Raw genomic sequence first — 72,089 nt, forward strand, 5'->3', positions numbered from 1 at the left:
ACGGCCTACAGTCCGGAACCTCCTGAGATGGCCTACAGTCCGGAACCTCCTGAGAAGTTCCCCAGCCCAGAGTCTTCGGCGGCGGTCTGCAGCCCAGAGTCTTCGGGGGCGGTCTGCAGCCCAAAGTCTTCGGCGGCGGTCTGCAGCCCAGAGTCTTCGGCGGCGGCCGGCAGCCCAGAGCCTCCGGCGATGATCTACAGTCTGGTTCCTCCGACGACTATCCACGATCCGGTGTTACAGAAGCAGAGGGATCTGCGGGCGGAGCGGGGGTTACGCCCCGAACCGGAGCCACCTCCACTGCTGGAGGATCTGCTGGATAGTAAGGTTCTGGGTACTGCACTAGAGCCGCCATAGACAATTGTCACCCTCCCTACCCTCCGTTTTTGTTTTGTGGTTTGTTTTGTTGTTTTTAGTTGCATTCGGAGTCTACACCTTTTGGGGGAGGGTACTGTCACGTCCTGACCCTAGTAAGATGTCATTTTCTATAGTAGAGTAGGTCAGGGCGTGACAGGGGGTGTTTTTAGGTGGTTTTCTATGTTTTATATTTCTATGTTTAGTTCTAGGATTCTATTTCTATGTTGGAGTTTTTTGGGATGATCTCCAATTAGAGGCAGCTGGTTCTCGTTGTCTCTAATTGGAGATCATATTTAAGTTGTTTTTTTTCTATTGTGTTTGTGGGCAGTTGTATTCTGTTTAGTTGTGTTCTGTGTAGACTTCAGTACCTGACAGACATGTTAGCTGTTTGTTTTCTCTTTATTTTCTTTAGTGTTCTGAGTTTAAATCAAAATAATTATGAGCACTCAAAACGCTGCGCCTTGGTCCCCTCTATATGACAGTCGTTACAATACCATTAGTTTGAACGCCAATTACATGGTTTTGTTCAAAAACCTTGAAGACAAACTACAAATAAACACTCTAGCTCAGAAGATGTACCCTGAAAGGAAATCCTACTTTATGAAGAGCTGGATTTAAAATGAAATACTTCAGAACACCTGAGGCTCCGAACAGGCTTGTTTCCGTGGGAGTGGCCGGCGGTTTACATTCCTAAAAAGTAACCGCTATGTCTGCGTTTAAAAAGAAACCTGCCGCTTTTGAGAAGCCTAGTTGGGGCTACCCCTAAAGAAAGGAAGGCCATCTTGGGTCACTGTTCTTCAGATCTCATATTATCCCTATGTGAGATTGCTTTGAATCTTCTCAAAGGATGCATTCTACTCACCCTGACCCAATTAAAAAAATTCAAGAGACAAAAGACCGCAATCAAACTCTTTGCCAATAAATGGGCCAGTCTTCAAAAGAAAAGACATAGCATACAACAGTCTGGGGGTTTTCTTCTACCTTTACTAAGTATAGCCGTGCCCTTCATCACCAGCCTTATTACTGCCAGACGTGGGGGTTGAACACATAGTGTGATGGCAAATAAAATGTACTTGGAGCCTCAACAAGAGTTGGATAGACTTAAACAGCAATTACAGGGTCCTGAAAATATCAGACAAACAGCGGAAAATGATTTGGACACGGCCATGAAAGATATTTTGAACCGAAAAGGATTGAACCCCTATGATAAGGTCAAAAAATACACAAACCTCTTGCAAAGGTATTTGGCATTGGTAAAACAAGGTGAGAGAGAGACCAACCATTTATCACTTTCCCTACCGGACCCTTTAAAAGGTGACGCGCCTAGAGAGAGCAAAGCCCCTGTAATGCCTGGACCGGCGATCTTACCGGTTGAAGGTCAAATGCCTGTTGAAGATAACATTATGCATGACATGTTGACACATGTCCGGCACGTAACAGGAAAAATGTTATATACATTATGAACAAGATAAAAGACTCAAAGGGGGCCGCTACTTGGATTACAAAGGAGAGTTTATCTTTCAGGGCGATGTTGTCAAGGGTTCTCATATGATGGACTTGCTTAAAAGTACCACAGCAGCCCGCAAGGTTGCTGATGACAGAAGACCTCCTGGGTGGCGTCAGTTTCTTAAGGCCCTGGCAGTCCTCAACATTCCCCTATCGGGTGTACGAAACTATAAGCTTCGCCAACAGATTCAAACTTCAAAACAAAAACCGTCAACGAGCTACAGCACCCCTAAAGATGTTCTAACAACCCCTGCCCCCTTTGAAAGGGCTGATGATAACTCAATCATGGAGGAGTCCTCAGGGTGGTTAGACTTTTGAATGACTATAATTAAATTCAATAAATGTTATTTTTTTAAATTATACAATTTAACATTTGTGACATTCTTTAAACATTTGACGTGAGCATATGCCTTGATTACAGGGTCTTTAAGGACACATACTTGAACACTTTTGATATTTTCTAACAAAACAATTTACGACTGTCATAGGGGTCGTTGAATGGAGACCAAGGCGCAGCGTGTATAGTGCTCATTCTTTGACTTTAATGAATACACTTTCAACAACAAAACTAATGACCGAGAACAGTCCCGTCAGGTACACTAGACTAAACGGAAACAACCACCCACAAAACCCCATGAAAAACAGGCTGCCTAAGTATGGCTTCCAATCAGAGACAACGATAGACAGCTGCCTCTGATTGGAAACCATACCTGGCCACAACATAGAAAAATGACAACATAGAATGAAACTCTAGACAACCCTCATAGAAAACAGAAAACCCAAAACACATAGACAAAACACCCCCTGTCAAGCCCTGACCAATCTACTAAATATGACCTCATACCAGGGTCAGGACGTGACAGTGCCCCCCCCGCCCCCCCGCCCCCCCCCAAACCAAAAAACCCAACAACAACAACCCCAAACACAAAGGGAGGGCAGGGAGGGTGACAACAGTCCATGGCGGCACAGGTGCCCCACCCAGAACCTTCCTCTTCTCCAGCAACGGAGGTGGCTCTGGCTCAGGGCGTAAAATTAACATATCCCCTGGGTTTGATTCTTTTACTGCAGAATTCTACAAAGTTTATTTTCCAAAGAATTGGCTCCCTTTCTATTGGAAGTGTACTTTGAAAGTGTAGCCAATGAAGCACTCCCTCCCACTTTAACATAAGGTTTAATTACTCAAATTCCTAAATAACGATTATAAGCTAATAGCACTTGTCCTTGCTAAACGATGAATCACTTTTTTGGATGCCATTATAGATTAGTCCAAGTCAGGGTTGATGAGAAATAGACACATCTTGAATAATGTCAGACTGGTATAAGATATCATAGATTACTCAGATTTGGATGAGTTTTATGCTCCATTTGTATTTTTAAAAAGCCTTTGTTACCGTAAAACATGGCTTTATTTTCATGCCCTTTCAAAATGTGGCTTCGGAGATGTATTTTGTAAAACTATTAAACTCTGTATACAAATAGTAATAGCTCTATCAAATTGAAAGCATGTACCTGTCCAAGGTTTGAATTAATGTGGGGTATCAGACAAGGGTGTTCAATTTCACCTTATTTCTTCCTATTAGCCACACAGCTTCTTACTACTCATATTAAGACAAATGTTTTAAAGGGTATTTCTATTGCAGACAGGAAGATCATTATTAGTCAATTAGCAGATAACACCACCAATTGTGCCTAATATGATTAATTAATTCTCTAAAGCATCTGGTCTTGGGTTGAAAACAATCTTCTATTGGTGAGTCAACTGATCAATGATGAAGGTATTTTATTTAATTATGCTAAAGGTTTTGCTTTTCATAAAATACCAATAACTACAAAGGATAATGTTGTTGTTTTTGATGCAATCACCTCTAGAGTTATCGTACTTGTTAAGGATGCGGACAAATCTATGCCCTCTTCTTTACCATCTCTTGATCCAACTGACTCACCAGTAGGCAAGGTATATTTATGTTTTTAACAACAATAGGAAAATACGTGCCTTATTTTAATGTGATTTTGTTTCTGTCCCATATGTCATGTCTTTCTGGAATGGCCTTATCAGAAATATTCATTGGAAAAATGTTTGGTCTCTTTCTCAGAAGTTTCTTTTAACTAATAAGATTGAATACTTTTCATCGAAATTAAGCCACAAGTGCTACCCTACTAAACATTATCTTGACAAGTAAAAAATAAAAAATACATTGATGTTTCTTGTACCTTCTGTAATGAACAACCGGAGACTGCTTTAAAATTATTTTGGTATTGCTCTTATACCCGGAAGTTGTGATAAGATGCGTTAGCCTCCCCTGCCTTTTGTCCACACTGTGCCCTCTTCACTGTGAATAACCTCCATCGCAGGCTAGCACACCAAGCTAGCCTGAGTCAACAGGACCCTAACATGGGGGCTGGCATCCCCAATGGCTCAACAGAGGCCATGGATATCCCCACGGGGAGTACTGGACTGACTGTTAGCGCTAGCTGGGGCGACCAGCTCAATGCCATTGCCCCGCTGACTCCAGCAACAACCCGGCAACCTCCCTGCCGGGCTTCCTGATTGGAGACGACAATGACTCCATAGGGTTTTCCGACAGACTCCTTTCGGAATCATCTGATGGAGATGAAGACTGGTGATTCCCTGGCTCAATGCAGTAGCAGAGAACACCACGTCCCGATATAAGGGTAAGAGGCTACCCAAAGCCAAACGGGCAGCCAGGCAATTACTACCAGTCTTCTCAGAATGCATGGAGGAGGTTACTCACACCTGGAGTACACCTTTCTCCTCCAAGAACCCTGTTCAAGACGGGTTGTTGTTGGACTGTGTTGACATGGAAGAGATTGGGCTTGCCCACATGCCCCCCATCGAACACTTGATTGCTTTCCATCTACACCTCAGCCAGAAGTCCTCCATGACCTTGACTAGCCCCACCTTACCAACCAAGTACAAACACTTCCAGTCCTCCGCGAAAGAGAACGTCTACAGGTCGGTCGCCACAGTTGTGAGGGCTCTCAGCACCGCCTCAATTCTCTCGGCATACCAAGCTGAACTACAGGAGGAGAAAGAGGTCACACCGGTGCTGGGTTTATAGGACAAGATCTGCATTGCCACAAACCTCAACCTGCATTTGCTTAATGCCACCATCCAGGCATCAGGAAGAGTGATAAGGCTCATGATATTCCAGGAGAGGGTGCGCTGGCTCAATCTATCCACGGTGTCTGATAGTGAGAAGCTGAAGATCCTGGATGCTGCAGTAGACCCTAAAGGCCTTTTCGGTCCCACTGTTGAGATGATGCAGAAACGGTGCGAGGAGAAAAGAGGGAGGGTGAAGCCCTCCAACCCTGTCTGCTCAGGAAGACACAGCCCAGTGTCTCCCCTGTGCCTCACCGCACCGTCGACCAGGCTGCAGCTGGTCGACCCCCCTCAACCTTTAAGATCCCCAGATGCCCAGCTCTCAGGCTGCAAGCCCAGGGCAGCAGAGAACCTTGGACCCTAAGGGCCCTTGGTCTAAGAAGCCTCCCTTCCCACCCATGGCACCAAGGAGCCAGAGGGCCTCTAACCCCACCCAGGGGGTAGGGAGGAAGAAGCAGATGGCCTAAAGGTGTCCCCATCGCTAGAAAGGCGAGAACGGCCCCCTCCAAGCACAGTTCTATTTCCTCCACCAATCATGAGCTTGTTCCAGGGTGCAAGTTCCCAGGCACCACCCTTTTCCGGCATACCAGGCCCAAGTTGGTGGTCACAGAGTACAGGCCAAAGAGGAGAAGAGACAATGTTCAAGTGGTTTCAGAATAATCAGAGTAAAGAGCGTTCTGATTCCCACGCAGACAATCTCTGTCCTAGGTTTAACCATAGATTTGGTATCATTCAAAGCTTGCCTTTCAGTGGAACATATAAGATCATTCCAGAATTGCCTAGCAATTATGTCACAAACATCACCGTGTACAGATCTCCATAGATTGCACGGTAGCACTGCACTCCTGGAGACACCTGACGTTTCTGTCACAGGGTGCCCAGGTGGGCACTGTTTTATCCAGAAAAGTAGTCATGATGGACGCGTCTCTCTCAGGTTGGGGTGCGACCCACAAGGCAAGGACAGAATGGTCAATGGGGTGTGGGGACCCCATCTCCATTCTACTCAGATAAACTGCCTGGAACTCCTTGCAGTGTCCCTAGCATGGAAGTAATTTCTCCCATTTCAGGAGGGTAGTCATGTTCTATTCAGAACAGACAATACCACCATTGTGTCTTACATTTACATTTACGTCATTTAGCAGACGCTCTTATCTAGAGCAACTTACAGTAGTGAATGCATACATTTCAATTCATTTCATTTCCCCCCCCCCGTACTGGCCCCCCGTGGGAAACGAACCCACAACCCTGGCGTTGCAAACACCATGCTCTACCAACTGAGCCACATAAACAGACAAGGGGGACTGCGGTGCCCTCACTTACACACACTGGCACACAGACTGATTATGTACAGCAGTGTGCATCTCCACTCATGTACCGAGAGTACTGAATCTGGGGGCAGATTTACTCTCTAGGGGGAACCCTCTATATGGGGAATGGAAGCTCTACCCAGAGGTAGCCAATCAGGTTTGGATGCACTTTATGAATCAATGGAGAATACACAGTGTCTACTGTTCTTTTCTCTAAGGGATCGGAATGCACTGATGAGAGTGGACTCGTTGGCGCATGAGGGGCCACGTTTCCTCCTGTATACATTGCCCCCACTGGTCCTGATTTCACACACCCTAGCCAGGGTGCAAAAGAAGGGTCTAACTCTCAAACTAATAGCACCACCGAGAAACACTGGCTAGTCTATTGGATGATAACTTCGGACAGAAGAATTTATAACTGACTTTTCCTGAATTAACATAGGTACAGCAGATCCCCCTTATTGTATGGGACACTTTTAAATGTGCCTTTAGAGGCCATGCAATTCAGTACTCATCTCTAAAACAAAAGCAATTTAGGTCAATAAAGTCCATATTAACAAAGGAAATGGAAGGACTAACAATACAGAGGAGAGGGTAATCAGGGAGGTGACGGAGTCCAGGTGAGTCTGATGACGAGCAGGTGCGCGTAACCATGGTGACAGGTGTGCGCCATAACGAGCAGCCTGGGGACCTAGAGGCCGGAGAAGGAGCACACGTGACAGTACCCCCTCACCGACGCGCGGCTCCAACCGCAGGACACCGACCAAAATGATGATCCCAGGGATCAGGAGTGGACACCTCTGCTGAGGCACGGGAAACCTGTCAATCTGGCTGAGGAGGAGCATGGCGACCTAAAGCGCCGGAGAGAAAGCATACATGACGGTGCCCCCTCCCCGGCGCGTTCAGCTCCATCCGCAGGACGCCAACCAAAGGGATGATCCTGGGGTTCAGGAGTGGACATGTCAGTTCTGAACGTGTGGCACGTTCTAATTGGTCAACCACAGGCTATGGCTGGGTTATATACTATATCCTGTTCCTTTGTTCTGGGGAGAGAACCACAGGAGAGAATCACTGAGAAAGCATTACTGAGGAAAGGGGAGAATGACCATCTACCTCCCCGCATGATTTGTCCTCTTCGAATAAATCTATTTTCCTCCCCCTGATTTGTTTTGGGGTTTGTGTTATTGAAGAGTAACATCAACTGCTAACAACCACATGGAATTATACAGGCATCAGTTTATTTAGGTAGCCTCTGTCACGGATCCCTCCGGAACATTCATTACACACACCTGTCCCCTATTCCCACTGATTAGTACTTGAAATAAGTGTGCCCTTTGGTTTCCATTGGGCTGTCGATTATTGTACAATGTCTGTTGGTGCGTGTGAGTACCTGTGCTGTGTTTTGGCTTTCGTGCCATTGTGGATTGCGCAGATCATTTCGGGTCTCGTCCCGTGTGTTAATCGTTGTGCGCTTGTGTTATTTATTCGAGGTACTCCACTCTCGTTTGTTTTGGGTTTCTACCCTGTGTTTTGTTACGTGTTTGTTTGGTCTTCATCCACCTGCCTTTACACGGCACGCCGTAATTTGGGCATATTTTTTAAAAAATATTACGCATTCCTGCGCCTGTCTCCCGAATCATTCATGCCAACGTGACAGCCCCTATATAAGACATTAATGCCTGACAAGGATATTTTATTTGATTAGGTCTAAAACTAGAATCTGCATTGTTTATGTCAGGACTCGGCTTTTACTGATATGCCAATGAAGACATAGACTTAGATATAACACTTGGGAGAGAGAGCGGTGCTGAGGCCCAGATACATTTTTTTAAATATAATGTAAAGCCGAGAGTCATTTTTACAGGTGGTTTGAGAGTGTTTTGGACTAATCTTACTCATTGAATATTGGACCACACCCCTATCGTGCACGTACACTTGTACATATGTACATTCATCATCATGGTTATGCCCACATTCCTCAGTGAACAAAATGTGTCCGACCATGCCTACAAAATCAAAGTTAGTAGTAACTTGGTTTGGACAGTGGGGCTGAAGTCAGGAAAACCCCCACATATTGTTTATGGACCTGGGACAGAGACTAATTAAAGCCAGACCTGTAAAAGTTTCTCCAACTCTCTAAGGACAAACTTGACACCGGTAACTTTTCCAGTTAAGTCAACTTCCCCAGTTACTTGAATCTCGGTCATGGACACAGTCTTGAATCTTGAATATTGACTCCACCTTACTCTCCCCCTCTCAAACCTGAATAAATACTCACCGTCATTTTACTCACCTTGTCCTGGTCTGCTTCTGGGTTCAGCTTTAGAGAATCGTGACAGTATATACATCAACAATCACATTCTTGAGTGAACAAATATACTTTTCACCAAATTCACCAAACACGTGCACATGCTCCTATATCTCCACCGTGCATGTGTACATATATATACAACGTATATGTACGTACATACATCAGAATACTCCCATATTCTTAGGTGAACAAAATCCCTCCAGTGTCTAAACCACCTTGCCTACTTTACACACGTAGATGTACGTGTCCGTGACCTTTGACATTTAGGTCATAAACCCATGCTTTTAAATCTTCTGTGTAGATTTTCTGTTATTACTACAGTAGTCCTTTTTTGCTTACTGCACCCCCATTCACATATTGCGCTGCCCATGAGTCTTCCCAAGTACCCCCTGTGGATAGGCCAGGTACCCCCACAGGTACTAGTACCCCAGAATGAGACCCACTGTCTTACATAAAGCCTTTCAATATTCACATTATCTCCTGAGCCTAGACCTTGGAACTCATTGCTTGCCACAGTGTGACAAAACTTTCTGGTAAAAATGCACAAGAATATGGTTATAATGGAAAACTTTAATTCCAGTTACATATTTTACTTTAGAGAAAGCTGTCTCAAGGGTTGCAGGTGTGACCTCTGTGTGAATGTCATTTTCTTCTTACATCTGCAAAGGAGTAAATACATACAGTACTGTACATGTAAGGAATGAATGCTTTAACAAACTGACCAGCATTTAGGTAAAAGGAATTAAGGAATATCAACACAGTTAAACAAAATAATTTGTAGAACAAGTATAGAGTATACATGTATAGTAAATCTAATAATTCAACATCAATAATTCCATATTTAAAGTAGCTCACCAGTTTGTAACCCCTACTTGCAAGGGAAGACATATTCTGTCTCTGCCTGGTCACCTGAATAAAAAAATAAGGCAGATAAGTCTCAGTAAATGAACACAAGTTAGCCAAATGTTACTAAAAAGAAGAGGGAAAAATAAGTTTTGGAGGGTTAGATATAAACCTACTTGGCTGGTAGTAGTCGTAGATCTGGACCACTGCTGGCTTTAGATTCTGTACTGGGAGCTCCTGTATGATGTCCAGAGTGTGGTTGTATGGAAAACGTGATGATAACTGTTGGGAGATAAAACAAAAATGTAATAAACATATGGGTCACAATTATTTAAATGCTATAAGCAGAAGTTTCTGTTTCGGTAACACTCTACTTGACACCCAGCTTCTTTTATTTTATTTTTATTTTATTTAGCCGTTTATTTAACTAGGCAAGTCAGTTAAGAACAAATTCTTATTTACAATTACGGCCTACCAAAAGGCAAAAGGCATGCTGCAGGGACAGTGGCCTGGGATTAAAAATAAAGAAGTAAATACAACATAAATATAGGACAAAACACACATCACAACAAGAGAGACAACACAACACTACATAAAGAGAGACCTAAGACAACAACGTAGCAAGGCAGCAACACATGACAACACAGCATGGCAGCAACACAACATAACAACATGGGAGCAACACAACATGGTAGCAGCACAAAACATGGTACAAACATTATTGGGCACAGTCAACAGCACAAAGGTCAAGAAGGTAGAGACAACAATACATCACACAAAGCAGCTACAACTGTCAGTAAGAGTGTCCATGATTGAGTCTTTAGAATGAAGAGACTGAGATTAAACTGTCCAGTTTGAGTGTTTGTTGCAGCTCGTACCAGTCGCTAGTTGCAGCGAACTGAAAAGAGAAGTGAGACAGGGATGTGTGTACTTTGGGAACCTCTCAAGAGCACCCTTACCTGCCCATCTATAAATTATGTCTCCGTAATCTAGCATGGGTAGGATGGTCATCTGAATCAGGGTTAGTTTGGCAGCTGGAGTGAAAGAGGAACGATTACAATAGAGGAGCGATTACGATAGAGGAAACCAAGTCTAGATTTAACTTTAGCCTACAGCTTTGATATGTGCTGAGAGAAGGACAGTGCACCGTCTAGCCATACTCCCAAGTACTTGTATGAGGTGACTACCTCAAGCTCTAAACCCTCAAAGGTAGTAATAACACCTGTGGGAAGACGGGCATTCTTCTTACCAAACCACATTACCTTTGTTTTGGAGGTGTTCAGAACACGGTTAGGGGCAGAGAAAGCTTGTTGGACACTAAGAGCATTTAGCACAAAATCTAGGGAGGGGCCAACTGAGTATAAGACTGTATCATCTGCATAGAAATTGATGAGAGAGCTTCCTACAGCCTGAGCTATGTTGTTGATGTAAATTGAGAAGTGTGGAGCCTAGGATTGAGCCTTGGGGTACTCCTTTGGTAACAGGCAGTGGCTGAGACAGCAGATTTTCAGACTTTATACACTGCACTCTTTGAGAGAGGTAGTTAGCAAACCAGGCCAAAGACCCCTCAGAGACAGCAATAGTCCTTAGCCAGCGGAAACCAGATTGCGTACCCGAGAGAATACTAAAGACATCAAGAAAGCCAGTCAAGTTTTTCCAACACTTTTGATAAAAAGGGCAAAATAGAAATATGCCTATAACAGTTAGGATCAGCTTGATCTCCCCCTTTAAATAAAGGATGAACTGTGGCTGCCTTAAAAGCAATGGGAACCTTCCCAGAAAGGAGAGACATGTTAAAAAATTTGGAGATAGGCTTGGCGACGATAGGGGCAGCAACCTTAAAGAAGAAAGGGTCTAAACCATCTGACCCAGATGTTTTTTTGGGGTCAAGTTTAAGGAGCTCAGGTGCATCCTGTTTCCATTGATCATCCTTGAGATGTTTCTACAACTTCATTGGAGTCCACCTGTGGTAAATTCAATTAATAGGACATGATTTGGAAAGGCACACACCTGTCTAGATAAGGTCCCACAGTGATTGTCAGAACAAAAACCAAGCCAAGAGGGTGAAGGAATTGTCTGTAGAGCTCTGAGACAGGATTGTGTTGAGGCACAGATCTTGGGAAGGGTACCAAAAAACACAGTGGCCTCCATCATTCTTAAATGTAAGAAGTTTGGAACCACCAAGACTCTTGCTAGAGCTGGCCGCCCAGCCAAACTGAGCAATCGGGGGAGAAGGGCCTTGGTCAGGGAGGTGATCAAGAACCCGATGGTCACTCTGACAGAGCTCCTCTGTGGGGATGAGAGAACCTTCCAGAAGGACAACCATCTCTGCAGCACTTCACCAATCAGGCCTTTATGGTAGAGTGGCCAGATGGAAGCCACTCCTCAGTAAAAGGCACATTACAGCCTGCTTGGAGTTTTCCTCTCAGACCATGAGAAACAAGATTCTCTGGTCTGATGAAACCAAGATTTAACTGTTTGGCCTGAATGCCAAGCGTCACAAACCTGGCACCATCCCAAAGGTGAAGCATGGTGGTGGCAGAATCATGCTGTGGGGATGTTTATTAGTGACAGGGACTGGAAGACTAGTCTGGATCAAGGCAAAGATGAACAGAGCAAAGTACAGAGAGATATTTGATGAAAACCTTCCTCAGACCACTCAGGATCTCAGACTGGGGCGAAGGATCACCTTCCAACCGAACAACGACCCTAAGCACACAGCAAAGACAATGCAGGAGTGGCTTCGGACAAGTCTCTGAATGTCCTTGAGTGGCCCGACCACGCCCGGACTTGAACCCGATCTAACATTTCCGGAGAGACCTGAAAATAGCTGTGCAGCAATGCTCCCCATCCAACCTGACAGAGCTTGAGAGGATCTGCAGAGAAGAAAGTGATAAACTCCCCAAATACAGATGTGCCAGGCTTGTAGCGTCATACCCAAGAAGACTTGATACTGTAATCGATGCCAAAAGGACTTCAACAAAGTAGTGAGAAAAGGGTGTGAATACTTATGTAAATGTGATATTTTCTTTTTTTATTTGCTTTGTCATTATGAGGTATTGTGTGTAGATTGATTAGGGAAAAACACTATGTCATTTTTTTTTATAAGGCTGTAACGTAACAAAATGTGGAAAAAGTCAAGGGATCTGAATACTTTCCGGAGGCACTGCATATCCATTGTTTTTGTCCAAATGTCTCAAGGTCAGTACATTTGGTTGGGAATCATTGATGGACAGCAATATTCAAATCTTGTCTCAGATTTTTTTTAAGTAGATTTAATTCCGGATGGAGACTTGACCATTCAGGAACACAACACCTATTGGAAAGACATTCTGTTGTGTCTTTGGCATTACAAATTGTGTAATTGTCCCGCAGAAAAATACAACTTCAACCCAGGGTAAGGTTTGGGGGGGGGGTGGGTTGGTTTCCTCTAACTTTTTACCTGGACTTTGCTCCTTTCATATTTATTTTGATCCTAACAAACTCCTGTTCCCTGCCGGTGACAAGCATAACCATAACATGATGCTGCCACCACAATACTAGAAAATATGAAGGGAACAACAACATTGCATTCACAACACATTACTGGCCTATATGAGAAAGTGAAAAAAAGAAAGTCTGTGTTAAAAAATCCACTCCAAATCATCCATTATGTTTGAAACAAGGCTGTTAAGTAATACTGCAAGACAACATGGCAAAGACATTAACATTGTGGCCTAAATGAAAAACTACAGGTTTGGGTCAAATCCAATACAACACAGAGAGAAACCCTCTATATTCTCCAGTAGTGGCAGCATCATGTTATGAGTATGCTTGTCACTGGAAGGGACTGGAGAGTTTGTCAGGATCAAAATAAATAGGAAAGGCCCAGGTAAAAGAAAACTCCCCTCAATCTTCTGAAAACCTAACCCTGGGATAGAGTTCTGTTGTTCAGAGAGACAATTAAACAAATGTTTATGCCAAAGACCAGAATTGCTTACCAAAAGGTGTTAAGCGTGTTCCTGAGTGGTCTAAAATGTGAAAATCAGAGACAAGATTTGAATATTGCTCTCGATCAATGATTCCCAACCAAAGCAATTTTGACAGAAACAATGGGCATATGTTGCCCTAAGAGTTGTGCAAAGTTGATAGAATGGATGATTTGATTTTGGTCTCACCTCTGTCAAGTACATTAACACATGGTCATCTTTAGCATCAACACGATCCACAAAAAGGGAACTCCTCAGCTGTGAAGACAAGCCATACATGTTATTCATATTGCATTAACAACAACGTTCAGTTTCATAAAGATTCACAGGTGAAAGAGGCAAGAGCTACTATACATGGAAAAAGGTCACAGGTAACACCATAAACTAACGTATGGTATGACAAAAACTCACCCTCCCCAAAGACTTTGGGTCTGGGACAAACCCAGACAGCATTTTCAAATCCACTATAATCATATTGGTGGTCAGCTCCTTTCCATGATATCTGTGAAAGCAAAGAGTTGCCTGTCATATTTTTATTTTTATTTTATCTTTATTTAACCAGTTAGGCTAGTTGAGAACAAGTTCTCATTTGCAACTGCGACCTGGCCAAGATAAAGCATAGCAGTTAGACACATACAACACAGAGTTACACATGGAATGAACAAAACATACAGTCAGTAATTCTATAGTAGAAAAAAAAAAAAAAAAGTCTATATACAGTGAGTGCAAATTAAGTAAAATAAGGGAATTAAGGCAATAAATAGGCCATGGTGGCAAAGTAATTGCAATATGGCAATTAAACACTGGAATGGTAGATGTGCAAAAGATGGATGTGCAAGTAGAGATACTGGGGTGGAAAAGGAGCAGAATAAATAAATAAATACAGTATGGGGATGAGGTAGATAGATGGGCAGTATACAGATGGGCTATGAACAGGTGCAGTGATCTGTGAGCTGCTCTGACAGCTGGTGCTTAAAGCTAGTGACGGAGATGGGAATCTCCAGCTTCAGAGATTTTTGCAGTTCGTTCCAGTCATTGGCAGCAGAGAACTGGAAGGAAAGGCGACCAAAGGAGGAATTGGTTTTGGGGGTGACCAGTGAGATATACCTGCTGGAGCGTGTGCTACGAGTGGGTGCTGCTATGGTGACCAGCGAGCTGAGATAAGGCGGGGCTTTACCTAGCAGAGACTTGTAGATAACCTGTAGCCAGTGGGTTTGGCGACGAGTATGAAGTGAGGGCCAGCCAATGAGAGTGTATAGGTCGCAATGGTGGGTAGTGTATGGGGCTTTGGTGACAAAACGGATGGCACTGTGATAGACTGCATCCAGTTTGTTGAGTAGAGTGTTGGAGGCTATTTTATAGATGACATCGCCGAAGTCGAGGATCGGTAGGAGGGTCAGTTTTACGAGGGTATGTTTGGCAGCATGAGTGAAGGATGCTTTGTTGCGAAATAGGAAGCCGATTCTAGATTTAATTTTGGATTGGAGATGCTTAATATGAGTCTGGAAGGAGAGTTTACAGTCTAGCCAGACACCCAGGTATTTGTAGTTATCCACGTATTGTAGTGATGCTGGATGGGCGGGCAGGTGCGGGCAATGATCGGTTGAATAGCATGCATTTAGTTTTATTTGCATTCAAGAGCAGTTGGAGGCCACGGAAGGAGAGTTGTATGGCATTGAAGCTCGTCTGGAGGTTAGTTAACACAGTGTCCAAAGAAGGGCCAGAAGTATACAGAATGGTATCGTCTGCGTAGAGGTGGATCAGAGACTCACCAGCAGCAAGAGCGACATCATTGATGTATACAGAGAAGAGAGTCGGCCCAAGAATTGAACCCTGTGGCACCCCCATAGAGACTGCCAGAGGTCCGGACAACAGGCCCTCCGATTTGACACACTGAACTCGATCAGAGAAGTAGTTGGTGAACCAGGCGAGCCAATCATTTGAGAAACCAAGGCTGTCGAAAGCCAAAATATCGAAAGTTTGATTTTGACAAGTGCTTGTAATAATGAAATGAATGGATACTTTGACTATTTACCCATAAAAAGACATGGTTGCCTGATATGCTTTCTTACTGTTACCGATCCATGCCTATGTACAAACTGGAAGTGAAATTACCTATACATACAGTGCCCTCTGTAATTATTGGGACAGCGAAGCATTTCTTTAAATCAAACAATGACTATGAGGATTAAGTGCAGACTTTCAGCTTTAGAAATTACTGCACTTTTTGTACATAGTCTCCCCATTTTAGGGGTCCAAAGTAGGCTATTGGGAAAAATTCACTTATATGTGTATTAAAGTAGTACAAAGTGAAGTATTTGGTCCAATATTCATAGCACACAATGACTACATCAAGCTTGTGACTCTATAAATTAGTTGGATGCATTTTCTGTTTGTTTGGTTGTGTTTCAGATTATTTTGTGCCCAATAAAATGAATGGTAAATAATGTATTGTGTAATTGAGTCACTTTTATTATAAATAAGAATATCATATTTTTCTAAACACTTCTATATACATGTGGATGCTACTATGATTACGGATAATCCTTAATGAATCGTAAATAATGATGAGTGAGAAAGTTAAAGACACAAAAATATCAAACCCCCCAAAAACACTGACCTCCCTGTTATTGTTATGGTGAGAGGTTAGCATCCCTTGGGGGTATGCTATTTGTGAGTATGTAACTTTCTCACTCAATCATTATTCACAATTCATTCATGATTATCTGTAATCATGGTAGCATCAACATTAATATAGAAGTGTTTAGAAACATATTCTATTCTTATTTACAATAAAACTGACTCCAAAATGGCACAATAGTTTATTTACCATACATTTCTATTGGGCACAAAATAATCTGAAACAAAAAGGAAATGCATCCAACAAATTTGTACCGTGAATATGGGACCAAGTACTTAACTTTTTACTACATTAATAAACATATACGTGAATTTGTCCCGATACTTTTGGTTCCCTAAAATGGGGGGACTATGTACAAAACGCACTGTAACTTCAACACGATGTTAATACCACACTTTAACCTCATAGTCATTGTTTTATTTCAAATCCACACTTTTGGAGTACAGAGCCAAATGAAGAAAAAATGCTTCTTTGTCCCAATAATTACAGAGGGCACTATAGGTATAATAACATCAATTCAATTGGGTCAGATACATTCTGTAAGACATACTCCAAAATAACACTGGAGTGTCATCATTGATCTGATTCAAATAATAAACTGATTGAAAGAATGCTTCTGTGAATGCAAATAAGTCATTCATTCTTACTGAGACTGGAGATTCAGCGTGACTCTGGGTCTCAAAGAGTTACTGTTGCAGTCCACCTCTGGCTTCACCTGGATACTGAGTGTTGTGCTGTCAGTAGGAGTAGGGATGTTGTAGTGGAGCGCCACCTGGGAAAGAGGGAAGAACAAGTCAGGGAAACCATCATGTCCAACATATACATTTTAAAAGATAGCGAAAAATAAACATTTCATAAACTAAATATCAAGCCAGACAAAGTTTCTTAAACGTTTGAACTTCGCAGTAATATACAAAACCATATCTTGCACTTTAGTATTGGGAGGCGTGTATTCACTGACCTGCACTGAGGCACAAGCACTGCCTTTTACTTCCACGCTGTACCTCCCTTCTGTGTCCTGCAGCGCCCTCTCCTGGTAGAGAAGCTTGTTGTTTTGGTTCACTTCGAAGAGGTGCTGTGCCCCACTGGGACACTGTACTGTGACTGTGCTGGCACCCTCTCTACTGTACACCCTGGTGGAGTAGAGAGCCAGGGCCTGGAGGGCCACCACTGTGTCCTAAACACACACACCAACAGACCACAGACAAATGTGTTCAAAATGAATGAAAATACCCCATTTTACATAAAGGGGGGATTTTTACATTGGTCAGTTCCTAGAGTAATTATTCCCCATTTCCATCCATTATGATTTCTTGGCTCCATTTTAGTGGAAGTTATCCTTGCCAGGCTTGACATGACAAGAAGCACATACATGCCTGTTGTGAAGTCAAGGTAATAATGCCTCACTACAAGTGCACAGCACAGGGTGCCAGTTCAGAACGGAGGTGTTTTGGAAATATACCTGTGTGGAAGAGAAGCCTCCGTAGGCGTTCTGCTGTCTCACCAGCCACCTGACGATGCGGGAGGCGTAGCCCAGGTCAGTGGTAGACAGAGGGGAGGCACTGAGGGAAGCCAGCAGAACATAGGAGCTGATTTCCACCGCCAGGGAGGCTGAGGTCTCTGAGGAGGTCTGAGTCCAGTGCAGAAGACCCCCTAAGGGACGAGGAGTGCACACACACACACACACAAACACACAGATAATAGGGACTAGCTTATTCATCATAATAAAAGATACAAAGTTCTTATCTGACCTACCCAATTAATTTTATGACGAAAAGTGAATTATATTACAGACACCTGAGTTCAAATTGTATTTGTGTTCTATAAAATAGTTTGGGTGTTTGATTGAGCTTATCTGGAGTGCCAGACGGAGGAGGGTTTGCACTTTTGGGATTACTCCATTGGGTCCATTGCCCAGGTATGCTCAATGAAAGCAAGACAGCACAAAAAGATGTTGGACCATGATATGTCTCACCTTCTTGTAATGAGATCGTGTCCAGGTGCTGCAGAAGCTGAGCCCGGGTCTCCATGTCCCCTGCCAGGGTAAAGGTGTAGGCCAGCAGAGCAGTAGTGTAAGTGTTGGACAAATCACTGGTGGAGTTCCTCAGGCAAGACAAGCTGCTGTACACAACAGGATCCTGGAGCACAAAATAACAGAGCAGCACATTAAGAGACACGTTAGCCTGGTCCCAGATCTGTTTGTAATGGCAAGGCAATACAAAGAGATCTGGGATCCGGCTAAACACATTCATGCTGGAGCACTTTTAGTTTTTCAGTTTACAGTATTATAACTATGCCTGTACTTTATTTGTTAACAGCACACTGTCATTCAGGAATGCTTATGGTTACAGCTATTCTTATTTCTATTCCATATGCTACTTTCAGATAATTTTTTACACAGAACTCACTACATTTTAGAATCTCTAAATGACAGTTGACATAAGATGTATACAACAGACTTCATACAGGAGGCTAAATCCGTTTCCTGTAATGGACGTTGTTGTAGTGAGAAATGCTACGTACCGACACTGACATGTTGAGCTCCAGCATTGAAGATGTGATGTAGGCCGTCAGCGTGACTTCATCTGTCACACCACCCTACAAAACAATATGTTAAATACTAAAACATGTGTAAACTGTAGCCTGATACAATTCTGTAGAAATCATAATTCCCAAATGTATGGATGGTCTGACGAGACTTAAAACGACATCTTCTTCCATCTTCTATCAGTTTATTATCAATATAAATACCTTCATTCTGTTGTTAAAGAGTTTCCCCAATCTGACGAAACAGCCATGTTTGTCTTGTTGACGTTCCAACCAAGTCTTGGACTGCTCAATTTTTGCCGGGTCAATATAAATGAAAGACTTTGCTTTGCCAAAGGATCTCAAAACAAAAGCAGTCAGCCTGAGAAAAGAGAACTTGATTTAATACCCACATAAAGTTGTCATAAACATGACTTAGAGCTTGACACTACATGCAATGAGAGCTTATGTCAACTTATGTCACATCAATGGTCTCCCTGTCAGAGACAATGCCATTTGGTTGGTCAATACTTAATTGAAACAGACAGTTATGATCAGGTTACCAATAAGTGAATAACACATCCAAGTACTCACCAAGTGTTCCCTGAGCCTTGTCCAAATGTGCTGTATGCACCATCAACATGCTTGTAGTTCAGCTGCCTTTGGTAACCTGTCGGTGAGTTTTTAAAGCAAACAACAGTAACCAGGTGTGTTTTATAGACACTGAGAGTGCGCCCCAAATAGCACCCTATTCCCTAGTGTACTCTTTTTGCCAGGAAAAAAGTAGTGCACTATGTAGGGAATAGAGTGCCATTTGGTATAAAAATCTATAATCTATAATCAAATGATTTTAGCAAAACATCTGGAAGTCCCTGCATGTGTTGGGTCACTGATGCTCTGTTGATAAGACACCGTGATGTCATCTATAGTGTAGCTCTATAATTTATATGACACCAGGGTCATAGTCATTAGGGCATACCGTGGTGAAACGTTTAAAAATGTTCTTCAATGGAAAACAAAAACAAAGGGCTCTTATTGGACAAATCCAGCACTGTTTCAGTCAGTTTTCATCCGTTTTGTGCCTAATCAATATGACCCATATTTTGAGGGACTCTCTTACCACTAGTGAGGAACTTGGTGGCCTTGTCTCGGATGGCTGGAGTGAGCTGCTCTGTGTTCGTCAGGTACTCCAGGATGTAGATATTGGGGGCGAGGAGGGCCATATTCTGCTCTCCACACCCATACGGCATCTGCAACAGTCCATCCAGGTTCTTGAGGGCCCGACCCAGGATGTCCCCTACAGAGAAACATGGGACTTCCGTAAGATTATCCTCTTTAGGTCAGTGCCTAGTTAAATAAAAAAATAGAAACTACAATTTGCAAACAGCAGCATTATCATTGGAGAAAGGTTGCTTTTCCCACCACTACGCCTGTCTAAATAATACAATGGTTTATTTTACCCAGGACTGAGAGAGAAATTCGATCAGATCCAACCACCACGTTCTTGGGGAGTTGCAGTTCCACCTCCTCTGTCATAGTTACTCCTGTGGACACACAGATGATAAGATGAATGGAGATGATCAATTCAATCAAAGTGAACATTCAACGTTCATTCATTACTGACTGACCAGTTGGACACAGCAACCAGTTGTAGGTGTCGGTCTTCTCTGTTCCCTCAGCCTGAGAGGAGAGGATATTATTTTCAGTCAGGAGCAGTTACACTAGGTATCTGTACAACAGTATGTTCCGTCACAACAATAGGCTGCATACCTTCACCAGCAGGCTCTGTGTGACTGTGTCGATGCGACCTCTCTCCGGTACGTTCACAATCTCATTGTCACACACAGCGTGGGACTGGACAGCCTCTGCACTAACGGACACATTCAAAACCCCTACACACACATTGACAGACAGAGTGCAGCACAGGTTACACAACATCCAAAATGGTGACAGAGTACACGACTCAGGCTGACATCCATTCTGCTGTCTGAACGGTTGAATGAAGACTGGTGATTTACCCAGGATAGAGGGTGCCATCGTCCAACTGAAGGTCTTTCGTCCATTGGCACACAAGCACGATGAGTACTGCACATCCTTCAAGGGTGTGAGAGTGTAGTCTAAGGAGTGAGCTGGAGTCACAGAAACCTGCCAAATAGGAACACTTGTAAAATAACATGGAAAACCAAAGACTGATACATTGGGTGTAAAAAATTATAAAAAATAAACACTGACCAGATAAACTGTAACAAAACAAAATACAAGAGTTTAAAAACAACTCAAGAAACTCATGAAACAACTCAAGAAACGATCATGATGCAGTGTCGTACCATGATGCACTTGGACAGGTAGTTAAACACAGTGGCCTTCAGCTCAAAGTGCTCTCCACGGATGATGGAGTAGGGCAGGGTGAGTTCCAGGAAGAAGGGCTGGAAGACAGTGAGCTCCACTGGAGGAGCCAGGCCGAAGCCGCTAGGAGCCAGGCAGAATGCCTCTGTCTCCCAGGTGGTGATGGTGTCTGGAACTGTGAGGGGCATGTCTGCTCTTCCAGATTCCCTGTAATACAGAGGTCAGAGTTCAAACAGAAAGCCATTAAGTGTTCCATTGAGAAAAATTGAGCCAATGGGGTAAATTGAACCACCCTTGTTTCTAGGAAACTATACACAAAATGTATAATTTGAGTACATATTTAGGAAGAGGACATTTCATGGAGTCTATAAAGGAGGAAACCACATAGAAAAAGTGGTAAGGAAGTTAGGTCCAAAAAACAGATTTTCACCAAGTCACCAAGAATTTCACCAAGAATTTGTTGTGTTAGAGGTTTCATGATTGTTGTATCTAAACCAAAGTAGATAATTAAGATTGTTTTATACGTCATTTGGGGTCTCTATAAGCTTCAATATGAGGTCCTAAACCTAGCATGAAAGTGCCTCCTTGTAGCTGTGTGGGCTAATATAGTCTAAATGTTTACCTTGGGGTAAATTGAGCTAATGGTTTAGTCAATAGAGAGCAATAGTAATGGCGTCTTTTGTAGGCACTAACTTCTCCATGGTACATTGGACAAAGCCTATGGGAAAATGAGTAGAGTTTTTGTAGGGTTTTTGGATAAATGCAGAAAATATGGTCTGTGGTAAACACAGGTTTAGGAGATCTTAGAACTGTATGTTTTGCTCTATGAGATCATCTTCATCAGCTAACGTCAGTCTTGTGAATTTTGTAATGTAATAATAAAAGCACATAAATTACATAAATTATTCATATTTCATAAAGGTCATGTTAATTGACTGATATTATGTCACTGAACAAAACGTATAAGATCTCCTAAACCTGTGTTAACCTCAGACCTTGTTTTCGGCGTTTATCCCAAAACCCTATTCTTTCCCCATTCATTTTCCTCATATGAATGTCTGAACGAACCTGAGATAACTCATTTCCGGGTTTTAGGACTAATAGCTGGTGAGCTCTATGGCAAGTTGAGCAAATTGAAGTGTTTTCTTCCCAGGCGAACGGTTGGGTAGTAAAAGATTAATAGGGATTATGTAATCCGATTACAATAATAAAGATTTTATGTTACATTCCTAAAAACAGCTGATTACTTTCGGGATGACTTCATCTAGTATCAATAGGAACATTTGATAAAACTCAATGCTTTCATTTACTCATCATCAAGACTTCTAACATGCTCTCAGAGATGCTATTGTTCTGCTGATTGCCCATCAAGGGTGGGTGGCTTCTGTTGTTGAAGGTAAGGCTTTCTAACATTTACACCTGGCCCACTGGTCAATCAGACAGTCGTCTGAACTATAGAGTTCCTGCTTGCTGCTTTGAAGCAGTGCAGTTTCTCTTGCTCTCTCCTTTTTGAAATGCTTTCAGATTGCACATGTCATGACGTTGGCCTGTGGGTAAGGAAATATGCTTGATAACGTAATGAGTATGGATTTCATTTCAGTTGTCATCTGAGACATTATGATTGATGACAGGACGACATAAACTGTACCTGAGAAAGTATACGCCCTCTAGTTATCAGAGTCACATGGAATTGTTATGCAATTGTTATGCAATTGAAATGTTTGATGACCCTGTGAAGAGACAGGGGTTATAAACGATGAAACACCTCCCTCCCCCTCTCCACTATATAAGCCTTTGATGAAAAGATAACCAGGTGGTTCCAGTACGGGAGGTCTGCAGCCTCTACGTTAGAAGGACACACATGTCAAGAACAGAACTAAGCCAACCTCGGCGTGAGCTTTGGTGGCGAATGGTATGAACTTTGAGCTTATTCACTACAGAAGTGATACTTCCTAGCCGTTGAGTTAGCAGCGGCCGCTGCTTACGTGGGCTAGGAAAGGACGGACGACGGATCCAGTCTAACAACCAGACGAAGATACCACCACGTATCCAATTGACCACCATTGACATTCTTCCGGCCAGGAAGATCTGTTGGCCAACCCGGCCAGCATCTACGACCAATCTACCGAAGCGCAGCTCAGAGTAAATATTTATTGCATTTTCCTTTTCCAAATGGGCGGTAATTTAGAATGCATAAGATAATGTATTTACGATAGCATAGCTGCTGTTTCTCTGTTCCTAAATCTTCCCGCTCTTTCATTCAAGCCCAACCCCCTTTCCTTTGTGTAACCAGCCGTCATATCTGTTCCGTCTACCGGGACGTTTTCTGTATGACATCATTGTATTCTGTGTATTTGTAATTCTGTGTGATTAGTTAGGTATTTAGTAAATAAATAATTAAACCCAATTTTGTATTGCTGATTCAACTTGTTAGCCAGGGTTCGTGAAGATAGCCAAGAATTTACAACTTTCATTATGAGACTGAAAATAAGACAAGGGTTAATATTGACTGCTATCGATGTAAAATATTACAAAGTATTTTAAGAGTTTATTCGGAAGATAACAGCTCTATAAACGTTCTTCCGTGGTGCCCCGACTTTCTAGTTAATTACATTTACATGATTAGCTTAATCAGGTAATATTAATTACAGAGAAATCATTTTATAAGTTAGCATGTCATATCACTTAATCCGGCATAGCCAAAGACACAACACACAATACTTCAAAATGTAGGTCTAATGGCGGGAAAACACAGTATTGTAGGCCGTCATTGTAAATAAGAATTTGTTCTTAACTGACTTGCCTAGTTAAATAAAGGTTCAATTGAAAGCAACCCCTATTGTTGCTGTTCAAGAGATAATGGGCCCAGGTTTCTGCTCTGAATTGTATTTAATATTGAACAAAGGGCAATATTAAAAAGGTGGTTGCATAGGCCTTTCAAGGTGTGTGCATAGCCATATACATTAAATGTACTGTTAGATATCAGTAAGAAGGCTAACTATTTGTAATAGGCTATAGTCAAATAATAACAACAATTAGAGTTAGCGATCTCCTAACCATTTCCTCAGGTGGTGAATTGGCCCCAAATGAATTAGCCTATGTGATATTAGTGGCAAAAAAAATGTAGACAAATAAATCTCTATTGAACAAAATATCTGAATATTCTGGAAAATTATTTTGATAGTAAAATAGTAACAACAATTGCAACCTTTTGTTTACTGGCCCAATGCTCTAACCACTAGGCTACCTGCTGGTTACTGGCCCAATGCTCTAACCACTAGGCTACCTGCTGGTTACTGGCCCAACACTCTAACCACTAGGCTACGTGCTGGTTACTGGCACAACGCTCTAACCACTAGGCTACCTGCTGGTTACTGGCCCAACGCTCTAACCACTAGGCTACCTGCCACCCCGCTTCTTAATGAAACACTTTGACGATGAGGCTATACATTTTTTCTATTGCGTGACCCCACAGTAATTGTGGCGCAACCAAATCATGGGCTGGTGCCACCAACTGAACATTTTAGTATGGAGCCATGTGACTATGCCCTTGCACATACAGTAAGAATAGATAGAAGACTAGTCCCCAATTTGGAAAAACCCATGTTACTCATTTTGAGTAATTCATTTATTTTTTTTTGGGGGGGGGGGGGGGGGTTGGCTGTTTTGCATTTTATTTTGGCATTATATGATGGTGGGGCAGCCAGCGGAAAATATGGAGCGTAGGGGTTGGTAATGTTCTCTAGTTGTGCCGTGTTTGGCTCAGTTTTCTGTCACTCATGGGGAACACTACGTCTGGTACCATGACAGCCGTGAGTTGGGCAGGGAAGTGATCGCATGTGGCAAGCATTGATAAGGGGAGAGAGCTTTGGATTATGCATTAAGGGGGTTGAGGTCAGGTCAGGTCACCTTAAGGGAGAAGGAACGGTTTATTACCCCATCACGTCGTCTTCCTGTCGAACCATAAAATATGTAAGGGTTGGAGAGAAGGAGGAAGTGCATCTAAATTGGAGTATATGTACCTGTGTTGGAGGAGACATGTTTTGTCTGATGCAGCTGTGTTGACCCTCTGGGAGAATAAACTTGGTTAAGCTTTCATAGTGTCCGTTTAGTTTTTTACTGAGAATTAAAACCTAACAGTAGAAAGCTGTTTGTAGTCTTTGTGCCTCACCCTAATAATTTTTCCCCTCTTAATTTCGCCTACTGTTCTGACTTGGTGGTGCATGTAGCCTATAACCTGTTTTAGAGAAATGTAATCATTGACTATTGTAAGAGCTTTCATTGTCTGCTTATATGCCCCCTTTATTTATCCTACAGTTCTGACTTGGTGTACAGGGAGAACACTGTAAGAATGGCCCATGTTCTGAATTATGTCGCCGTACATTTCAAAAGTGCTGAACAAATAGTTATATTGACTACGTCCGTCCTAGTTCGCTCATTAATGTCTTAATCAAAATAATGGATTGCATCTTATCTGCTTGTCATCCCCTTATGCCATAGTTTGTACATGTCAATTGTCAGTAGAAGCCACATTCGTTTAACTTCTATGGGCTACGTGGGACACTACGTCCCACCTGCGGGACACAGCCAGTGAAATATCAGGGCAGCAAATTCAAAAACAACAAAATGTCATAATTCAACTGTCACGGTGTCGTAATGTAAAGACCAAGGCGCAGCGGGTATGTGAATACTCATACTTATTTATTAAAGTGAACACGAAAAAACAATAAACAAAGAACGACAAGAACAGTTTTTCAGGCTAACTAAAAGCAGTGCAAAAACTACCCACAAACAAACAAGTGAAAACAAGCTCTTTAAATATGACTCTCAATCAGGAACAACGATGAACAGCTGTTCCTGATCGAGAGCCACACAGACCACAAAGAAATATAACCACTAGAAAAACCCTAGAATACAAAAACCAGAACATACACCAAAACCCCGGAACACATAAATAAAACACCCCTCTACATACACATAACCCCCGAACCACATAAAACAAATGTCCTGACCAAACTACAATAACTAATACTCCCTCTACTGGTCAGGATGTGACTTCAACTTTCTCAAACATACAAATATTTTACACCATTTTAAAGATACACTTCTCCTTGATGTAACCACATTGTCCGATTTCAAAAAGGCTTTACAGCGAAAGCAAACCATTAGATTATGTTAGGAGAGTACATAGACAAAAATAATCACACAGCCATTTTCCAAGCAAGGACATGTGTCAATAAAACCCAAAACACAGCTAAATGAAGCACTAACCTTTGACGATCTTCATCAGATGACACTCCTAGGACATTATGTTACACAATACATGTATGTTTTGTTCGATAAATGTTTTGTTCTGAGTACATAGCTCAGCCATCACAGAGAGCTATACAGACACCCGCCAAGTTTGGGGCAACCTAAACTCAGAATTAGTATTATAAATATTCTCTTACCTTTGCTGATCTTCGTCAGAATGCACTCCCAGGACTGCTACTTTCACAAGAAATGTTGTTTTTGTTCGAAATAATCCATATTTATGTACAAATACCTCCGTTTTGTTCGCGAGCGTGGAACCAGAGACGAAAAGTAAAAATGTTCCATTACCGTACTTAGAAGCATGTCAAACGCTTTGGTGACAAAACGGACGGCACTGTGATAGACTGGATCTAATTTGCTGAGTAGAGTGTTACCCCATACCACTTTTTTGGACAAGCTATGTTTTCAATCTGTAATGTATACATTAATTCTGATCATTTCCAGGGATAAACAACATCCTGAAATATATGTCAATATCTTTGTTAGAAATAACACTATATTTCCCTTAAGAGTGTGATGCTGAATGTAAATAAAATCTAAATTTACCACACTCTCCCCTACTTTGTAATGCAGTTTAATGAGGTACAGGTTCCTAATCTACACCACGACTGTATGTTTTGATATAGACCAGTTGGTTGTTTAGCAACAAAACCGACACGTGCGCAACTATGGAGCAAAACAGACGGGGTTGGCTTAGATTGTTGACAACATCTAAACTATATTTTACCTTCAAATGTTTATTGAAAACATAAATACATTTGCACAATGAGCACTTGTTGTCTCTCAAATACATCGTTACAGTTGTTGGTTAGCTAGCTAGCAAATGTTTTGCCATATTAGCATAGACATGACATGAGTCAAAACACCTCAAAACAAGACATGGCATCAATAACAAGATAAAACGAGCTGAAACGAGACACTTACGATTCCCCACATGGCAGCCTCTTGTTATTGTTGCTATCTGACGTTCAGAATCATAACATCACCTTCTGCCTCATCAATGTGCACATTATTTTTATGACGTTGTCAGCCAACCCGTCTATAAGGCAACAGCCTCACTGTGCAGTGCTCTTACCCAACTTCCACAAGATCCCATATCCACGTCTCAGGGAAGAACGTACGGACCGTCTGTATGGGTGACGGAGGTGCAGAGCCACCGAATCCTCCAACTTGACCCATTACAAGTCTGTTCACGGTTCCACGGTTAGAGAAGCCTACATGGTATACTAAAACAAAACATAGTCATTATTCTCGTGTTAGAATCAACCTGATCAAACCAGACTGAATCCTGTGGTCACTGGTGATGCATGCAGTGTTCAGACTGTTTTAACCACGCTATGTTAGAATAACATTTCCAAAGATTCACCAAAGACTTCTGGCAATGACAAGAGTAAGAGATGGTAAGAAGGACATCTCACCATGGGAACGATGGTACTGGTTTCCCTTATAACTTAGGCAGGAAGGTACTCTTAGAACCAGATTAGTTGCCAGCTTCAGTCCCAGTTTCTAGAAATCACAAACATGTGAGCTCGATATTAATGAATGTCTCAGTTTTATTTTTCTATTCTAAATGTGTGTTTTTTGCTTCAAACTGGCTATTTTAGAAATTGATAATTTAAGGAGATGAATGCATGGTAACAGTATGGTAACTGATTCTTACGAGAGGGGAAAAGAGGCTTCAAGTTAAGAGAAGACAAGGCAGAAGTTACCTTAAAAACTTCATATGGTTCATTTTTCTCCTCAGTTTGTCCTGGGTATGGCATTACGTATCTCCTTGGTCTTACATGTAAACATGCTACTGGATCTTCAAGCTGGTAGGGAATGTGTGTTGTCGCCTTGACTGGTAACAAACCAAATATCTGTAATGGGACAATAAGGAGATGTGAAATTACCTTGTTCATTGGGCACCAAACAGAAGGCAGGGACTACTTGTACTTGTCAAATAAGAAATGCTCAATTTTGTTTTCCATTGCTAAACGTTTTTAATGCTTTCCGTGCCCTAATGAACACAACCCAGAATATGAACATGAATATGAACAGAATATGAACCAAAAGGGAGGTGCTTTTCAGTTGATGAAAGTACACCAAATGGCCAACAGTGAACAGACCCACTCCAAGTCTGCCGTTGTCACTTCTTAGTCCCCCGAAGCTGGTTGTATTGCCAGCACCACAAAAGCTGTTTATATGGTGGTACTGTATGTGTAACAGTGTAGGTTCCGTCCCTCTCTTCGCCCCAACCTGGGCTCGAACCAGGGACCCTTGCACACATCAACAACTGACACCCCACGAAGCATCGTTACCCATCGCGCCACAAAAGCCGCGGCCCTTGCAACGCAAGGGGCAACCCTACTTCAAGTCTCAGAGCGAGTGACGTCACCGATTGAAACGCTATTAGCGCGCACCACCGCTAACTAACTAGCCATTTCACATCGGTTACATATGACCGTTGATATTCACTACACCGAGCTCTGTTACCTTGTCAGCATCCAGCCTCTTCCCTGGCTCCATGATGTGAACACTCTTGTCCACAGCACTGAGGCCACAGAGGGAGCCGGGCTGGGCCGAGAGCTGCAGGGTGTTCTCCTCCCCTGGAACTGCTTTTGAGGGTGAGAACTCCACCGACACCTGGTGCATATGACATACATGTGTACATTATACACCTTTATACAAGGAATGATATCTATGTGCATGGAAATACTTGACACTTTTTATACCTTCTATAAAATGAACATAGTATGTTTGTGATGTGCAGAAGTCAGAGGGTATAACACACGAAGAAGCATGCCCACATATACACACACCTTGTGCCTGAAGCATTTCTCAGTGGGGAAGTTCATGCTGTGGGCGATGACAGTCTCACTGGGTAGCATACTGTACACAAGGACCTGTACCACAGGCGCCATCTCTGGAACCACTGCCAACTTCAAAGTAACTTCACCCTCAGTTGCTGTAACGCAAGAGCATGTCACACTGAGTACGTTTACATGCATAGTAATAATTAGATAGTAAACTGATTATGGCAGATTATACGCAGATTATGCAGTAGTCACTTTACTCTGTTTATTTTAATCGGCGTATGGTCAAAATCGATGAAAGCTTACGCCTATTAAAACACAAGGACATATAAACGTTAGGTATGCACAAAATATGCCCCAAAACATGCACGCGCCAGTTTTCACGCAAAAGTTGGTATTTATAAAAACTGATCTTGAAGTGAGAATATGCTTATTATCCTCCTGCAAACTCCAGACCATGTGAATGTACAGTTTCTAGTGGTTAAAGTATTGCATTGCAAGAAGGCAAAAGTAGTTTATGGCCTTGTGCAGGAATAAATTACGCTCATATTCATAACAAAAAACAGGTAGCTATATATAACAAGATGCAATCACTTGCCCTTAGTGAGAAGACCAAACATTTATTTTATCTTTGCATTCTAAAGTAATAGGAAATAGATGCCTATTTCATTTAATTTCCATGATCATTGCAGTATAAACCCTCACCTTTTCTGACCACATGGTTTCATAGGCTACTCGCAAAATAGCCCATAGGCCTACAACAAGTTAGGATAGGCTACCGTTCATCCCATCTCTCATTTAATTGGACCCACTTCAGAATAAATAGATAAGCTATTTCAAGTATTTTTTTAATTTAACCTTTATTTAACTAGGCAAGTCAGTTAAGAAAAAAATATTATTTACAATGACGGCCAAACCTTCCCCAAACTGGGACGACACTGGGCCAATTGTTCGCTGCCCTATGGGACTCCCGATCACGGCCGGTTGTGACACAGCCTGGGAACAAACCGGGATCTGTAGTGACGCCTCTAGCACTGCAATGCAGTACCTTAGACCGCTGCGCCACTCGGGAGGCGATCCGATTCGAAGCACAGTTTAATGATAGAACAGACGGTTCACCTTTTTCCTTGACTTTTGTAGGCGTCTGAATTCAGTAATGTCGAATTTCTCTTGTTGACAACATTCCATTTATTAACATAATACATATATCATAACCATTGCAGAATACTTTTCCTGGCATGATGAGCTCATATTCCCGAAGTAGCCATACAACAAATTACCATGCGCATCTCTCATTTATTGAGCCTATTAGATAGGCTATTATATTGTAATTTCACGTTTTTACTCAATGCATCAGGCAGGGAGCCCTTAACAGGTGAACAGCAGTTGATCTTTAGCATTGAAGTGTGTAGGCTACCACTGTAAGTAGGCCTACCGTAGTTTTCATTGTAGACAATGTTTCAGAATTTGTGGGCAGTGCATCATATTTAAGTTCGGGAAAAAAATGTATGCAAAACATTATTGCATTCAAACAGGTCCACTACAGTTTGCTATTGTTTTTGTCTTTCAGAAACAGTCAGCTAGCCTACAGCAAATGTCACTGCAAAGAAGCAATTCTGCCAACACCTCCAAAGACATTTAATCAAGTTCGCCATTGCTATTTAATTTAGATACTCTCTTGGCCTAATTCCAATATTTTGAAAGTATACAGCCAATAAGGGCGTTACTGTCACCATACAAGTTGAATGATGAGCGTTTTCCAGGTGGAGTTATAATGCTGGTTCACGCACAGTTTAAAGACAGGTCTGACTCATAACGGGTGTGCGCCTAGTTTATGTATCTCAATATTTATGTGTGTGCAGTCTTTTCTTAAATGGCGCACGAGGATATTTAGTGATACATTTACGCAAAGGTTGTGAATGAGGCCCCTGGTTTTCTGAGCAATCTTTCACATTATTAGGACATGTAAACACCCTAATCGGTGTTCGAGCTGTGCATTTGATCTGTGCATGTGCTTTCACCATCCCAGCGATCTGCCCTCTTTAGCTCAAGGGAAGGGAGTTCAGAAAGACCCCTTGACTTTTTCCACATTTTGTTACAGCCTTATTCTAAAATGTTTTTCTCCACTCATCAATCTATACACAATACCCAATAATGTCAAAAACAGGTTTTTAGATTATTTTATTGCAAATGTATAAAAATAAAATACTGAAATATGACATTTACATAAGTATTCAGACACTTTACTCAGTACTTTGTTGAAGCACCTTTGACAGCGATTACAGCCTTATGTCTTCTTGGGTATGACAATACAAGCTTGGCACACCTGTATTTGGGGAGTTTCTCCCATTCTTCTCTGCAGGTCCTCTCAAGCTCTATCAGATTAGATGGGGTGCGTCGCTGCACAAGTATTTTCAGGTCCCTCCAAAGTTGTTCGATCGGGTTCAAGTCTGGGCTCTAGCTGGGCTACTTAAAGACATTCAGAGACTTGTCCCGAAGCCACTCCTGCGTTGTCTTGGCTGTGTACCACTCAACCATAAAGGCTTGATTGGTGGATTTCTGCAGAGATGGTTGTCCTTCTGGAAGGTTCTCCCATTTCCACAGAGGAACTCTGGAGCTCTGTCAGAGTGATCATTGGGTTCTTGGTCACCTCCCTGACCAAGGCCCTTCTCCCTCGATTGCTCAGTTTGGCCGGATGGCCAGCTCTAGGAAGAGTCTTGGTAGTTCCAAACTTCTTCCATTTAAGAATGATGGAGGCTTGGTTTTTGCTCTGACATGCACTGTCAACTGTGGGACCTTATATAGACAGGTGTGTGCCTTTCCAAATCATGTCCAATCAATTGAAATTACCACAGGTGGACTCCAATCAAGTTGTAGAAACATCTCAAGGATAATCAATGGAAACAGGATGCACCTTTTTAATACATTTGCAAAAATTTCAAAAAACCTGTTTTCGCTTTGTCATAATTGGGTATTGTGTGTAGATTGCTGAGGATACATTTTTTTATCCATTTTAGGCTGTAACGTAACAAAATGTGGAAAAAGTCAACGGGTCTGAATACTTTTCTGAATGCACTGTATGTGTCTTAGAAGTAATTTTCACATGGACATTTTATATGTCTGACCTCAAAATCAACAATGCTTCCCAAAAATAGCATGTTCACTGAGGTAGAACATTTGTTTTGATTGACAATTTCTGCATTCATCAGACTGCCATCAGTAGCCTGATTTCAGACATCCATGTAAACAGTATTATTAGGGAAATTGTATTTCTTGCAAAGCGTTTTAATATAAGTATTATCTTATTCTGAGTATCCACAATAATCGCATTATTGTGTGCATTTAATCGTACATTGTCATTGTCACCAAGCACCTTCAAGTACGTTCATAATTACTTAATGAAACTCCCTCACCAGGACTCCCGTGCTGCACGGTAACCTTCATGTGTCCATGCTGAACTATCACCCCTCTGGATAAGGCCTGGAGGAGGGAAAGGGAAAAACACTTGTCCCGGTTATCCCATCAAGTCAGCAAGAAGGATATGATGAGAAGTACTGGTTTTGTATAGAGACATCCTTCCTTTGAAGATGAGAGGCTGGGACTATGTCTGAAATGACCCTGGTCAAAGTAATACACTAGAGAATAGGGTGCCATTTTGGACTCACCCTGGGTTTGCAGGTTGTCACAACTTGTTCCTGGTTCTACTCACCAGGTAGATGACATCCACGGAGCCCTTTGGGACGGTCTCCCCTACGATGGCGTACTGGATGGTGATTGATACTTCCTCCCCACATGTCAGTGGGTTCTCCATCTTCTGAATAGCCAGAGAGCTGGACGTTTTACTGTGAGGGGCAGTGGGCTGGATCAGGGAGAGTTCGTGTTGGCCGCTTTTGAAATAGGGGACCCTGTATCTATAGTTCTCTATTTGTGGTGTGTTGCTAACCTGGAAAGCAACAGAGGGAAGAGAGAGTATAACTAAAGGCCCAATCCCAAATCAACCCTTAGACCCTGTACAATATACTTGTGGAGATCTGAGAGGATTTGACAGTTGTAAATATGGTAACTAACATTTCCACCTTGCCTTCTGATAGGCTAGGTGGAAGTTTCACCATATTGCTTATTATACCAATGGAATATTCTAGGATCTCCACAAGAGCATGATAGACCCTACAGGGTAGGGTCAAGTGGGTGATTTGGAGTTGAGCATAAAGAGTCTTCAGAGTCTCAGAGTCTTTCAAAACCTAGAAGGACTTTCAAAACCTCATACTTACTATGAGGTTAATATTCTCTTCGGGCATACTGGTTGTGTTGAGGGAGAAACTGGCAATACCGTGACTGTCCGTGGTTAGGTTCTGGAGATGATGTGAGGACCAGCCTTTCTTCTCCAAAAGGTAGACTGACATGTCTGAGATAGGTGTGTTGTTGAAGTGAACAACGTTTATCTGAGGAAAAAGGGGGGGAAAGTTGTAAGTAGTGATGCTACACGTGTCACTGTTACCTACCATTGGTAGTTAAGTAAACAGGAATGTCAAAGACAAATGGCATCTACAATTCAACTAAGTGTAATAAACAATATCACTGTATTTGGATGCACCTTGCCCTCGATAATTGATCCATGCTCATAGATTTTGGGTGTGTCAACAAATGTGAGTTTTCCAACCACATAGGAGAGCTCAATGTGTTTTTCCTTTGACTGTGTAATACCTGTGAAAGGAAAACAAATGAAAATAGGATGTTTTATTTCACAACTACACACGCCACCATGATGCACAATGGCAGCTCACAATGCAGAAGCTGAATTCCAATGCAGCTTACTCAACGTATTAAAAACATGATTACAAACAGAAGACATGAATAAAAACAGCATCATATGAGGATGTAGCACCAAAGGTCAAATACGCAGGTCACGCCAATCTTCATGATCTAATTAAACATGCAATCTTGACATTATGTAATTCACTCTCAAGAAGAAAAACTGTTTTCATTTGACTTCAGGCAAATGTTATCATCACTTCTACCATCTTCAAATTCTTGTGATAATTGACTTGCCTGTCCCCTCCTCCTCTACTTTTGCATTAAAACTCAGCCTGTCTATGAGCATTTTCTGGCCAGCATCCTTTGTGAAAATTGACATGTTGAAGACATGAGAAGCACAGCCAGTTAGGTCCATCTGGGAAAAGCAAGCAAAACCACATTAAGAAATGATTTAAATAAATGTAACCAGATCACATTCAAATGTATTATGATGGTAAAAACAAGTATATAGTTTCTTCATGAAAGCATACAGACCTCTATTGACTCTTTATGGCAGGGGGGTGTATAATCAGGAACTTCTTCTGGATTTTTCTCATCAATTCTTATTGGTATTATTATATTGGGCACTAAGGGTCGGCACAACTCTACCTCTGCTTTACCAGGTACAGGCTGCCCATAAGTGTATCTGATTTTATTTCATAATAAAACATAAAAAACATAAAACATCATACATTTCCTACTTAGAGAGGCGTAGTATATTATAAACCTTATATTATAGACATTACAAAGGCTCATACATGCATCTTACAAGTTACAATGCATTATACCGGCAGGCTTTCTTTAAGTCAAGTGTTTTCAACATTGCCAATGCAGCTGGACCTGTATTCATAAAGTCTCTCAGTGTATGAGTGCTGATCTAGGATCAGTGTAAACTTCTGTATCAGAATGAACAAGGTCACATGGACAGGAGAGACCTGATCGTAGTTCAGCAATCCCATTCTGAGAGGCTTTATGAATATAAGCCCAGCTGTTCATGTAAATGCCACTGTCCCAAACATTTTAATTCTCAGGGTACTCATAAGAACAGATTATGACATTGAGCAGTAGCATTGTAAGTCTTCAATTCGTATTTGTCATTAGCACAGACCTGGGTTCAAATACATGCATATTTAAGTATTTGTATTTTAAATACATATTTTCCACGTATTTTAGTATTTTTCAAATAATATGGCCCAATCAAGAACTTCTATTTCCTAGATTATTTTCAAATACTTGTTTCTAAATACACTATTTCAAATACCCCCAGGACCAAACAGACCTGGGTTGAAATGCATGGAGTATTCAAGTATTTGAATTTGAATCAAGGTCTGCATTAGCGTAATGCAATTAATTAGACAGTGACATTTATTGGAGTTAAAAATTGTCTTGTAACTACAGTGCATTACAAAACAGCAATAGTGTTGACTCACGTTGCACATACTTCCACTTTATACTCCTCTTGAACAACGCTGATCTCATCGGCGAGGTTCATTTTGATCTCAAACTTTGGCAAAACTAGAGATGAGACAGCAGGCAACTCATGAATGTTCCAGAAATGTGATTCATTGATTCAACTTCCAGATCCCTAATATTACCTAGCATGAAAGGTCAAATAAAGAAGCTCTACTTACCATACTTTTCTACCTTGAAGTGATGGTATATTTTGTTTTCACCAATCCACACTACAATAGCATAGGATCCTACGGGTGCTTCAGAGTTCAGGGGGTGAGAAAGCTGCAGAATGTTGCCACTGGATGTAGTTTTGACCCACTGTCCAATCCTGTTCCGATGAACATCCTGTTGATTCATAGAACAAGGGACACGTTTAGCAGGGTGCAACATTGTGGAACATTCACATACAAATGATGTTATGTAGGCCAAACATGCCTGTCTGATATGAAGAGTAAAGAGTCACATCAGCTCCATTCATGACATTTCTATCTGCAACGTTCTGAAGTTTGCTTGCTGAAGGTAGCCCAGATGTGATCACATAAAGCTGATAGGGAGTCTTCTGGTAACTGTCATGTGGAAATGAATGATGACCTACAGTACCTAGCTGGTGGAGTCATTGTCTTATAATGTAGTACTATTTACAGTGACAGTCATCATACATTGATAGACTAGTAAGGGTCTTACCTGCAGTTCAATAATGTTGTACTGTGAAAGGCAAGACAAAAGACTGGTTAATGTTTTACGAACTCTCAAATTCCCCCAAAATTAAAAGAGGAGCAAAACTGTCAACAACAATAGGAACGTGACAGATGCTTGGCTTTGTCTCTTAAATTAAACATAACATGTCGCTTTTGCATTGGGACTGTAACGAAAAAAAACTCCTACGCATTCCTTTGAGTGGAAAACACCATGTCTTGTAGTGAATGTTTGAGGACCTTGAAATCCACCTACGCAGGTTTAATTAGAGAACCTCTGCAGACATGTACAGTATGTTTGCCCTGAGTGATATGTGTCACAACTGTTTGTGTAGCCTTATCAAACAGATAACATTGGTTAAAGATTTGGATTTGGGATTTTGCCCAATAGTTGTTCAAAACATTTCCCATTTCCAAAGTCCTATTGTTTATGGAGTGCTAACAAGATTTGTATGACATGCCGTGGCTAGTTGATTGCTGAATTAAAATATAGTATAAATACAGTATATTGTACATAATAAGCCTCGTCCTTGTCCATAGGGCAGGCACCTTTGTTCTGTTTCTGTAGCGTGAAGCAGCCTGGACAGGATACTAATCTATTGCTGGACCTTATCCTCAATCCATCTCCTTAATATTTAGTGCTAAGCAGAGAGGCATGGGGTCCAATTTTTAGAGTCTTTGGTATGTCTCAACACCCCCAACCTTCCATTCTCACCCTAACCAGGATCGCAGACAATATCATACATAGTGTTACATAATACCTGATTGCTATGTCTATCAGAGAGCAATGTGACGTTGTGATCCTTCTTCTGTATCTGTCTTTTTGTTTGAAATAGTGGAGACGGGACATTGTTTTCAATATTCAATGTTTCACAATTTCAACACTCACCAGCTGATTGACAGGCCTAAAACTGGTATCCAAGGCGATGACTCTAAACTGCACTGTAAAAATACAAAGAAAAGACAAAGACAAGCACTCAATGAGAATTTTTGAAGCATACTTTTGCTAACTTTCCCATGTTTTCCAGAAATCCCTGTTGAAGGATTCCCAGATTCCAGGAATCTTTCAACCAGGATTTCTGGAAAACCAGGGATTTTCAGGAGAGTTACCAGAATTTTGCAAGACAAACTTTTGACATCTACTCTGGATAATATTTTACACTGTTGGTACTAAGGTCCCTATTCAATCAACCGCAGATAAAGGAAAACTGCACTGCGATATCATGTTACTCTATCGAGATCACAACTTTTTATTTTCATTTAACCCTTATTTTACCAGGTAAGTTGACTGAGAACAGATTCTCATTTACAGCAATGACATGGGGAATAGTTACATGGGAGAGGAGGGGGATGAATGAGCTAATTGTAATCAAATGATAATGTCCAGGAGAAGAACAGCTTGTAACATGTGGTATGTTGGTTCAAACTCCAGTGTACATATCCTGAGTGAACCTGCAGTGTATTTTATCTTTATCTGCACCTGATGATCCTGTTTCAAGTGTCTCTTAGGAGTAACATGTGATGAAAGAGCAAACCATCATAGAAACATGATACCACCTAATTGTCCTGTTTCTTAGCAAGCAGACTAATTGTGAACTGGCTCTGTGTAAAATTACCTGTTTGTCCCGGGTTGTAGATTGGTTTATCTGTTTGGACAAATGTCATCGGTTTGTAGGGTTTAATCATGACCTTTCTCTCCTCTGTCGATAGAAACGTTTCACCTTGAACCTTCACCTTAAAATTTTGCACTTCGTCATTCTCCACATGAGGGGCCTGAAAGGGAGACAATGTACAAATAACATATGATCCTGTGCGGCTCAGTTGGTAAGAAAGTGCTGCTAACAACGTCAAGGTTGTGCAGATTCAATCACGTTTTCTTTCATCAGTGTGTTTTAAAAGTGATTTTTCTTCAGTAGCTGATGTCATCTTTTTATGTAAAATTTCAGCCTGAATCACAGAAAAATTATTGTAAGCCACCACATTGATATTTCCCATTAAATAACCTGGTATTACATAGAAAATTAAGAGATGCATCACAAAGCAGAGAACTACAGTACATTCTTATTGGAATGGTTCTGGATGTTGACCAGTGCTGAGCTGACCTGAAACTGGAAGCAGCGGTGAAACTCTTTGTCAGAACTCTCCTGGAGAAGTATTTTGATCTGCTCATTGGCAATCAGTGATATGGTCATGACCAGGGTCTCGTTGGGCTGTAGAAGGCTGGCACAAAGCTTGGCCTCTGAGCCTGCCTGGATCACTGCAGGAGTGGCTACCATGTAAACCCTACAGAGAACATACACACACACGCACGCACAAACCAACAAACAGACAGGAAAATCAATACAAAATGAGAGGGCACCTCTAAACAAGAAACTAGGATCTTAATTTGACCAGTATTGTCATAGCAAAATAATCCTGCAGCAACAGGATTTTAACGTTTTGTCCATAATGTTGCTTGATATGTGGTTCGGCTATTAGCTGGACAAAAGTAGGGTACAGGCTACATGAAAAGTGCAATACTGTTAATATACCATGCGTTAGTGCAGGTTTTCAGTGAATATATTAATTTAAAAAATGTAACAAAAATAATAATAATAAAATAAAGAGAGAAAGAATATTAAGGTGTAGGTGTAGGTGAAATACACAGAAAAAAATATCTGCAGAAAGGGTAGATGAAAAACAATTCTATATTTGCTCTCTCACAGAGAGAATGTTACACCAGGATGAGACGCCACATCTGATTACTCAATTCTAACTGACTGTGTAGATTTACTTACGGTCTTGGAGTTTCTTGACAGACACAAAGCCAGTGAAAGCAGGCAAACAGTATCCATCTCCAAACCTGAAGCCCAGAAGGAACCATGACTCAAGGAGAGAAATAAAAAACACCAAGTCAGCCTATGTCCCAGTATTCCTACTTGCAAGACTTCCCTACTGCACTGTGTAGAGGACAAGCAGAGGAACTGGTATAGCATGATTGAAGTAAAAGCGTTGTGAATGTTTGACTAATTTGTGTCAATAACAATGATTTTCAGTGGTGTGATTGGCTGATTCTCTTGATGCACCATTAATATGCATACAGTACATTGTGCATGCCATTGACATGCACTATAACCTGATTACATCTCAATAGATTGCATGCAATGCCTGTTTTCTTTGTTTGTTCATAATATACAGTTGGGTCCAAAATGATTAATGAGCAAAAAATTCTATAAAATAAATAATATAAATATTGAGCTGTATGGTATGCTCGGAAAAAAAGGAACAATTAGATTATTTTATGCTAATACAATTGTTAAGAGTTAGATATTTTGTTTAACAATTAATACCAAAAATCTCTAGCACCCTCCTTTATGAGATTGAAGAACACATTGGGAGGGATCTTCGACCATTCCTCCATACAGAATCTTTCCCGATCCTTGAGATCCTTCATCCTTCTTATGGCCTTTTCTCTTCAATTCAAACCACAGGTTTTCAATGAAGTTCAAGTCTGGAGACTGAGATGGCCATTGCAAAATGTAGGTTTTGTGGTCAATTAACCTTTTGGGGGGATTTTGATTTGTGCTTAGGGTTATTGTCTTGCTGGAAGATTCACTTGAGGTAGTACTATGTGTACCTGTGAAGTGTACCTTTTTTGTACCTCGGGGAACAACACAGAGGTGGCTCTACAGGGTGGTAAAGCTGGGCATGGACTCACCAAAAATAATTTGTGCCTCCCCAGTTTTGTTTCCCTATAAACATAACAAATGATATATCAATTACAATGCACCTGACGACCTGTTGGACTTAACCAAAACTGAACCAGTGGAAGCAGAGTTTATTGATTCTTACAAAGTGAAATCACAACCACAGCCAGCAACAACAAATGGACCCCACTCAGTGTTCTTCAAAGATATGACGGGCCTTTAGCAGAAATGATTATCATTTGGGACATCTATAGCTATGTGCAAAAATTCCTTCTCCACTCTGAAGAACTTATTCAGTGAACACTGACACAGCATGTTACATCAATGAAAGCCCAGCTTGTCCAGCTGGCATTTGAGAGGGTCCTGACAAGTACATTTCGCCAGGAAGGAGAATGGAATCAGAATCTTCTCGTGAGCATGGAGGAGGCTGCAACTCGTCTAAATGGTAAGCTAAACCTTTAAGGCCCTGACCGCCGTGCCAGAATGACTAATTGATTGGTTTTCCCTCATGTAAGCCTACTGGTCGTTTGGCTCGTGGGGCTTCTCTTCAACGTGCTTTCTTGTGTGCAAAATGACAGTTGTTGTGTATATGGTTGCATTTCAGATAGGCCTACATTTTTATATGTAGGATCATTACCGTTTGTAGCCTACTAAAACAAGAAGGAAACTCACTCTGTTATCATTAACTTGCATTACACAGTCATTGTGTGATAGGCTACTGTAAAAGTCATGTCAATGCTATGAAACCGACACAGCCTACTACTTCGCCCCCTTCCTGCTCTCTTGCTGTGGCTCTCGGAATGGACATTTTCTCTTATTCGCAGCAGATACAAATTAGCTACTGCCATGTAGGACATTTCACATAAGCTATGACTATAGAATATGCAGTTTGCTTTACTGAAACTCCCCCACAGAAAATATTTTGCACCTTGTGATGTGGCGGCTTGGTTACGCTCATTGTGTAGTGTCAGAAATTCGACAGATATAGTTGTAATTATTGAAGTTTAAACTATGAAGCCTGTAAGAATTTTTGATAAGCAAGTGGTGCTGTTTGAAGAAAGATTTCTAAACTTCCCAATTAAATGCTGACTACAAAGTAAGCCTAACTGGCAGAATGATATCATGATGATTTGTATCAATCAGGAGGGCATTTGTTTTGCAAACTGCCGTCACCAGTAGGACATTGTACAGTACAGAAATACTGCTAACCAGGTTTCTTGCTGGGTGGCAATTTAATGAAAACTACATCCTCTAAAAATGTGTTAAAATGTTTTTTTTCCAGAACTAAAAAAATTGTTTTCTGATGTGGGTTAAGCGTTGTTGTGGACTGAGAACATACAATTGTGGTCGTTTTTCTATATATAAAGTGTGATTTGAGAATGGTAACCTGAAAACTCAAAAAAACTATACGAAAACCATTTTTCCCACAGGGCCCCTTCCTTTGCCGGGAGGGCCATGTTAGAGTATACCCACTTCTTCAGGCACCACTACACCACTGCATGTCGTCCTGGAGACAAGCCTGACTGTACCCTAACCAAGTTCAAATCCGCAAAGCATTTATGTATATTCTATGTCCTTGCACACTGCTAGATCTACATTGGTGGTGATAATTGGACAATTACTTACTTGATTCTGGGCAGGTTTTAGCAAAGTGCAGAAATGCATTCTTGTCAACAAGTCTGTGGCTATACACTACCGGTCAAAAGTTTTAGAACACCTGCTCATTCAAGGGTTTTTCTTTATTTTTACTATTTTCTACATTGTACAATAATAATGAAGACTTCAAAACTATGAAATAACACATATGGAATCATGTAGTAGCCCAAAAAATATTTTATATTTGAGATTCCTCAAATAGCCACCCTTTGCCTCAATGACAGCATTGCACACTCTTGGCATTCTCTCAACCAGCTTCATGAAGTAGTCACCTGGAATGCATTTCAATTAACAGGTGTGTATCACGTTTTAGGGAAGACCCAGATGCAGACAGTTTCGAAGTAACAAAAGTTTATTACTAAAACAGGGGGCAGGCAAAATGACAGGTCAAGGGCAGGCAGAGGTCAGTAATCCAGATCAGAGCCCAAAAGGTACAGAACTGCAGGCAGTCTCAGGGTCATGGCAATCAGAGGTCAATAATCCAGTGTGGTGGGGCAAGGTACAGGACGGCAGGCAGGGTCAGGGCAGGCAGAATGGTCAAAACCAGAACTATAGAAAAGTCAGGCACAAGGGGAAAACCACTGGTAGGCTTGACAAACAAAACAAACTGGCAACAGACAAACAGAGAACACAGGTATAAATACACAGGGGATAATGAGGGGAGATGGGAGACACCTTGTGGGGGGTGGAGACAAGCACAAACACAGGTGAAACAGATCAGGGTGTAACAATGTGCCTCGTTAAAGTGTTAATTTGTGACATTTCTTTCCTTCTTAATGTGTTTGAGCCAATCAGTTGTGTTGAGACGGGGGGGGGGGGTCTACAGAAGATAGCCCTATTTGGTTGAAGACCAAGTCCATATTATTTCAAGAACTTTGAACGTTTCTTAAAGTGCAGTCGCAAAAACCATCAAGCGCTATGATGAAACTGGCTCTCATGAGGACCACAATAGGAAAGGAAGACCCAGAGTTACCTCTGCTGCATTGGATAAGTTCATTAGAGTTACCAACCTCAGAAATTGCAGCCCAAATAAATGCTTCACAGAGTTCAATTAACAGACACATCTCAACATCAACTGTTCAGAGGAGACAGTGTGAATCAGGCCTTCATGGTCAAATTGCTGCAAAGAAACCACTACTAAATGACACCAATAAGAAGAAGAGACTTGCTTGGGCCAAGAAACACGAGCAATGGACATTAGACCAGTGGAGGTCTGTCCTTTGGTCTGGAGTCCAAATTGGATATTTTTGGTTTCATCCAGCCGAGTCTTTGTGAAACGCGGTGTGGGTGAATGGATGATCTCCGCATGTGTATTTCCCCCCATAAAGCATGGAGGAGGTGGTGTGATGGTGTGGGGGTGTTTTGCTGGTGACACTGTCTGTGATTTATATAGAATTCAAGGCACACTTAACCAGCATGGCTACAACAGCATTCTTTAGCGATACACCATCCCATCTGTTTGGGCTTAGTGTGACTATCATTTGTTTTTCAACAGGACAATGACCCAACCCACCTCCAGGGTGTGTAAGGTATATTTTACCAAGAAGGAATGTGCTGGAGTGCTGCATCAGATGACCTGGCCTCCACAATCACCCAATCTCAACCAAATTGAGATGGTTTGGGATGAGTCAGACCGCAGAGTGAAGGAGAAGCAGCCAACAAGTGCTCAGCATATGTGGGAACTCCTTCAAGACCGTTGGAAAAGCATTCCAGGTGAAGCTGGTTGAGAGAATGCCAAGAATGTGCAAGGCTGCCATCAAGGCAAAGGGTGGCTATTTGAAGAATCTCAAATAGAAAATATTTGTTTAACACTTTTTTGGTTACTACATGATTCCATATGTGTTATATGATAGTTTTGATGTCATCATTATTATTCTACAATGTAGAAAATAGTAAAATAAAGAAAAACCCTTGAATGGGTAGGTGTTCTAAAACTTTTGACCGGTAGTGTATATATTTTATGCTCAAAGACCTGGTGGTGTAGCTGGACATGTAGGTTACTAGCAACCAAGAGGTTGTAAGTTCAAATCACAGTTAAGGCTGAGTCTGGTCGCAGTACAAAATGATACACAATTTTTTACATTAATTTAAATCCAAATAGAGCAGCATACTGTCATTTGATAGAAATTACCTTCAAGTTTTTGTATATACTTTAGGCAAAGTGCAAAAATATGTGCTTGGCAATATATGTATAGCCAACGTCAGTTATGTCTACAGACCTGGTTGCACAGCAGCAACTTTAGGTAGCTAGCAACCTAAAGTTAAAATCGCAAGGCAGGTTGAGTCCCAAGTAATCAGCGTACAGCAGCATAGTTTTCTTTAACATTAGCACCTTCATTTCGCTGTAAAAAATACCTTTTACTTGTAGATTTACTGTATTTTCACCACAACTATACTAAACCCTCCAGGGGACAATGACACAACGTTCAATGAACGTCCTATATATGCTCTTGCGGACGTCCCTGGACAAAGTGGAACAACACAAATCCTCCATGGGACAACGACTGTTTAATTGAATTAATGTCAATTATGCCTTTTAAATAAAAATATTTTCAGTTACGTGATCACGTGAATTTCATGTGTTTTATATTTCCTTGTAAGGTAACCCACTGATCAAGCAACATTATGGACTAAACGTTCAAATCCTGTTTCCTGTGTGTTTGTTGGTGTGTGCGTGTATATGTTCTCTGTAGGGTTTACATGGTAGCCATTCCTACAGTGATCTGGGCAGGCTCAGAGGTCAATCTTTGTGCCATGCTTCTGCAGCCCAACGAGACCCTGGTCATGACCATGTATATCTCTGATCGCCAATGGACAGAACAAAATTCTTCTCCAAGAGAGTTCTGACCAAGAGTTTCACCGCTGCTTCCAGTTTCAGGTCAGCCCAGCACTGGTCAACATCCAGAACAATTCCAATAAGAATGTACTGTAGTTCTCATCTTTGTGACGCATCTCTTAATTTTAGTTCTTACCAACTGAACCGCAAAGGACTATATGTTATTGCTTCATTGTCTTGCTGATAAGCCCCTCATGTGGAGAGTGATGAAGTGCACACATATAAAGTGGAGGTTCGAGGTGAAACATTTCTATTGATAGAGGAGAGAAAGGTCATGCTTGCTAAGAAACAGGACAATTAGGTGCTATCATGTTTCTATGATGGTTTGCTCTGTCACCACATGTTGCTCTTAAGAGACACCTGCAACAGCACCATCATAAAGATAAAATACACTGTGGGTTCACTGAGGATATGTACACTGGAGTTTGAACCAACATACCACATGTTGTAAGGTGTTCCTCTCCTGGACATTATCATTTGGTATTGAGAGTGTAAATATTTTCAGTAAACTTGCAGTGCAGTTTTCCTTTATCTGCAATTGATTGTATTGGGGCCTTAGTACCAACAGTGTAAAATATTATCCAGAGTAGCTGTCAAAAGTTTGTCTTCCAAAATTCAGGTAACTCTCCCTAAAATCCCTGCTTTTCCAGAAATCCCAGTTGAAGGATTCCTGGTATCTGGAAATCCTTCAAAGTTATGCTTCTAAAGCTCTCATTGAGTGCTTGTCTTTCTCTTTTCTCTGTCTTTTTACAGTGCAGTTTAGAGTCATCACCTTGGATACCAGTTTTAGCCCTGTCAATCAGCTGGTGAGTGTTAAAAATGTGAAACATTGAATATTGAAAACAATGACTTATTTGGTCTTCCTTTAGAATGATATCTCCACTATTTCAAATGAAAAGACAGATACAGAGGAATCACAAGGATCAACACATCATAATACTGTGTGACGGGTTGGGGTTAATGCCCTGCGATAGACTAGCGTCCTGTCCAGGCTTCCTCACGCTACAGAAACTGGAGATGGGCTCCTGCCCTATGGACAAGGACAAGGATTATTAAGTACAATATACTGTCAAATCTTATTTGAAACTATCCACCACATGTCATACTGATTTCATTTGTACTTCATGAACAATAAGGCTTTGGAAATGGGAAATGTTTCAAACAACTATTGGGCAAAGTTAGCCTGTTTGTGTAGCCTGTGTGTGATAAGGCTACACAAACAGTTGTGACACATATCACTCAGGGCAAACATACTGTACATGTCTGCAGAGGTTCTCTAATTAAACCTGCGTAGGTGGATTTCAAGGTCCTCAAACATTCACCACAAGTCATGGTGTTTTCCACTCATATAGGTCAGATTGGAATGTATTGGAGTTTTTTTCCTGAGATTCAATTAATCTATTGCAAAAGCAACATGTTATGTTTAATTTAAGAGACAAAGCCAAGCAACTGTCTAGTTCCTATTGTTGTTGACAGTTTTGCTCCTCTTTTAATTTTGGGGGAATTTGAGAGTTCATAAAACATTAACCAGTCTTTTGTCTTGCCTTTCACAGTACAACATTGTGGAACTGCAGGTAAGACCCTTATTAGTCTATCAATGTATGATGACTGTCCCTATAAATAGTACTACATTATAAGACAATGACTCCACCAGCTAGGTACTGTAGGTCATCATTCATTTCCACATGGCAGTTACGAGAAGACTCCCTATCAGCTTTGTGTGATCACATCTGGGCCACCTTCAGCAAGCAAACTTCAGAACGTTGCAGATAGAAATGTCATGAATAGAGCTGATGTGACTCTTTACTCTTCATATCAGACAGGCATGTTTGGCCTACATAACATAATTTGTATCTGAACGTTCCTGTCACGTCCTGACCATAGTAAGAAGTTATTTTCTATGGTAGAGTAGGTCAGTGGTGACGGGGGTGTTTTTCTATGTTTTGTATTTCTATGTTCATGTTCTAGTTTTGTATTTCTATGTTGGTTTTGTTTGGGATGATCTCCAATTAGAGGTAGCTGGTCCTCGTTGTCTCTAATTGGAGATCATACTTAAGTCGTTTTTTTCCCCACCTGGGTTTGTGGGAGATTAGTTTTGAGTAGTGTCTGTTTCACCTCTGCGTCACGGTTTGTTGTTTTTTTGTCATTCAAGTTTATTTATGCATTGCATAGTTTCACAGAATAAATAAAATGTGGAACGACACACACGCTGCACTTTGGTCCACTCATTCCTATGACAACCATGACAGAATCTCCCACCACCAAAGGACCAAGCAGTGTGATCAGGAGTGGACCTGGGAGGACATTCTGAACGGCAAGGGATCCTGGACATGGGAGGAGATCCAGGCTGGATGGGATCGCCTCCCATGGGAACAGGTGGAGGCAGCGAGAGCAGAGCAGCGACGAGAAGCGTAACTAGCCCGGCAACGAGGCAAGCACAAGAGGCAGCCCCCCCCCAAAAAATTGGGGGGGGGGGGCACACAGGAAGATTGGCAGAGTCAGGGTGGAGACCTGAGCCAACTCCCCGTGCTTACCGTGGGGAGAATAGGACTGGTCAGGCACTGGGTTATGTCTCCAGTGCGCAGCCACAGCCCGGTGCACTCTGTGCAAGCTCCCCGCAGTGGCCGTGCTAGAGTTGGCATTCAGCCAGGAAGGATTGTGCCGGCTCAGCGTTCCTGTTCCTGTTCCAGCGCCCCGCACTTGCCGGGCTAGACTGGGCATCCAGCCAGGACGTGTTGTGCCAGTCATACGCTCCAGACCTCCAGTGCGCCTCCAAGGCCCAGTATCTCCTGCGCCAGTTCTACGCACTGTGTCGCCAGGGCACCTGCACAGCCCAGTTCGTCCTGTGCCAGCGACCCGCCCTTGCCGGACTAAAGTAAGCATTCAGCCAGGATGGGTTGTGCCAGCCATAAGCTCCAGACCTCCAGTGCGCCTCCACGGCCCAGTATACCCTGTGCCTACTCTGCGCACCTGGCCTCCAGCGACGTTCCCTAGTCCAGAGCTCCCAGTGACGTTCCCTAGCCTGGTACCTCCTGAGACGGCCTGTAGCCCGGAACCTCCTGAGACAGCCTGCAGCCCGGAACCTCCTGAAACGGCCTGCAGCCCGGAACCTCCGGCGATGATCCACGGTCCGGTGACACAGAAGCAGAGGGATCAGCGGGCGGAGCGGGGGTTACGCCCCAAACCAGAGCCGCCTCCTCTGTTGGAGGATCCGTGGGATAAGAAGGTTATGTGTACTGCAGCAGAGTACAGTAGACAGTAGTTACCCACCCTACCCTACCCTCCCTTTTGTTTTCTTTTTTTTGGGGGTGGGGGTTGTTTTGTTTAGGTGCAGTCGGAGTTCGCACCTTTGGGGGGGGGGGGGGGGGGGGTACTGTCACATCCTGACCATAGTAAGATGTTATTTTCTATGGTAGAGTAGGTCAGGGCATGTCAGGGGGTGTTTTTCTATGTTTTGTATTTCTATGTTCATGTTCTAGTTTTGTATTTCTATGTTGGTTTTGTTTGGGATTATCTCCAATTAGAGGCAGCTGGTCCTCGTTGTCTGTAATTGGAGATCATACTTAAGTAGGGTTTTTTTCCCACCTGGGTTTGTGGGACATTAGTTTTGAGTAGTGTCTGTTTCACCTCTGCGTCACTGTTGTTTTTTTGTCATTCAAGTTTATTTATGTATTGCATAATTTGACAGTATAAATAAAATGTGTAACGACACACACGCTGCACTTTGGTCCGCTCATTCCTACGACAACCGTGACAGTTCCACAATTTTGCGCCCTGCTAAACGTGTTCGTTCTATGAACCAACAGGTTGTTCATCAGAACAGGATTGGACAGTGGGTCAAAATTACATCTAGTGGCAACATTCTGCAGCTTTCTCACCCCCTGAACTCTGAAGCACCCGTAGGATCCTATGCTATTGTAGTGTGGATTGGTAAAAACAAAATATACCATCACTTCAAGATAGAAAAGTATTTCAGTTTGAGCTTCTTTCTTTTACCTTTCATGCTAGGCAATATTATGGATCTGACAGTTGAATCAATGCATCACAATCCTGGAACATTCATGAGTTAACTGCTGTTCTCTTATATCTAGTTTTGCCAAAGTTTGAGATCAAAATGAACCTCACCGACGAGATCAGCGTTGTTCAAGAGGAGTATAAAGTGGAAGTGTGTGCAACGTGAGTCAACACTATTGCTGTTTTGTAATGCACTGTAGTTACAAGACAATGTGGAACTCCACCAAATGTCACTGTCCAATTATGCTGACCTGGATTCAAATACTATTTTCATTATTTACATTACTTTCACTAAATTTCAAAGTAAGTATCTGGATATGTCTTTTGGAGAAAATACAAGTATATTGGAATGCACAGCGCATCAGGAAAGTAATCAGACCCCTTGACTTTTTCCACATTTTGTTACATTACAGCCTTATTCTAAAATGGATTAAATTGTATTTTTCCCTCCTATATCTACACACAATACCCAGTGGTGTAAAGTACTTAAGTAGTACTTTAAAGTATTTTTACTTAAGTCGTTTTTTGGGGTATCTGTACTTTCCTTCACTATTTATAATTTATATATTTGACTACTTTTACTTCACAACATTCCTTAAGAAAATACTGTACTTTTTAACCCGTACATTTTCCATGACACCCAAAAGTACTCATTACATTTTCAATGCTTAGCAGGACAGGAAAATAGTTCAATTCACACACTTATTCACTGAACATCCATGGTCATCCGTATTACCTCTGTTCTGGCGGATTCACTAAACACAAGTATTTTGTTTGTAAATTATGTCTAAATGTTGGAGTGTGCATGTTGCTTTCCATAAATTCATAAAATGGTGCCATCTGGTTTGCTTAATTTAAGGAAATTGAAATGATTCATACTTTTACTTTTTAAACTTAAGTATATTTTAAACCAAATACTTTTAGACTTTTACTTAAGTAGGATTTTGCTGGTTGACATTTTCTTTTATTGAGTCATTTTCTATTAAGGTATCTTTACTTTTACTCAAGTATGACAGTTGGATACTTTTTCTACTACTGAGAGTACCTCATAATGAGATAGCAAAAACAGGTTTTTAGACATTTTTGCTAATTTATAAAAAGAAAAAAAGGAAATATCACATTTATATAAGTATTCAGACCCTTTACTCAGTACTTTGTTTCAGTATCTTTGGCAGCATTTACAGTCTCGAGTCTCTCCCATTCTTCCCTGCAGATCCTCTCAGGTTCTGTCAGGTTGGATAGGGAGCGTCGCTGCACAGCTATTTTACATTTACATTTACATTTAAGTCATTTAGCAGACGCTCTTATCCAGAGCGACTTACAAATTGGTGCATTCACCTTATGATATCCAGTGGAACAACCACTTTACAATAGTGCATCTAAATCTTTTAAGGGGGGGGGGGGGGGGTTAGAAGGATTACTTTATCCTATCCTAGGTATTCATTTTACATTTACATTTTAGTCATTTAGCAGACGCTCTTATCCAGAGCGACTTACAGTAGTGAATGCATACATTTCATATTTTAAAAAATAAAAAATTGTACTGGCCCCCAGTGGGAAACGAACCCACAACCCTGGCATTGCAAACACCATGCTCTACCAACTGAGCCATATATATATATATGACTGCTCTAACCTTTAATAATGAACTGTAATGACTCCAATGCTTGTCGTATTGGTGCTGTCCCGAGTGCTGCTATTCCTTAAAGAGGTGGGGTTTCAGGTGTCTCCGGAAGGTGGTGATTGACTCCGCTGTCCTGGCGTCGTGAGGGAGCTTGTTCCACCATTGGGGTGCCAGAGCAGCGAACAGTTTTGACTGGGCTGAGCGGGAACTGTGCTTCCTCAGAGGTAGGGAGGCGAGCAGGCCAGAGGTGGATGAACGCAGTGCCTTTGTTTGGGTGTAGGGCCTGATCAGAGCCTGAAGGTACGGAGGTGCCGTTCCTCTCACAGCTCCGTAGGCAAGCACCATGGTCTTGTAGCGGATGCGAGCTTCAACTGGAAGCCAGTGGAGAGAGCGGAGGAGCGGGGTGACGTGAGAGAACTTGGGAAGGTTGAACACTAGACGGGCTGCGGCGTTCTGGATGAGTGGTAGGGGTTTAATGGCACAGGCAGGGAGCCCAGCCAACAGCGAGTTGCAGTAATCCAGACGGGAGATGACAAGTGCCTGGATTAGGACCTGCGCCGCTTCCTGTGTGAGGCAGGGTCGTACTCTGCGAATGTTGTAGAGCATGAACCTACAGGATCGGGTCACCGCCTTGATGTTAGTGGAGAACGACAGGGTGTTGTCCAGGGTCACGCCAAGGTTCTTAGCACTCTGGGAGGAGGACACAATGGAGTTGTCAACCGTGATGGCGAGATCATGGAACGGGCAGTCCTTCCCCGGGAGGAAGAGCAGCTCCGTCTTGCCGAGGTTCAGCTTGAGGTGGTGATCCGTCATCCACACTGATATGTCTGCCAGACATGCAGAGATGCGATTCGCCACCTGGTTATCAGAAGGGGGAAAGGAGAAGATTAATTGTGTGTCATCTGCATAGCAATGATAGGAGAGACCATGTGAGGATATGACAGAGCCAAGTGACTTGGTCTTTAGCGAGAATAGGAGAGGGCCTAGAACAGAGCCCTGGGGGACACCAGTGGTGAGAGCACGTGGTGTGGAGACAGATTCTCGCCACGCCACCTGGTAGGAGTGACCTGTCAGGTAGGACGCAATCCAAGCGTGGGCCGCGCCGGAGATGCCCAACTCGGAGAGGGTGGAGAGGAGGATCTGATGGTTCACAGTATCAAAGGCAGCCGATAGGTCTAGAAGGATGAGAGCAGAGGAGAGAGAGTTAGCTTTAGCAGTGCGGAGCGCCTCCGTGACACAGAGAAGAGCAGTCTCAGTTGAATGACCAGTCTTGAAACCTGACTGATTTGGATCAAGTAGGTCATTCTGAGAGAGATAGCAGGAGAGCTGGCCAAGGACGGCACGTTCAAGAGTTTTGGAGAAAAAAGAAAGAAGGGATACTGGTCTGTAGTTGTTGACACCAGAGGGATCGAGTGTAGGTTTTTTCAGAAGGGGTGCAACTCTCGCTCTCTTGAAGATGGAAGGGACGTAGCCAGCGGTCAAGGATGAGCTGATGAGCGAGGTGAGGTAAGGGAGAAGGTCTCCGGAAATGGTCTGGAGAAGAGAGGAGGGGATAGGGTCAAGCGGGCAGGTTGTTGGGCGGCCGGCCGTCACAAGACGCGAGATTTCATCTGGAGAGAGAGGGGAGAAAGAGGTCAAAGTACAGGGTAGGGCAGTGTGAGCAGGACCAGCGGTGTCGTTTGACTTAGCAAACGAGGATCGGATGTCGTCGACCTTCTTTTCAAAATGGTTGACGAAGTCATCCGCAGAGAGGGAGGAGGGGGGGGAGGAGGATTCAGGAGGGAGGAGAAGGTGGCAAAGAGCTTCCTAGGGTTAGAGGCAGATGCTTGGAATTTAGAGTGGTAGAAAGTGGCTTTAGCAGCAGAGACAGAAGAGGAAAATGTAGAGAGGAGGGAGTGAAAGGATGCCAGGTCCGCAGGGAGGCGAGTTTTCCTCCATTTCCGCTCGGCTGCCCGGAGACCTGTTCTGTGAGCTCGCAATGAGTCGGCGAGCCACGGAGCAGGAGGGGAGGACCGAGCCGGCCTGGAGGATAGGGGACATAGAGAGTCAAAGGATGCAGAAAGGGAGGAGAGGAGGGTTGAGGAGGCAGAATCAGGAGATAGGTTGGAGAAGGTTTGAGCAGAGGGAAGAGATGATAGGATGGAAGAGGAGAGAGTAGCGGGGGAGAGAGAGCGAAGGTTGGGACGGCGCAATACCATCCGAGTAGGGGCAAAGTGAGAAGTGTTGGATGAGAGCGAGAGGGAAAAGGATACAAGGTAGTGGTCGGAGACTTGGAGGGGAGTTGCAATGAGATTAGTGGGAAGGAGGCAGAGTGAAATGAGTCAAAGGTAGACGTAGGGAGGTTAAAGTCACCCAGAACTATGAGAGGTGAGCCATCCTCAGGAAAGGAACTTATCAAGGCGTCAAGCTCATTGATGAACTCTCCAAGGGAACCTGGAGGGCGATAAATGATAAAGATGTTAAGCTTGAAAGGGCTGGTAACTGTGACAGCATGGAATTCAAAGGAGGCGATAGACAGATGGGTCAGGGGAGAAAGAGAGAATGTCCACTTGGGAGAGATGAGGATCCCAGTGCCACCACCCCGCTGACCAGAAGCTCTCGGGGTGTGCGAGAACACGTGGGCAGACGAGGAGAGAGCAGTAGGAGTAGCAGTGTCTCTCCAGAGATGTTCGCTCACGTTCAAGTCCAGGCTCTGGCTGGGCCACTCAATGACATTCAGAGACTTGTCCAGAAGCCACTCCTGCATTGTCTTGGCTGTGTGCTTAGGGTTGTTGTCCTGTTGGAAGGTGAAACTTCGCCCCAGTCTGAGATCCTGAATAGTCTCCCAGTCCCTGCCACTGAAAAACATCCCCACAGCATGATGCTGCCACCACCATGCTTCACCGTAGGGATGGTGCCAGGTTTCCTCCAGACTTGACGCTTGGCATTCAGGCCAAACAGTTCAATCTTGGTTTCATCAGCCCAGAGAATCTTGTTTCTCATGGTCAGAGAGTCCTTTAGGTGCCTTTTGGCAAACTTTGGCAAACTCCAAGCGGGCTGTCATGTGCCTTTTTACTGATTAATGGCTTCCGTCTGGCCACTCTACCATAAAGGTCTGATTGGCGTTGTGCTGCAGAGATGGTTGTCCTTCTGCGAGGTTCTCCTATCACCACAGAGGAACTCTGGAGTTCTGTCAGAGTGACCATCGGGTTCTTGGGCACCTCCCTGACCAAGGCCCTTCTTTTCCGATTGCGCAGTATGGCCGAGCGACCAGCTCTAGAAAGAATCTTGGTGCTTCCAAACTTCTTCCATTTAAGAATGATGGAGGCCACTGTGTTCTTGCTGCAGACATTTTTTGGTACCCTTCCCCAGATCTGGGCCTCGAAGAAATCCTGTCACGGAGCTCTACGGACAATTCCTTCGACCTCAAGACTTGGTTTTTGCTCTGACATGCCCTGTCAACTTGTGGGATCTTGTAAAGACAGGTGTATGCCTTTCCAACTCATGTCCAATCAATTTCAATACTTCATGCATTTGCACCCAGGTCTGTTTGGTCCTAGGGATATTTGAAATAATGTATTTGGAAACAAGTATTTGAAAATAGTTTCAAATAGTTCAAATAGAAGTAGTTAATTTGCATATATTATTTGAAAATACTAAAATACACAGAAAATGTGTATTTAAATACTTAAATATGCATTTATTTGAACCCAGGTCTGCACTACTGACAAATACTAATTGAAGACCTACAATGTAACTGCTCCTATGAGGCTCTGAGACTTTGGGACACATTTAGCATTTACATGAACAGCTGGGCCTGTATTCATAAAGCATCTCAGTGAAGGATTGCTGACTTATACTCTTAGAAAAAAGGTTTCCAAAATGATTCTTCAGCTGTCCCCAAAGGAGAACCCTTTTGGGTTCCATGTAGAACTCTCTGCGGAAAGGGTTCTACCTGGAACAAAAAGGGTTCTCAAAAGGTTCTCATATGGGGACAGCCGACAAACCCTTTTAGGTTCAAGATAGCACCTTTTTTTTATAAGACTGTAGGATCAGGTCTCCCCCTGTCCATGTAACCTTGTTCATTGTGATCCAAAATATTAAACTGATCCTAGATCAGCACTCACACAGCGAGAGTCTTTATGAATGCAGGTCTAAATTTAACTTACTTAAAGCCTGCAGGTATCACACATTATAAACATGCATGTATGAGCCTTTATAATATCTCTTATGAGGCTTATAATATACACTGCTCAAAAAAATAAAGGGAACACTTAAACAACACAATGTAACTCCAAGTCAATCACACTTCTGTGAAATCAAACTGTCCACTTAGGAAGCAACACTGATTGACAATACATTTCACATGCTGTTGTGCAAATGGAATAGACAACAGGTGGAAATTATAGGCAATTAGCAAGACACCCCCAATAAAGGAGTGGTTCTGCAGGTGGGGACCACAGACCACTTCTCAGTTCCTATGCTTCCTGGCTGATGTTTTGGTCACTTTTGAATGCTGGCGGTGCTTTCACTATAGTGGTAGCATGAGACGGAGTCTACAACCCACACAAGTGGCTCAGGTAGTGCAGCTCATCCAGGATGGCAAATCAATGCGAACTGTGGCAAGAAGGTTTGCTGTGTCTGTCAGCGTAGTGTCCAGAGCATGGAGGCGCTACCAGGAGACAGGCCAGTACATCAGGAGATGTGGAGGAGGCCGTAGGAGGGCAACAACCCAGCAGCAGGACCGCTACCTCCGCCTTTGTGCAAGGAGGAGCAGGAGAAGCACTGCCAGAGCCCTGCAAAATGACCTCCAGCAGGCCACAAATGTGCATGTGTCTGCTCAAACGGTCAGAAACAGACTCCATGAGGGTGGTATGAGGGCCCGACGTCCACAGGTGGGGGTTGTGCTTACAGCCCAACACCGTGCAGGACGTTTGGCATTTGCCAGAGAACACCAAGATTGGCAAATTCGCCACTGGCGCACGGTGCTCTTCACAGATGAAAGCAGGTTCACACTGAGCACGTGACAGATGTGACAGAGTCTGGAGACACGGTGGAGATCGTTCTGCTGCCTGCAACATCCTCCAGCATGACCGGTTTGGCGGTGGGTCAGTCATGGTGTGGGGTGGCATTTCTTTGGGGGGGCCGCACAGCCCTCCATGTGCTCGCCAGAGGTAGCCTGACTGCCATTAGGTACCGAGATGAGATCCTCAGACCCCTTGTGAGACCATATGCTGGTGCGGTTGGCCCTGGGTTTCTCCTATTGCAAGACAATGGTAGACCTCATGTGGCTGGAGTGTGTCAGCAGTTCCTGCAAGAGGAAGGCATTGATGCTATGGACTGGCCCGCCCGTTCCCCAGACCTGAATCCAATTGAGCACATCTGGGACATCATGTCTCGCTCCATCCACCAACGCCACGTTGCACCACAGACTGTCCAGGAGTTGGCGGATGCTTTAGTCCAGGTCTGGGAGGAGATCCCTCAGGAGACCATCTGCCACCTAATCAGGAGCATGCCCAGGCGTTGTAGGGAGGTCAAACAGGCACGTGGAGGCCACACACACTACTGAGCCTCATTTTGACTTGTTTTAAGGACATTACATCAAAGTTGGATCAGCCTGTAGTGTGGTTTTCCACTTTAATTTTGAGTGTGACTCCAAATCCAGACCTCCATGGGTTGATAAATTGGATTTCCATTGATTATTTTTATGTGATTTTGTTGTCAGCACATTCAACTATGTAAAGAAAAAAGTATTTAATAAGATTATTTCTTTCATTCAGATCTAGGATGTGTTGTTTAAGTGTTCCCTTTATTTTTTTGAGCAGTATACTTTCTATAGGAAATGTAGGTTTGATGTTTTTTATGTGTTTTATTATGAAATAAAATCAGATACACTTATGGGCCTGGTAAAGCAGAGGTAGAGTTGTGCCAACCCGTAGTGCACAATGTATTGATACCAATAAGAACTGATGAGAAAAATCCAGAAGGACTTCCTGCCATAAAGAGTCAATAGAGGTCTGTATGCTTTCATGAAGAAACTATGTTCACTTCAACAAGACACCTGGCTCTGAAATGTCAGTCTACTTTGTGTCTTTTTAATATTCTGTATTCCATCACTTTCTTTATGATCATCATGTGTCTGTGGTTGGAGAGGAGTCCAATGGACAGTCACGGTACTGCCAGTTTCTCCCTCAACACAACCAGTATGCCCAAAGAGAATATTAACCTCATAGTAAGTATGAGGTTTTGAAAGTCCTTCTAGGTTTTGAAAGACTCTGAGACTCTAAAGATTCTTTATGCTCAATCCCAAATTACCCCCTTGACCCTACGCCCTAGGGTCTATCATGCTCTTGTGGAGATCTGAGAAGATTCCATTGGTATAATAAGTAATATGGTGAAACTTCCACCTAGCCTATCAGAGTGCAAGGTGGAGCTCTAAGGGTCGAATTTGGATTGGGTCTTTAGTTGTACTCTCTCTCTCTTCTGTTGCTTTCCAGGTTAGTGACACACCTCAAGTGGAGAACATTAGATACAGGGTCCCCTATTTCAAAAGAGGGCAACACAAACTCTCACAGCCCACTGCCCCTCACAGTAAAACATCCAGCTCTCTGGCTATTCAGAAGATGGAGAACCCACTGACACGTGGGGAGGAAGTGTCAATCACCATCCAGTACGCCATCGTAGGGGAGACCGTCCCAAAGGGCTCCGTGGATGGCATCTACCTGGTGAGTAGAACCAGGAACAAGTTGTGACAACATGCAAACCCAGGGGGGGTCCAAAATGGCACCCTATTCTCTTGTGTGCTACTTTTGACCAGGGTCATTTCAGACAGTCCCAACATCTCATCTTCAAAGGAAGGATGTCTCTATACAAAACCAGTACTTCTCATCATCTCCTTCTTGCTGACTTGATGGGATAACCGGGACAAGTGTTTTTCCCTTTCCCTCCTCCAGGCCTTATCCAGAGGAGTGATAGTTCAGCATGGACACATGAAGGTTACCGTGCAGCACGGGAGTCCTGGTGAGGGAGTTTCATTAATTAATTATGAACGTACTTGAAGGTGCTTGATGACAATGACAGTGTGACATGCTCTTGCATTACAGCAACTGAGGGTGAAGTTACTTTGAAGTTGGCAGTGGTTCCAGAGATGGCGCCTGTGGTACAGGTGCTTGTGTACAGTATGCTACCCAGTGAGACTGTCATCGCCCACAGCATGAATTTGGAACTAACCCTGCCCTACTCCATCATCCGTGGAGAGCACTTTGAGCTAAAGGCCACTGTGTTCAACTGTTTCTTGAGTTGTTCTTAAACTCTTGCATTTTGTTTTGTTGCAGTTTGTCTAGTCAGTGTTTATTTTGTATTTATTTTTTACACCCAATGTATCAGTCTTGGGTTTTCCATGTTATCTTACAAGTGTTCCTATTTGGCAGGTTTCTGTGACTCCAGCTCACTCCTTAGACTACACTCTCACACCCTTGAAGGATGTGCAGTACTCATCGTGCTTGTGTGCCAATGGACGAAAGACCTTCAGTTGGACGATGGCACCCTCTATCCTGGGTAAATCACCAGTCTTCATTCAACCATTCAAACAGCAGAATGGATGTCAGCCTGAGTTGTGTACTCTGGTACCATTTTGGATTTTGAGTAACCTGTGCTGCACTCGGTCTTTCAATGTGTGTGTAGGGGTTTTGAATGTGTCCATTATTGCAGAGGCTGTCCAGTCCCACGCTGTGTGTGACAATGAGATTGTGAACGTACTGGATAGAGGACACATCGAATGTTCACTTTGATTGAACTGATACTCTTCATTCATCTTATCATCTGTACGTCTACAGCAGAAGCTCTGACAGAGGAGGTGGACCTGAACTGCAAGTCCCCAATAATGTGGTGGATTGATCAGATGGAATTTCTCTCTCAGTCCTGGGTATAATCAATCATTATATTGTTTAGAGAGGCGTGGTGAGTTTAGAAAGGCGTAGTGGTGGGAAAAGCAGCCGTTATCCAATGATAATGCTGCTGTTCGCTAAAGAAGTCCCATGTTTACCTGTAGGTCACGTCCTGGGTCGGGCCCTCAAGAACCTGGATGGACTGTTGCTGATGCCGTATGGGTGTGGAGAGAAGAATATGGCCCTCCTCGCCCCAAAATATCTACATCCTGGAGTACCTCAGGAACACAGAGCAGCTCACCCCAGCCATCCGAGACACGGCCACCAAGTTCCTCACTAGTGGTATGAGAGGTCCTAAAAATATGGGTCATACAGGGCTGGATTTGTCCAATAGGAGTCCTTTGTTTTTGTTTTCCATTGAAGAACCTTTGAAAACGTTTCCTCACAGTGACTATGACCCTGCTATCATGTAAATGACAGAGCTACACTATAGATGGCATCAGAGGCGCAACTTTCTACATTTTAGTAATTTAGCAGAGGATCTTATCCAGAGCGACTTACAGTAGAGCGCATACATTTACATACTTTTTTTTGTACTGGTCCCCCACATGTCCCCCACACATTCTGAAATTGTGTTTTATCAATGTAGTGTGATACAAAACGAGGCAGCGGTGTGCCCTTCCTGCAGGCTCATCCTGATATGACCCTCCAGCATGACAATGCCACCAGCCATACTGCTCGTTCTGTGCGTGATTTCCAGCAAGACAGGAATGTCAGTGTTCTGCCATGGCCAGTGAAGAGCTTGGATCTCAATCCCATTGAGCACGTCTGGGATCTGTTGGTTCGGAGGGTGAGGGCTAGAGCCATTCCCCCGAAAAATGTCTGGGAACTTGCAGGTTCCTTGGTGGAAGAGTGGGGTAACATCTCAGAGCAAGAACTGGCAAATCTGGTGCAGTCCATGAGGAGGAGATGTACTGCAGTACTTAATGCAGCTGGTGGCCACACAAGATACTGACTGTTACTTTTGATTTTGACCCCCTCTTTGTTCAGGGACACATTATTCCATTTCTGTTAGTCACATGTCTGTGGAACTTCTTCCGTTTATGTCTCAGTTGTTGAATCTTATGTTCATACAAATATTTACACGTTAAGTTTGCTGAAAATAAATGAAGTTGACAGTGAGAGGATGTTTCTTTTTTTGCTGAGTTTAGCTCTTGCCTCTTTCATCTGTGAACCTTTCTGAAACGTTTTTGTCCATGCATTATGAATAATCGTTGAATTGGTTTTCTTCACAGCTGAGGGGTTTACTTTTAGTGGATCGTGTTAATACTAAAGATGACCAGTGGTGTGCAAAGCTGTCATCAAGGAAAAGGGTGGCTATTTGTTTACTACATAATTCCATATGTGTTATTTCATAGTTTTGATGTCTTCACTATTGTTTTACAATGTAGAAAATAGTAAAAATAAAGAAAAACCCTTGAATGAGTAGGTGTTCTAAAACTTTTGACTGGTAGTGTATGTATTTTGATGTACTTGTGGTAACATATCTGTCACGCCTGCTCCCGCTCTTCCTCTCTGGTGCTCAAGGGTGCCATGCTGCATATCATTACACACACATGTCAACATCGTTATGCGCATCAGCGCTTCATTGGACTCACCTGGACTCCTTCACGTTTTTGATTGCCTCCCCTATATCTGTCCAGACGCTGTCCTTGTTTCGTTTCATGTCTGTTATTCATTCAAATGTTCACTCCCTGTACTTGCTTCTCATCTCCCAGCGTCTGTCCTCTCAGAATTCTGACACCAATATTGGAAGCATCAGGGAGTTTTGTTTTGGTTGGTGACGTCGGGTCCAGGTGCCGCTGCCGAAGGAACCGGTGGTGCCTCAGCTGGCTTCAGTGGTTTCCTTGCCTCGGTTAGCTCGGCAGGCTCCCACCCCATGTCATGTCTCAGCCGGCTCGTTGGGTTCCCACGCCTCAGCCGGCTCGTTGGGCTCCCACGCCTCAGCTGGCTCGTCGGGCTCCCAAGCTTTAGCCGGCTCATCCGGCTCCCATGCCTCCGCCGGCCCGTCAGTCCTACCCAGGTGGGACGCCAGGTGGTGCCCCTACAGGGGGGATACTGTCATGCCTGCTCCCACTCCCCCTCTCTGGGGCTCGAAGGCATCATTACGCACACCTGTCACCATAGTTACGCACATCAGCGCTTCATTGGACTCACCTGGACTCCTTCACATTTTCCTTGCCTCGGCAGGCTCCCACCCCACGTCATGCCTCAGCCGGCTCGCCGGGCTCCCACGCCTCGGCCGGCTCCCATGCTTCGGTCAGTCCGTCAGGCTTGCCCAGGTTGAACGCCGGGTGGCGCCCCTAGAGGGGGGGATACTGTCATGCCTGCTCCCGCTCCCCCTTTCTGGGGCTCGAGGGCGCCAGGCTACCCATCATTACGCACACCTGTCACCATCGTTACGTGCATCAGCGCTTCATTGGACTCACCTGGACTCCTTCACGTTTTCCCTGCCTCGGTTTGCTCGGCAGGCTCCCACCCCCCGTCATGCCTCAGCCGGCTTGTCGGGCTCCCATGCCTCGGCCGGCTCGTCAGGCTTGCCCAGGTGGGACGCCGGGTGGCGCCCCTAGGGGGGGGGTACTGTCACACCTGCTCCCTCTCCGGCGCTCGAGGGCACCAGGCTGCCCATCATTACACACGCGTGTTACCATTTTTACGCGCATCAGCGCTTCATTGGACTCACCTGGACTCCTGCACGTTTTTGATTCCCTCCCCTATATGTGTCTATTCCTCGGTTTCATCCCTGTGTCAGGATTATTGTCATTATGTTTCCCTTGTCAGACGCTGTCCTTCTTTCGTTTCATGTCCGTTATTCATTACATTTTCACTCCCTGTACTTGCTGCTTGTCTCCCAGCGTCTGTCCTCTCAATATCTCTACTCTATTATTTGTGTAGAATGTCCTTCAATCAGCAAAGCTGAAATTACACTTCTGATTAGAGCGTTTAAATAATTGTGCCCAATATGTTTTTGTTACGGGAATTAAGTTATCAATGTTCTTAAACCGAACTTCAATTTAACTACTCAGTTTGTATACCGGAAGGTGTAAGGTTTCGGTTGAAAGAAACAGACTGAGACCCAGCCTACAATGATCAGAATCTTTATTTACGAGAGCTCTAAAATTCATACAATGCACACAGCCTTTTATATTACCACACACACACACAAATGAACTTACATCAGTAGAGAACTCCACCCCGCTTTAGGCGGCTGTATTTTTCCACAGTACCCAGACCACCTGTCTCCTTATCTTTTGCCAGCCTAGCCATTTTCGGGCAGTTGTTCCCCTCCCTAACTTAGGGAGGCCCGTTTTCCTGTTCCTTTCACAAGGTTGTCTTATCAACTATGCCCTGTTCATTTTGAAATAGTAACAGTGTCTTAGTCTTAAACAGTCTACTCACACACAGTATTGGATTATAGTTTTTAACACATTAATAATACTTATAATTCTAATACATTTCACAAAGTTATATGGTTTCAGAGTGGACTACTTTAGTCAAAACCTCAGACATATAAATCCTTTTATCAGTTTTTTTCTCCCAAAAGTTCCCATCACTATTCCTAACTTTCAACCACACCCTGGACATCATACAGGAGCTCCCAGTACAGAATCTAAAGCCAACGGTGGTCAAGATCTACAACCAGCCATGTAAGTTTAGGTCTAACCTTCCCCCAAAAGTATTTTCCCTCTTGTTTTTAGTAACATTTGGCTAACTTGTGTTAATTTACTGAGACTGATGTGTCGTATGGCTTTATTCAGGTGACCAAATTGAGAAAGAATATGTCTTCCCTTGCAAGTAGGGGTTACAAACTAATGAGCTGTTTTAAATCTCAAATTATTGGTCATTTTTTATAACTGACCCATATGCTATACATGTACACTCTATACATGTAATTTAAATTATTTTATTGAACTGAGTCAATATTCCTTCATTCCGTTTACCTAAATGCCGTTCAGTTAAAAGCGTTCATTCCTTACATATCTATCTATCATTGTATATGCCCCTCTGCAGATGAAAGAAGACAATTACATTCACAGAGGTCACACCTGCAACCCCTGAGACATCCTTCAAGCACTAAAGTAAACTATGTAACTGGAATTAAAGTTTTTTTAGTAAACTAAATTCTTTAGCATTTTTTCCAGATTGTTTTGCGTGTAGGTTTTGACGTCACACTGTGGCAAGAAATGAGTTCCAAGGTGTAGGCTCAGAAGACAAGGTGAATAGTGAAATGCTTTATGTAAGACAGTGTATCTCCTCCTGGGGTACTAGTACCCATAGGGGTACATGGCCTATCCACAGGGGATACTTGGGAAGACTTATGAGCAGAGCAATATGTGATTGGGGGTAGAGTAAACAAAAAAAGGTTGCGAAGCACTGTTCTAGACCACATCAAAGGGCAAAAACACTATACCTTCTGGAACAAATGATTGTATTTGTTAAGCTGCAACGTGCTGTTAATCGGTGTTGCCAACTGTACGAAGGTGTGCAAATGTTCTCTCAATTTTGCTCAAAGCTTTTGGTTCTCAGCTTTTTTCTTCCTCCATCTGTAATCATCATGGGCCCCCTGTAGTAATAATCAAGGCGTGGTTCTCTTTTATTTCTCATCAGGGAATGATTTCCAGGAAATCCACTCTAAATCCCATCAACAAACAATTTACAAGGGGATGTGTCCTGTCCTGATCATACCCATAATGAGTCCTGGCTTTAATCTCCATTATGAATATCTCCTAATGCATTATGTCAATAACGTATTAAGATAATGGTGTGGACAAAGCAGTAGATGAAAACACCTCACAAATCCATTTAGATTAAGAGTAACAGAACAATTTAGATAACAGATACTATAGAGCTCTGTTGTTGACAGCACAGCTCACTAAATACAGTATATTAGATATCACAGTATATTAAATATCAAAACATGAGAATTATGAACATATGAGTATGCTGTGAAAAACACTACTTTTGAAGAGCAGCAAGACTTATGACTTAGCAAAGGGAAATGAAAGACGTCCTTGTTATGGGTTGACAAGTGTACATATTGATCTGATATCAAGAAAGAGTATTCAATCACACTCCACTTCAGATGTCAATACATCCTGTTTTTTTTGCTCAGAGAAGATAAGAAGCCCACTTGATTGGACAGTAGCTCTTTAAACCCCCTTCCAACTCATTCTTCCTCTTGCTCTCTTCATTTTTGCCCTGCTCAGCCTACAACAGTGACTCTCAGATATCTGGGCTCTTATATTACAATATACTGTACGTATTGCATTGCTGAAGCTAGAACATCGAAGACAACCCTGAAATACAGTCAGTGACAACGGTAAGACAATACATTTCCCACCTGAAATATAGCATGGCTTTAAACCGGTTGAATGGAGGAACTCTTGGAAACACTCCGGCCAAATTCAAGACAATACGTTCAAACGTACTCTTTGGCATCATATTATGGAAAACATGCTTTTCAGAGATGCTGTACAAGTCATAAATACAACTCATGGATATCTATTTCCATTTGTAAATAATTTTGCACGGCCAATTTTTCAGTTTTTTATTTGTTAAAAAAGTTTGAAATATCCAATAAATTTCGTTCCACTTCATAATTGTGTCCCACTTGTTGTTGATTCTTCACAAAAAATTACAGTTTTATATCTTTATGTTTGAAGCCTGAAATGTGGCAAAAGGTCGAAAAGTTCAAGGGGGCTGAATACTTTCGCAAGGCACTGTATAAGCACTGAATAAAACCATGGAATTAGATGGTGTTCATCTTTTCCATTCATTTGGGATTGAGGCATATATATTGATCCACAGAACAGATGGCTGGGGTGTTGACATATGTACTGTATTTCCACATTAGCCTACTTTTGAAGTCTAAAAACATCTGACAAACTTTCATTTATGAGTGAAATGTCGCTTTGACTTATTACTGTATCAATACATGGCGTTGTTGTAAAAAACAAATGAAGCAATATTATACGTTTTTGTTTGTCTTGTAGTTTCAGTCACCTGTTCAGCAAAGAAATGGAATTTTGGAAAACTGACTGCCTGTATCAATGAAGACAACAGTCTCAGGTTGAATTGCACGTACCCAGCATGTCCCCGGTCCGTGTCCTTTAATTGTGACATCCTCACCGCAGAGAATGGGGACCTGTTCTTTGGCAAAAAGCACATATGACTGGGGAAAGTTGCAATGCAGCCATAAAAGTTTGATGAAATGAGTTGAATAAAAACAAATAGTGTTAGCTGAGTGGAAAAAATGCAAATGTCCACCACATAACAGGACAGCAGTGACACATCATTCAGGGCAGTTTAGCTTTAAAAAAAGGTGTATATATAACTTTTTTGTTGTTCCTGTTTTGCATGTTATTTTAGCATTAATACGTGTCACATATCAGTTTGCAAACAATGTAAAAAATAATAATAATAATCACTGAGTTAATTAGGCTGCATACAAAGATGGTCACTTTTTTTCTTTCTTGAGTAAGGCAGCTCCAAAATGCAGGTGTTTCAGCCTAACTCAGTGCTTTCTGTGGTGGTGGGGCAGCCAGCAGAAAATACGGAGAGTAGGGGTTGGTAATGTTCTCTAGTTGCGCCGTGATTGGCTCAGTGTTCTGTCACTCATGGGGAAACCACATCACCGCAGAATCTACGAGGAGAGCTTGAAAATTCTGGCCCCTTGGGTGCTGCCAAAGAGTTACATTGCAAAGCAACACTAGCCTGCTATTCAGTGGAGTGAATGTGTGGTCCAAGTCTGGGTTTAAGGGTCTCTTTTCCAAGTTTAAAAGGATAAACATTCAACATTGGCCATGCTGTTAGTCCAGCATGACTTCTGCCGCTTTCAAAACAACTGGAAACTCGGAACTGGGAAATTTCCAACTTCAGTAAGTTCAAGACAACTGGGAACTCGGCAAAAAATGATCTCTGACTGAGAAAATACGTTTTGAACTGTCATCCAACTCGGAAATCCAAGTCGGGAACTTGGGCCTCTATCTAAAGCTCTGACCTGAAGATCACTAACGTCATGGTTCGACCATATTTTTTCCAAGTTTTCCAATATGCCAGGGAGATATGTATACTGTAGCCAAGAAAGTAATACTCAGTGTACATTGTGTAGTAAGCTGTTAGTAGCCCATGTGCCTCACCCTACTAATTTTGTCCTTTTTCCCCTCTTGACTTAGCCTACTGTTCTGACTTGGTGGTGCACATGTAGCCTATAGTCTGTTTTAGAGAAATTTCATAATTGAATATTATATGAGCTTTCATTGTCTGCTTATATGCTGCCTTTATTTATCCTACAGTTCTGACTTGGTGTACAGGGAGAATACTGTAAGAACGGCCCATGTTCTGAATTCTGTCTCTGTACATTTCAAAAGTGCTGAACAAATAGTTATATTGACTATGTCCGTCCTAACTCGCTCATTACTGTCTTAATCGAAATTACGGATTGCCTCTTATCCGCTCATCGTCCCCTTATGCCATAGTTTGTAATTGTCAGTATAAACCATATTTGTTAAAGCAAGTCAGCCATATCATCTATGTTTTTTTTAAAGGCAGTAAATGAGGCTAAATGAACTGTTTCGCTGCCAGACAGTGCTAAGATGTGGGACTACTATTGGGACTCTACTGTTAGGACAGCTTTATGTAGGCTCTAACAGTTTGTGGGCACCGTTTGTCAACGTTATAGTCCAATTAATGTATTGTTTAGTGTTGTGTTGTGTAGTGGCTTTGCTGGCATGCATCTATAACATGTTTTTTTTTTTTTTGCCCCACCAAGATTTACATGCTAAAATCGTCATTGTAAAAAGAACAAAGATTAGGCCCACTGCTGCAGAGAGAAATCATCCTGACAATTTTCCTCAAGTGGATGACTTTGTACATGTTAATGAACACAATAACCTTCCTCTCCCCAGAACACATCAAAGCTTGCTCTACCATGGGGTTGATGTTGCATCAAGCTCCCACCCTGCTATGGCCTGTGGTATTCATGTCACTATGGAATATCCTCTCCTGAATGCACTACCTACCCCAACAAACAGGTCAGCTGACCGCCTGGAGCATATAAGATGCTTATTTGGATAATAAACAGATTTCCCACACAAAATACTGCGGCGGCATAGCTCAGTGGTTACTTTCGACACGTTCTATAAAACGCCGTTTGGATCTTTGCGTGTCAAAAAAGATAAATTTCAAATAACACTATTTGACATGTCAAATAACACAATTATATTATATAATGTTGTGTGTGCTGAATTTGCACGTGTAAGCAAAGCGCCACCATTACGATCACTGTCAAAGCTGTACAGTACCGCGCTGGTAATAAGGCATTATTTGTTTGACCGAATGGAAAACACGTCTGTGTGAGCATTTGAAATGAGATCAGGTTCTAAAATGTTTGCAAATATGTTATTAGCAACTTCTGGGATATCTAGCTAACACAAATGCAACCAGCCTGAAAACAATGACCAGTGGAAACTGCAGTCATTTTCAATATTCTTAGCAATGATTTAGGAATCCATGCAAGTAAGTATTAGCTAGGTAGCCATTTGTTGTTCTCCTACTGAAATAACTAGCTAGCCAGCTACTTAACCCTGTTGCCCAAAACGAACGTTATAAGCAACCAGCTAGCTTCATCTGGCTAGTATCGCTTGACCGGAAAGAAATTGTGTTGTGAAGTTAGCCATAATAAGGATTAACCACAATAGTGGAATTTGCGTTTCGCCTTCAAAATAAAAGTCCCTATTTGAAAGGTATGCAGAAGGTTACAATTGGTGGAATCATGCCATACTTAGACTAGATGTTAAACAAGGTTGGAATGTGGAGCAATGAAGTGGTGTATCAGTCTACTCGGTGACACCCACAGAACACAACTGTGAAGCGTTTATGCAAATATTAGCGTCGTAGCTCTTATTGCTGGACTTTGACTTTGGGAATTCACCTCCCAGTCAGCCCATTGTGCGTATTGACATTGATATTGCACTGTACAGCTTTACCCAAAGTCCTCGGCGTTATCAGGCACCAAAACACCCACGCAGTATTGTTTTTCCTCAGGAATAATGTTCAATACACATAGTAGGTTGACTGGTACAATAAATGTTGCTCAATTAACAGTGGTGTCAGAGTCCCGCAATAAGAGCTACGACGCTAATGTTCTCTGTGTGTCACTGAGTAGACTGATACCCCATGTCATTGATCCACAATCAATAGGTAAGGCTGTACAGTGAAATAAGTATGCCAACAATGCAATTCTAAAGTATAATACATCCAGTGTGATTTCAACAGATTTTTGTCAAAATAACTAATTGTCTTTTGTTGAATTTATATAAGAACATTCCAACCTCGTTTAGCATGATCTATTCCATTATGGCATGATTCCACTATTTGTAATCAAATAACACTATTTGACGTGTCAAATAAGCTTGTTTACCAGTCAGGTCAGTCAGGTTATGACTGCAGTCACATAATAATTTAACCGTTAATACATGTTTTCCTTAGTTATAACACATTGATTACACTATCACTCGTATTTTATATGTCACAACGATTCGTCGATAAGTATGCAATGATGCTGGTAAAAGTTGTCTAGCGCACCTACAGTGCTGGCCATAAAAAAAAAGCTAGCTAGCTGATGGATGCAAACTATGTTCTTCCCCAAAAACATAACAAAACGACATAATCTGTTTCAGTAGGTGTCATCATCTAAAATAACCCTAAAACAGTTTAATGGTGGTCGGACCCATCTACGTGAAGCTAGCCACAATAAGGATTAGCCACAATAGTGGACTTTGCGGTTAGCCTTCAGAATAAAAGTATGACATTGACAGTGATGCAAATGAATACAAATAGTAGAATTATGCCGTAATTGAATAGATCATGCTAAACGAGGTTGGAATGTTGTTATATAAAATCAACAAAAGACAATAATTAGTTAATTTGACAAAATCTGTTGAAATCACACTGGATGTATTATACTTTAGAATTGCATTGGGGGAATACTTATTTCACTGTAGAGCCTGACCTATTCATTGTGGATGAATGACATGGGGTATCAGTCTACTCAGTGACACCCAGAGAACATTAGCACCGTAGCTCTTATTGACTGGTGAGGTGATTTCACAGTCACAATCCCGTGATAAGAGCTACAACGCTAATATTTGCGTAAACTCTTCACAGTTATGTTCTGTGCGTGTCATTGAGTAGACTGATACCCCATTGCATTGCTTCACATTCCAACCTTGTTTAACGTCTAGTCTAAATATGGCAACCGTAAATTCCACTGTTGTGCCTAATACGTATTGTTTCTAGCTTCACAACACATAACCCGGTCTGGTCGAGCATCACTAGCAAGGGTGAAGCTAGCTGGCTGCTTATAGCGTTAGCTTTGGCTATTTATTTCCATGAACTGATGCTCAGTTTCAATAGGCGAACAACAAGTGGCTCACAAGGATTCCTAAATAATTGTTAAGAATAATGAAAATGACTGCAGTTTCTACTGGTCATTGTTTTCAGGCTGGTGCCAGGCTAAAGCTAGCTACCCCAGAAGTTGCGGTCGAACAAATAATGTACCCCTTCGGGCCAAAATAACTTTTAATGTATTTGCCCACGGTCCCAGATTCAGGATCGGTTTTATATTGTATCTCTTGATTTATACCAGTGGTGTGGTTAAAATGCTGATCCTAGATCGGCACAGTTGGTGAAGCCCGGTAAAGATGGCCACAACTCTAGATCCGTTTGATTTATCTTACCCGGCGCAATTTCGAGGAGCAGTGGAATGGTAAACAGGCCAAATCTGCTATTGAGCGCGCCAGACGGTGTAAATGAAGCGCACCGAAGATTTGGTACATGCGCAGACCATTCAGTCATTGGCGCAGACAGCCAGTAATGTTGACAAACAATTGGGGAGGGGCCAATTGCACGGTAAGCGGCTACAATTTTCCGATCTTGTATGTAGCTATTTTCTTCGATGTTTCAAGCAGTGTTGTACAAATACCAAATATTGGACATTTGCTTGGCTTTATTACTGGCTAAATAGCTAGTTTACGTTAAATCACAACATTAGCTATAGCAAAGATGCTTTGTTGAACTGAGCCGTCGCAGCTTGAAGGAACCGCTGGAATAATGCAGCTTTATGCTAATGCTAGCTACATATTCGTAATTTATACAACAAGTAAACATCGGTATGTGTGTTGGTTAGTTAATTTACTACTTTAGAAAGCTGGGTTCGGCATTTAGAATTGTGATATTTCGTTGCAGCTGTTTGCGTGGCGTCCTCAGCAATATAATGCATCTGCTAAAGTTACAGGGTAATGTTCGCTAGTTATTTGCTGAATGAGGTTCTACGCTCGCGGCTACATTCTAGTGTGTAACGTTGACTAACTACTGAAGGGGCCTAAAGAGTACTGTTATCACTTCAATTAAACACACAGTATAGCTTGTTCTTCCTTGAAGGCTTTATAGATTCTATTTGAATACACGCAGAGCCTGTACCAATGTTTGGAAATCAGAGGTTTCAGGTTTGTGATTGTGTTTCTGTAGCCTAGTTTGTTTCCCCCAAAAAATAACCAACTTGTCTATTTTCCTCAAGCCTATTTATCTCCCGGGTGAATGAAGGAGATTCTCTTTCCAGTTGACACTGTGAAAATGAAGGGGTGAGCTAACAATACATTTATTCATCCATCATCCATTTTTAACCAAAGCTACATCCACATGATTTGTTGTAATGAATTTGAGTGTTGTGCTGGATGATCATATTCTGGGTGTGTTACCGTATATTATCATTGTTCCTCTCATTTTGTTATGTAGTCAACAGAAAAGCCCAGACCCGGATGAAAGTGCACATGTCATTGAAGAAGGTAACGTCACGTGGAAAGGAAATAATGCCCCTCAAAACATCAGAAGACACCCATGGTATTTTCTTGCTTATATTATAGAGATTTTTGCTCTTTCAGGTGCAGTGGCTACAGCTGATGACCCATCAGCTGCCATCGCCACCATTCAGTCTGCCGCCAACTTCTCCTCAGAGCATCCCATAAAGTATCTATTCAAGACGGAGGGAGCTGGGGGGCAGGTAGGGGAGCTGTACTACCCTCCCGCTGGGCAGGTACAGTTAGGGAGAGCATACTCTACAGGGCTCACTAGATCTAGATGAAGTCTCTGAGCTCTGAGCCCAGCCAATGCCCATCCACAGTTTTCTGAGGCTCAGTCTTCTGTCATTACTAATGACCGATTTGATGTTTCGCTCAGCAAACCTGTGTGTTTTCTTTTGCTGAAGGTGACATACAGAGTCATCCAGGTGTCTGATGGACAGTTGGAGGCTCAAAGTGATGGAGCCACAGCGGTCAGTGTGCTCACTGGATTTCCTGCAGCCACACAGCCTATGACCCAGGTGAGAATTTATACGAGCAGGACTTGGGGCTCTCCCAGCGGGAAACACTGGTTTGAAATTATGCCAAAATTAGTCATTTCAACCTGTTTCTGGTTGTAATTACATACATTTTAACCAGTTTTGTCCACCAGGCTAGTAGTATTCAATCAGATTCTGTAAATCAAACAACATTGTTTTTAATCTGGGATAATACAGATTCTCTATTCCTCTACTTCTACTTCTCACTGTATACAGTTCTGATTGTTATTCAACACTGACAAAGGTGTCCTCTTACTGTAGGCTGTGTTCTCTCAGTCCGAGGGGTTGGAAGGGGACGGCACTGAGACACATTACACCTACTACCCTGCCACCATCGCTGATACTTCACCAGGCACCATGGTAACCAGCGTGGTGCAGGCATCTGATACACATCTAAGTCAGAGCACTCCCACTGGTGAGGAGATTAAGGAGACTCAATTTCACAGAATGAATAGATCCTATTTCTATGCTCCATCAGGTTATGCATTTATTTCCAATTGGCTCTCCATTTTGATTTCCATTTGATATTGATACATTTATATGGACAATTTGGATTGAAGGAAGCAAGGGGCTTCTTTGTTCTTTGTTTCAGGGCAGTTGTATGTGATGATGTCCCCCCAGGAAGTGCTGACAGGAGCTAACCAGAGGTCCATTGCACCTCGCACACAACCTTACAACACGTAAGCTGCCATTTTGATCAGTACAGTAGGTACTGGACTGGAGAAGCCAGGAGAATCATCACAGTTACCATACTAGTTAGTCACACTGTCCCGTGCACATTCATGTTTCTTTTTGTGTTGGGTCTTAATTACTTAGCCTTGTTACTGTTTTAGCTGCACATATGGATGTATGCTGTGTATGACAATGGTTTCCATGGTAATATCTGTTTATTCATGTCTATACTGATTGTGTCTTGCAGAAAATCAGAGGTCCCACGCACTTCTAGAGATGACAAAAGGCGAGCCCAGCACAACGAGGGTGAGACCTAGATACCCATCATAAATTACTCATACAATACTTCATATGAAAGGCCTATTAAATGCTAGTTGGGTTTGCATGTCACGTTGAGCACAGAATCATATGTTGCCCTGCTTGCCTACTCAAATGTGTTATTGTGTAATTTGTCTCCAAGTTGAACGTAGACGCAGGGACAAGATCAACAACTGGATTGTCACGCTCTCAAAGACTATCCCAGACTGCAACATTGACCCTACCAAGTCAGGGCAGGTCAGTATCAGTAATGAGGTCAGTATCACCATAAAATGGGTCACACTCAAGTCTCATGGGTATGGCCAGGAGATTTTCCTGAACATGTCAACTGACTAGAAAGAACTTAGCTATAAAAATAAGGACCTAGAGTTTTTCCTTGTCAGAACACATTCTCAGGAAAAACATCCTGGCCCTACATGGGAGAGGGTGACACGGTGTTTCTGTTTTGGTCCAGAGTAAAGGTGGGATCCTCTCCAAAGCCTGTGACTATATCCAGGAGCTTCGGCAGAACAACCTCAGACTCGGGGATGACCTAAGCACCCTGGAGAGGCTCAGAATGGACAACCAACTACTGAGGCAGGAGGTAAGACACTATGGCTGTGTTTACACAGGAAGCCCAATTCTGATATTTTGGCCAATTATTGTAGAAAGAGTTGATCTGATTGGTCTAAAGACCAATAAGTGGGAAAAGATCAGAATTGGGCTGCCTGTGTAAATGCAGCCTACCATGATTCATTCACTCTTTGTAATCTACGAATCACTGTGCATCCAAACAACAACTTAACTACTTATAAAGTGATCAAGGTTAGGTGTTCTGCACCTCGCTGTGCTCAAACTATCCCTCAAACATGCTGAAAATGTAACTTGCAAACAAAATACCAAACCATAGGATAGCTTTTCACAAATCCATGCATCAGCTGTAATAATAGGCTTTGTTTGGGCTGCTTTTTCCCTCCAATTTTGCACAGGTAGAAGACTGGAAATCCAAG

General features: G+C 42.5%; 2 protein-coding genes and 1 long non-coding RNA gene across 13 annotated transcripts in view; 2 read left to right on the forward strand and 1 right to left on the reverse strand.

Annotated features, from left to right (window-relative positions):
• Positions 1-9,149: 9,149 nt before the first annotated feature.
• Positions 9,150-38,935, reverse strand: LOC106580921 (alpha-2-macroglobulin). The gene is made up of 36 exons (XM_014162480.3): positions 38,750-38,935; positions 38,075-38,255; positions 37,589-37,745; positions 36,862-36,914; positions 35,962-35,982; positions 35,457-35,622; positions 35,256-35,340; positions 34,321-34,471; positions 34,081-34,201; positions 33,626-33,735; positions 33,303-33,473; positions 32,741-32,974; positions 32,445-32,511; positions 29,038-29,183; positions 28,712-28,861; positions 27,946-28,095; positions 27,655-27,742; positions 27,312-27,462; positions 20,905-21,130; positions 20,596-20,722; positions 20,348-20,469; positions 20,206-20,257; positions 20,038-20,121; positions 19,698-19,874; positions 19,172-19,247; positions 18,803-18,959; positions 18,575-18,649; positions 18,027-18,189; positions 17,514-17,704; positions 17,013-17,228; positions 16,699-16,823; positions 13,822-13,912; positions 13,600-13,668; positions 9,619-9,724; positions 9,455-9,508; positions 9,150-9,258 (listed from the first exon to the last, which is right to left on the reverse strand). The coding sequence occupies exons 1-35, from the start codon at positions 38,833-38,835 to the stop codon at positions 9,468-9,470; spliced, it is 4,386 nt and encodes a 1,461-aa protein (XP_014017955.3). The 5' UTR covers positions 38,836-38,935; the 3' UTR covers positions 9,150-9,258; positions 9,455-9,467.
• A 17,787-nt stretch (positions 38,936-56,722) lies between these two features.
• On the forward strand, positions 56,723-58,708 carry LOC145862435 (uncharacterized). Its single transcript, XR_014381897.1, has 3 exons — positions 56,723-56,787; positions 56,871-57,324; positions 57,451-58,708. It is a non-coding gene; the product is annotated as an uncharacterized LOC145862435 (long non-coding RNA).
• Positions 58,709-68,373: 9,665 nt separating this feature from the next.
• usf1 (upstream transcription factor 1) overlaps positions 68,374-72,089 on the forward strand; it is a 4,456-nt gene continuing 740 nt past the window's right edge. The window contains exons 1-11 of one of the 11 annotated variants that reach the window (XM_082966047.1): positions 68,374-68,624; positions 69,292-69,355; positions 69,510-69,559; positions 69,656-69,807; positions 69,979-70,092; positions 70,372-70,525; positions 70,703-70,790; positions 71,030-71,088; positions 71,243-71,355; positions 71,555-71,683; positions 72,073-72,089. The exon at positions 72,073-72,089 is cut by the window's right edge and continues 740 nt beyond it. In XM_082966047.1, the coding sequence (XP_082822173.1) occupies positions 69,312-69,355; positions 69,510-69,559; positions 69,656-69,807; positions 69,979-70,092; positions 70,372-70,525; positions 70,703-70,790; positions 71,030-71,088; positions 71,243-71,355; positions 71,555-71,683; positions 72,073-72,089 (920 nt within the window). In that variant the 5' untranslated portion in view covers positions 68,374-68,624; positions 69,292-69,311. 11 annotated transcript variants of the gene reach the window in all.

The sequence above is a fragment of the Salmo salar genome, chromosome 20 (assembly GCF_965601325.2).
Source record: "Salmo salar chromosome 20, fSalSal1, whole genome shotgun sequence".
NCBI classification, from domain to species: domain Eukaryota; kingdom Metazoa; phylum Chordata; class Actinopteri; order Salmoniformes; family Salmonidae; genus Salmo; species Salmo salar.

Coding starts and splice junctions, on each gene's coding strand:
- LOC106580921 (XM_014162480.3), bottom strand. CDS start 38,835: ATGGTTCCTTCTGGGCTTCAGGTTTGGAGATGGATACTGTTTGCCTGC. Junction 20,122..20,205: donor CTGGTTGCTGTGTCCAACTG/GTCAGTCAGTAA, acceptor GTGTGTCCACAG/GAGTAACTATGACAGAGGAG. Junction 17,705..18,026: donor CACGATCTCATTACAAGAAG/GTGAGACATATC, acceptor CTCGTCCCTTAG/GGGGTCTTCTGCACTGGACT.